General features: G+C 56.4%; 5 protein-coding genes and 2 long non-coding RNA genes across 26 annotated transcripts in view; 3 read left to right on the plus strand and 4 right to left on the minus strand.

The window, feature by feature from the left end:
* Nucleotides 1-3672: 3672 nt before the first annotated feature.
* Nucleotides 3673-7990, plus strand: LOC124095760 (uncharacterized). Its single transcript, XM_046449056.2, has 3 exons — nt 3673-4437; nt 4544-4668; nt 6690-7990. Exons 1-3 carry the CDS (start codon nt 3984-3986, stop codon nt 6822-6824), a joined length of 714 nt encoding a protein of 237 aa, XP_046305012.1. The 5' UTR covers nt 3673-3983; the 3' UTR covers nt 6825-7990.
* On the minus strand, nt 6649-11454 carry Znf696 (zinc finger protein 696). 8 transcript variants are annotated; one of them, XR_009227184.1, is made up of 4 exons: nt 10788-11454; nt 8695-8802; nt 8420-8532; nt 7717-7853 (listed from the first exon to the last, which is right to left on the minus strand). XR_009227184.1 is itself a non-coding variant. In XM_046449047.2 (3 exons), exons 2-3 carry the CDS (start codon nt 8715-8717, stop codon nt 6778-6780), a joined length of 1092 nt encoding a protein of 363 aa, XP_046305003.1. In that variant the 5' UTR covers nt 8718-8802; nt 10788-11423; the 3' UTR covers nt 6649-6777. The 8 variants fall into 8 exon arrangements, 2 of the variants coding, with proteins under 2 accessions (XP_046305003.1, XP_046305002.1); XR_006852594.2 differs by having other exon boundaries at nt 8702-8802; nt 10788-11450; XR_006852595.2 differs by lacking the exon at nt 10788-11454 and adding an exon at nt 8894-8912 and having other exon boundaries at nt 8702-8802.
* Nucleotides 11455-15913: 4459 nt separating this feature from the next.
* Nucleotides 15914-23601, minus strand: Gli4 (GLI family zinc finger 4). Of its 4 annotated transcripts, none has more exons than XM_046449045.2 (4): nt 23517-23601; nt 22546-22706; nt 20354-20449; nt 15914-19717 (listed from the first exon to the last, which is right to left on the minus strand). In XM_046449045.2, exons 2-4 carry the CDS (start codon nt 22667-22669, stop codon nt 18798-18800), a joined length of 1140 nt encoding a protein of 379 aa, XP_046305001.1. In that variant the 5' UTR covers nt 22670-22706; nt 23517-23601; the 3' UTR covers nt 15914-18797. The 4 variants fall into 4 exon arrangements, with proteins under 4 accessions (XP_046305001.1, XP_046304998.1, XP_046304999.1 ...); XM_046449042.2 differs by lacking the exon at nt 23517-23601 and adding an exon at nt 22932-23444; XM_046449043.2 differs by lacking the exon at nt 23517-23601 and adding an exon at nt 22965-23443.
* A 15-nt stretch (nt 23602-23616) lies between these two features.
* LOC124095761 (uncharacterized) lies at nt 23617-25424 on the plus strand. The gene is made up of 2 exons (XR_006852596.2): nt 23617-24129; nt 24856-25424. It is a non-coding gene; the product is annotated as an uncharacterized LOC124095761 (long non-coding RNA).
* Nucleotides 25425-26571: 1147 nt separating this feature from the next.
* Nucleotides 26572-39838, minus strand: Zfp41 (ZFP41 zinc finger protein). Of its 10 annotated transcripts, none has more exons than XM_046449051.2 (5): nt 39507-39838; nt 37651-37727; nt 34796-36325; nt 32139-32260; nt 26572-28031 (listed from the first exon to the last, which is right to left on the minus strand). In XM_046449051.2, the coding sequence occupies exon 3, from the start codon at nt 36185-36187 to the stop codon at nt 35603-35605; it is 585 nt and encodes a 194-aa protein (XP_046305007.1). In that variant the 5' UTR covers nt 36188-36325; nt 37651-37727; nt 39507-39838; the 3' UTR covers nt 26572-28031; nt 32139-32260; nt 34796-35602. The 10 variants fall into 10 exon arrangements, with proteins under 10 accessions (XP_046305007.1, XP_046305010.1, XP_046305006.1 ...); XM_046449054.2 differs by having other exon boundaries at nt 34796-36339; XM_046449050.2 differs by having other exon boundaries at nt 39386-39838.
* Nucleotides 39839-49311: 9473 nt separating this feature from the next.
* Gpihbp1 (glycosylphosphatidylinositol anchored high density lipoprotein binding protein 1) lies at nt 49312-51244 on the minus strand. The gene is made up of 4 exons (XM_046449049.2): nt 51088-51244; nt 50622-50735; nt 50073-50186; nt 49312-49977 (listed from the first exon to the last, which is right to left on the minus strand). Exons 1-4 carry the CDS (start codon nt 51137-51139, stop codon nt 49415-49417), a joined length of 843 nt encoding a protein of 280 aa, XP_046305005.1. The 5' UTR covers nt 51140-51244; the 3' UTR covers nt 49312-49414.
* Nucleotides 51245-64928: 13684 nt separating this feature from the next.
* The window catches only part of LOC124095763 (uncharacterized), a 4911-nt gene continuing 3391 nt past the window's right edge, over nt 64929-66448 (plus strand). Inside the window, exon 1 of the long non-coding RNA XR_006852598.2 lies at nt 64929-65234. This is a non-coding gene — a long non-coding RNA (uncharacterized LOC124095763). The remainder of the gene's footprint in view (nt 65235-66448) is intronic.

The raw sequence follows: 66448 nt of genomic DNA on the forward strand, positions 1-66448 counted from the left end.
GGATTGAACCCAGTGTATCCCCAGCCCTTTTCATTTTTTATTTTGAGATGAGGTCTTGCTAAGTTGCCCAGGCTGCCCTGGACTTGCGCTCCTCTGCCTCAGGCTCCAGAATTGGTGGAGTTAGGTGTATACCACTGTGCCCTGCTGGGCCTTAGTGTCCTTGTCTGCAGGATAGGGGTGATAGAACGTGCCCTGCTGAGGGGAGGACAGGCAGGCCCTGAGGGGCACTGAGGCTCCTCGCCAGGCCCACCAGAGGCTCGGAGGCGGTCTCTGCTGTCCAGTAGGCGCGGCCGGGCTGAAGTTGGAGCTGGGACGCCAGCAGGTGAGAGCCAGGGCGACAAGCTGGTTCCTTGGTGCCTTGGGAGGGTCCCGCCCACGTCCCAGCCACGTTCCTGTTCCGATGCCTGATGGGTGTGAGGTGGCTTCTCTTGGTGGCTTTGCTGGTGTGCCTGATGACCTGCTGTGCGCGTCTTCTCAGGGGCCTGCGGCCATGGGTCGTCTTCTGTCGGGGCGTAAGAGCTCCCTGCCTGTCCTTGGCTCAGTCCTCCATCAGACTTGGGCACGTTTCCTCCCACTCCTTGGGTGTCCTTCCCTTCCCAGGTGACCCTCCGACACTCGGCAGTCTGCACTTCAGTGACCCACTTGGCCCTTTTTTCTCTCAGTGCTAGGGATCACACCTTGGGGTGCCAGGCAGGCGCCCCCGGGCTACACCCCAGACTTTTTTCTTTCTTTTTGAGACGGGGTCTTGCTGGTTTTCCCAGGCTGGTCTTGACCATCCTGCCTCAGCCTCTCAAGCTATTGAGATTAGGGCTGTACCACTGTGCCTGGCCCGTCACGGGTTCTGTCAGGGTCCTGTCTAAGAAGGCTGTGCCTAACTGAGGCTGCGGGCCTGGTTCCTAAGCCTCCTCCTACAAGGGCTCCCAGTGGTTAGTGCAGGTCCCCTCCCTGGCTGCTGTGTCTACTGTGACCTGGTCCAGCCTCACCGAGCAGGACAGCACAGGATAGCAGGTTCTGCCAAGAGACTGTCCAGGCCTTGCTGAGTGGCCCTGGTGTCCTCGTTGGAAGTTGGCTGACTGCACACCTGTGGCTCAGTTCTGGGCCTTGGTTCTGGGTGTTCTGAACCGGCACCCTAGGTCCTGATTGCCCCGTGTGGAGGTCAGGAGGTCAGAGCATGGGATTGGGGAGGTCAGGAGGTTAGCAGGGGAGTCCTCTGACTCATGTTTCTCTTCATGGATTGTTTTGGCTCTTCGGGGTTCCTTGAAACTCCACGTGAATTTTGGGATCTGCTGATCAGTTTCTGCAGAGGGCCAAGGTTGGGTCTGCCGGGCAGCTGAGGAGTGAGCCGTCCTGCTGGGTGGCCTGCATACAAGGTCCTTTGTGACCTAAGACTTCTTTGATTTCTTCTAGCAAAGTTCTCTCTCTCTCTCTTTTTTTTTTTTTTTAGTTTTGCCCTTTTTTTAAGGTCACTTTATCCTGAAGTGTCTTATTTTCTCGTGCAGTTGTAGATACAACTGTCTCTTCTGTTTCCTTTTTGGGTCATTCATTGCTAGTTCTGTTGGGGTCCCTGAGACCACCCCAGGATCCCTGGTTCACTAGGTCCCAGGGCTCAGTGCACAGTGTCCTGTGGCTGAGACTCATCACTCAGAGGACACAGAGCAAAGGCAGGGAAGAGAAGGTGCTGGCCAGGACCAGAGGCAGCAGGCGCGGCGCACAACCTCCGAGGCCCGGCAGGTGTGACGCGGGACCCAGAGCACCGTGGGGCCCTTTTCCTTCCTTGTTATGAAATCCGTGTCCATGTTCAATGATGCCAGCTGCCCTTCCCAGGTGTCCCCCTTTCTCACCCAGAACCAGCCTTCCTCTGACCCTCCTGCTGGACACAAGAGGGACAAAAGCATTTTTGCTGAGAAATGGAGTCAGGAAGCTGGCCCCAGTGACGGGCAGGTGAGACCCCGGGTCCCTACGTGCCCGCCCACCTGCCCCGCTGGGTTCCCCACTGCTGTGTCTGGCAGCCACACCGCCTCCCTGGGGTGGGAGGCTCCCGTCCAAGGCTAAAACTGCGCACCCCCAGGTGGACCTGCAGCGGGAGGTGGGGTTGGGGCCCCACCTGCTGGCTCCAGCCAGGGCAGCGGTGGACCACGGCCAGAGCGCGTGGCCTCTGAGGACGCAGGGCCTGGGGTTCCAGCTTCCCACAGTCATCGCTGCCTGGCTTGAGGGTGTCCAGCTGTCGATGGCATCCCCTTGCCCTCTGTGTTTCCTCTGGGTGACAAGCGTCCAGAGGGATCCTTGACCATGGTGTCTGTGGAGCAGACGTCACAGTTAGACCACAGCCCTGGTGAGAAGTGTGGCCGTCACAGCCCTGAACTCAGTACCCTTGTGACTCTCCCAGAAGTGCCCAGCCCGGGTGTGTGCGAGGCTTGAGTGGCAGTCCATCAGTGCGGTGGTGTAGCTCAGGCTGGCCACAGTGCCTGCGCTGGCCAGCTCAGGACGGCCCGCCTGGCCACACGCGTGCAGGTGTCTGTGGCAGGGTGCCGAGGGTGGGCTGGTGCCTGCTGGCAGCTTGCAGAGGTGGCCAAGGTGAAAGGACTTCTCTATTTTTCCAATCTGCTTTTCTTCAAAGAGGCAGGAGTAGGGCTGAGCGCCTTCTCAGAAGTTGTGGCCGGTGTCTGCCTCCTCTCCTCCCTCACCTCCCCCTTCCTGCAGCAGCCTGGGCTGCCCTTCCTCCCTGGCAGGCTCCTGGCGGCTCAGGCAGCAGGTGCTCAGGTCTGGTGTGGAGCTGCTCTTTGACCTGACTCGACCGCTCCCCTCGCACCTGGCCTGTGACTGGGAGGACGGCAGGTGTGTGTGGGAAAGCAGGCTGCAGCAGAGCTGGCAGCCGCAGGTGCGGTCTCCTCTGCTGCTGGCCCAGCCTGGCACCGAGGCCTCTCCTTCTGCCAGTTTCCCAGAGAAGAAGCAGCATCAGCTGGAGCAGTGGAGGAGCAGCTGGCCCAGGTGAGCAGCCAGGCCACAAACAAGGGGAACAACTTGAGCCCTTCACAGCCACGCTCAGCTGCCTGGCCCCCGAGTCAGCACAGCCGGTCGTGGGGCCCTGAGGTCAGTGCCCACAGGTGCCTGGAGTTCCAGGAGGCCCATATTGGTCCCATTGGGGCCCCCGCCTGTCTTCCCTGGTGGGCACAGGTCCTTCCTGTGATGGGAACCTGCCTTAGCAGATGTCCCTGAGGCCAAGTCCTGTGTCTTTCCTCCTCCTTCCTGAGCTTTGGGGTGGCTTGGGGTGAGGGCTGGCAGTGCCCTGGGACATGAAGTCCTGATGCTCACCTGCCCAGTGGGAGAGAGGTGGTCAGGACCAGGGTTCCCTGAGGGTCCTGCTTGGTGATACCTGGGCGACAGCGGGTGCAGTCTTGATGCGCTGGGGTTGGGGTGTGCCCCTGGGGGGGTCCCAGGGACAGCAGGTCTGGGCTACACACACAGGGTCTCTGGCTTCCCAGCTACACCAAGGCCGCTGCCCTTACTCTACCTTGGCCTTGGAGGTGGGCAGATGTCAGGTGCGAGAGGCTCGGTGGAGAGAAGGTCTCCAGGGAGCAGAGGGAGAACCTCGCCTGGGCCCTGGACGGCTGTCTCAGCTGTCTGTGGTTTTCACTACTGAAGTCACACGGCCGTTACTACGGACGTGAGGCGCTGTGTGCGAGGAGCGTGGGTTGTGTGCTGACCTGGAACAAAGGCCCCAACGTCACACCCCAGCTTGTCGCCCTGGCTCTCACCTGCTGGCGTCCCAGCTCCAACTTCAGCCTGGCCGCGCCTACTGGACAGCAGAGACCGCCTCCGAGCCTCTGGTGGGCCTGGCGAGGAGCCTCAGTGCCCCTCAGGGCCTGCCTGTCCTCTCCTCAGCAGGGCCTCATCTTCACACTCCTGGCTCCATAGAGGCCACAGACCCCTTGTCCCTTGCCCAGTGGCCACTCTTCAGTTCCCATCTCCCTTGGCTGAGCGTCATGCATGCCACGCAGACCCCCTACCACACAGAAGATGCCAACTCATGCTGCCCCGCCTCAGTTTCCCAATACCGTTCTCGCCCAGGTCTACCCTACCCTCAGGGGCCGGCTTTGGGGTGCTGGCCCTGTGTGTTCAGTACTCCGCTCCCCGACTGTCTGCAGCTGTTTGCTCCCTCAGTGGGGTTCACCTGGGGCTCCCTTGCCCACAGCCTAAACTACGATCCCAACAAGGGGGGCTCCAGTTCCCTGTGTGAAGGGCCCCTGGTCAGCCCAAGGGGACTCTTGGTGGCACTCCAGGCCAGGCCTGGAGTACTGCCAGGTCCCGGCCCCAACAGTGGGGCTGTCAGCAGTCTAGCTCCTCAGAGTCACCGAGGCGAAGCTGTGAGCCCGAGCTGCCTGACGGCTCGAGGAGGGGCCTTCCTGTGCTTGGATCCACAGCGCAGCTGCAGGACAGGTGTCCCCAGGTGGTGGAGGTGGTGAGGACATCAGCTGTGGGACCAGGGCCTGGGAAAGGAGCCAGCAGTGAGTCAGCCTGACAGGCGTCTCGTCTGATCTCACAGAAGGGTCAGGCAGCCCTTGCCTCCTGGAGGATGGGACTAACTTCACACTTGGAGATGAAACCTGGGAATTTCCAGTCCGCTCTGTTCTCCAGGTTGCCTGGCTCGGGCCCAGCCCAGGACAGTGGGTAAGGCTGCGGGTGAGTGGAGAGCTCCAGGGCAGAGGCTGGGCCTCCTCCTGAGGGACTGCACACCTCGGAGGCTGTTCCTGAGATCAAAGCCCACGCACACCTTTGGGTTGACCTCATAGCTGCAGTAACTGCACTCGCCCCCTCAGCCTGCAGGCATGGGCCGCCAACACTGCCATCACCATGAGCCACTAGATTTGGGGGTGGATTGTTACTCAGCAAATGTTAACATAAAACAGGTTCCAAAAAATGGGGTGCTGTTGTGGCCCCCCAGATCCCTATGTTGAAGTCCTAATCCCCAATGTGATGGCACATAGTCCTAGGGCCTTTGGGTGTTCATGAGATTGAAAGGTGGTGGGCAGGGTGGGGTTGGGGCTCTCTAAGAGTAAGGACTCCAGGGCTTCCCTCCACAAGCATGCCACAGGGAGGGAGGGCCTCTACAAGCCGGAAGCACCTATCTCCAGGAACAAAATCTGTTGGCATCTTGACCCTGGACTTCCAGCCCCTAGAACCGTGAGAAATAAATGTCACTCAGTCTGTGGATCCCTTACAGCCAAGATAGGTGCGAAAAAACCAGCACCCAAGTCTCATACAGCACTGACCTTGAGCCCAGGCATCGGACAGAGTCCAGGAAATCAGGACTCTGCTAGCAGAGAGCGCCTGGGGAAACCCATTAGGCAGCAGCAAGAGGTGGGGGAGGCCAGGGGCAGTAATAATTATACTTGTGATCCCAGTGGCTCAGGAGGCTGAGGCAGGAGGATCATGAGTTCAAAGCCAGCCTCAGCAACAGCAAGGCACTAAGCAACTGAGACTCTGTCTTTAAATAAAATACAAAATAGGGCTGGGGATGTGGCTCAGTGGTCCAGTGCCCGAGTCCAATCCCCAGTGTCCCCCACTCCCCTCAAAAAAGAGGTGTTGGAAAACAGTGCTTTCAGCAACTCGAAAGCCAGGAGACCGATGTGCATAAGGAGAGTGTTAAAAGTGTCTCCACCTGCACAGGCTTCAAGGGTGAAGAAGCCAGAGAAGAAACTGTCCAGTCTGCAACCAGAATATGTGACAGAACTGGAGTTGGCACTGTTTCAGAAATAACACCATTTCACATCTTGTCCCTGGTCAGCAAGATTCTTAAAAAAAAGAAAAAGCTTGAGGGCAAAGAAGCAAGGTTGTGCCATAACACTCTTTTTATAAGGCCTTAGAAATGTTTTAGATACTTCCTAGTACAAACTCCCTGAGCTTGACAAGAGGGATTCTAAAAACTTGAAAAATGCTGTCCCACAGCATTCTAACACACCATACAAAACTGAGAAAATATTTACTCAAAACTTAAAGTGCATTTTTGTCTAATAAAGTCAACTGTAATTCTCTACATAGGCAACCAACGATATTCTTAAGGGACTTGTGTCAGTCTTAGTAAAAAGGGACGGAGATGGTTCAAAATGAAAAGAGGTCTTTGGATTCCAATCTTTCTACAGGCAGTGAGCAGTGTGAAAAAGTATTCATATTACAAATATGAGTCTGTTCATCTTAACTTTTTTATTATCTATCTTTCCTTTTACTTTTTTGAATTTTCCTTTAACAGTCATGTTCTGTTGTGATTCAATGCTACAGTTTCTTTTTAAACTCCTGTCCACCTCACCCACAGCTTCCCTTGCACTTTCTCTAAGGTTATGACTTATAATCTTGTTCACCTTTTCTTATTTCCCACACTACCCCTATTTTCTTTTGAGTTCTAAAAAGTTCTGTTTCTTGGTTGTCTATTAGAAGCAGTCTCCTGATATCTTTTTTGCATGCACATTGAAGAATGAGACTAAGGGGAGTTATGAGGGCACAGGTGAGGCCTGCTGACCACAGAGCAAAGCTGGCACAGTCCAGCACTGCCCAGGGTCCCTCAAGTCTCTACCTTGGGAAAGCCTGCAGTGCCCATCAGCGACACTGGCCTTTCCTACCCTCCCTTCCCGCCGGCTGCAGACAGAGGGAGGCTTTCAGAGGCAGAAACCTTTATTGTTTCCCTGGCTGCACAGAGTGAGAACAGGCCTGCGGTGTGGGAGGCCCCAGAGGTGCTGCCCCTGCGCACCCCGCGTGCGCTCACTCCGCGCCCCCCGCGTGCGCTCACTCCGCGCCGTGCACCCTCCGGTGCTGGATCAGATGGGAGCTGAGGCGGAAGGCGCTGCCGCACTCGGAGCAGCGGAACGGCCTCTCGCCCGTGTGCACCCTCTGGTGCCGGAAGAAGCCGGACAGCGCCCGGAAGGCGCGGCCGCACTGGCCGCACTCGTGGGGCTTCTCGCCCGTGTGGATGCGGCGGTGCTCGCCGAGGAAGGAGGCGCGGCTGAAGGCGCGGCCGCAGTCCGGGCACGCGTAGGGGCGCTCGCCCGTGTGGACCCGCTGGTGCTGGAGGAGGTTGGAGCTCTGGCTGAAGGCGCGGCCGCAGTCCTGGCACTCGTACGGGCTCGCCCCGTGGTGAGTCCGCTGGTGGCGCACCACGTTGGAGCTGTGCACGAAGGTCCTGCCGCAGTCGCTGCACTCGTACAGCCTCTCTCCAGTGTGGATCCTCCGGTGCTTGGCGGCGTCCGACCTCTGGCTGAAGGCCTTGCCGCACTCGGGACACTCGTAGGGCTTCTCGCCCGTGTGGACCCTCTGGTGTCTGAGGAGGTTGAAGCTCTGGCTGAAGGCCTTCCCGCACTCCTGGCACACGTAGGGCTTGTCCCCGTGGTGAGTCCTCTGGTGCCGCACCACGTGCGAGCTGTGGATGAAGGCCTTCCCACAGTCGCTGCACTCGTAGGGCTTGCCCCCAGAATGCATGCTTTGGTGCTTCACCACATCTGAGTGGCATTTGAAGCTCCGGTCACAGGTGTCACACTGATAAGGCCGCCCTCTGCAGCGGCCTCGCTGATCTGTTCCAGGGCCTGAGTTAAGTGTGCTGTCTGATCTGGACACACCACCCTCGCCACTGCTGTGCCCTCCAGTTCTCTCACCAGTCCCCAGTCCCCTGGGGCCCTCTCCAGGCCTCTGTGCAGCGTCCACATGTTCACGAAGGTCCTGAGACCTGGGTGCTCCGGGCGGCCCCTGCAGGAGCACAGGCACAGCCTCTTCAAGGCATCCTCCTGCCCCTGAAGCCTCCAGCTGTGCAGTCAGCCCCACAGTCTGCACTGCCTGCCCAGCACACACTGGAAATGTAGTTTTCACAGCTAGAGGAGACCAGACATGCACAAGCTTAGACACAAGACAACCGTCACCATGATACCTGTGAATTTGAGATGGCACCAGCAAGCCAGGGTAATGACTGAGGAGTAAGATTAAAGTCCTACGTAGTGGATCTCTATTATTTTGCCTATCCAGTTCCTATTTTCTAACATTCGTGGTCTGGGCTTCAGGGGTGGGTCTGGAACAGTGCATCTGGTACCCGCTGGAGGGATAGGCATCTGTCTGTGGACATAGGGCTGACTCTCAGTTCATGGGAGGTGTGAGTCTGGTGTATTGGGTCTGTGTGTGTTCTGGGTGGCCACGGTTGGTTGACTCAGGCTTCCAAGTAAACAAGAATTGGCAAACTGAGCATGCAGAGGCTTTGACGGTGCACACTTCCTTACCAAGGGAAGACGGCATCGTTCTGAGCACTAATAGGAACAACAATAATAAATTGAAGTATGAGTCCTCAACTTTTATGGACTTCAGATGTGGCCTTGCATCTTAGGGACAGAGAGAGCTTAGAACTTAGAGCCTGACAGGGCAGCTGGACAATAAGCAGAAGACTCACCAGCACTTCCATTCTTTCATTCACTCTCCCTGGTCACCTCCTGAACCTAGGCCAACTAGCAGGCAAGGAGCCAGGAAGAAGGAGCATGAGGCATGCTGTGGCCAGGAAAGCACCTGGAGAGGTAGCAGGAAGTGTTGAAGATGAGGGGGCAGGAAGGTGAGCCCTGGCTAAATCTTGAGTAGTTGGGCAGATGGGTGGGTAGGGGGTGAATTCCTAAGTTGCCCCCCTCTCTCCCCAACTCCTCTGAGCCTCATTGTGGGCTTGTCCCCTCATACCTCTCACCTGTGGGGGCCTCCATCAGGGTTTCCCTGTCCTTGGACAGGCTTTTGGAGATCAGGCTTGGCAGCACCTGGCACAACAACAGGAAAGGGAACAATTCTTGCCTGGGTAAAAGAAGAAAAGAAACAGAATGTTAGGGAGAGCTAGGTGCAGCGGAGGGTAAGCTGAGGTCAGAGAAGAGACTGGGAAGGGGACCTGGGGGTCCCGCGGGGCGGCCCCACTCCCATCACTGGCCCTCCAGGGGGTCAAGAGCAAATGGTCACTGCAGCCGGCGGTGGCTTCTTGCTGCAGTGAGTGCACCCAGAAGGTTGGTCAGCCCCTGGGAGTCTAGAGAAATTTCCATGGGTCCTAATATTTTCTTAGAAATTATAAAAACTTGAACATAAAACTTTAAAACAAGAAAAGGTTATGGGATGGTGCAGCTGGGGCTGAGGACTGGCTTCTCCAAGCCCCATGCTGCGGCAAGGCGAGCGGATCCAACTGCGTCCGGAAGCGGGGCTGCCAGAACACGGGGACCCTGGCAACCGCCAGGACGCGCACCACCGCCAGCCGCGGCCCGGTTGGCCTCAGCGCCCAGCGGCCGGCCCGCCCCGCCCGCAGCCGGAAGTGCCTCCCGCCGGCCCCGCCCCCGGGCACTTCCGGGGCGCTCTGGGCGCGGGAGGACTGCTGCTCTGTGCCCAGCCCCGCCCAGCCGCCACCTTCCCAACCTCAGGCTCCACTAATTTAGACTTCAGGGGACGACACAGACAGGCAGGCCCACTCATGTTGGCTTCCAGTCACCATTCTCTTCCACAGTCCCTAGCCACGACAGTCAGCCTTTAATTCAGTAACCCTGAGAGTCTGTTGTATAGATGAGCATTTTGAGAGGAAGGACTGGCATATAGGAAATGGGGGACCCCCCTGCTCCGCCAGGCTTTGCTGTGCTAAGAGTAGTAGCCAGAAACTACAGAGGCCCACTTCTCATCCAATCACAGGATCAGCCTTTTGGTAAAGGCTAGACAGTAGGCACTGTGTCTTGGACATCATTCCAGGACCCAGTCTGACAGAATAGTTTAACCCCTGAGGATATCCCTAGTCAATGTGGAGAAGCCACAGGGGCTGTTCCTGTGTCCCCAGCACAATGAGTTCAGCAAAAATCAGACCGTGGGAATCTGCTGCAAGCTGGGAGAGATGGCCAGGAAGAATGTGGTGAACAGGCCTTTTGGCTGCCACTTTGCCCATGGTGGTCAAGCAGGCCACTCATTGCCAGGATCCTTTCCTTTTCTGATGCAGTCATAGCTTCTGAATGCGGAGTTAGTTGGAGAATGCAGACCGTAGGCCTAGGACCACAGCAGGGGCAAAGAGCGGCCACGGGTAGGTAGGATACCTGCCCTGATACAGTGCCCCTGGGCACTTATCCCCAGTGCAGAAGCCTGGGTCAGCCCCAGCAAGCTCCCCTAGGCACCTGCAGCCTGCTGCCCTGGAACTGGGCTCCTGCACCTGTCTCCTGCCATCCCTCACCATTGTGTGCTTGTGGCTTTCTCATTACTGCATCAATAAGAACATCTGTGATGCATACCCACCATATGCTGCATATTTATTTGAAAAAAATTATGCAGTGTTGCAAAACACATATAAAACCAAAACAACTAAAGGGGATGACCTATAAAGTATAGAAGCCCTTCCCCCCATCCCCATGGAACATTCTATATTGGGGAGATGTCCTCCCCCCGAGTTATTGATGTTTCCTGTTTGATCTTGATTTGTGGCTCAGGTGAGCTGCGCACCACCCACTGGACAGAGTTCAAGCCCTTTTCCCTGGGCAGGAGTCTCCTCTCTTTCCTGCTCATCCCTCTCCTGTCCCTTCCACCATGCCCCGCACCTGGCTCCTTTGCAAATTCCATCTCTCCTTGACCAAGCAGTGTGACTCTGAACCCTGCGGGCCAAGGCCTTTCCTCTCTCCCCATCTGCTGGGAAGGGGCAAGGAACCCCCTGGGCCTGGCTTCGGGCTGGCCCAGTAGGTTCTCGCCATTCTTGTGAAGGGTCGGAATGGGAGGTGAAGGCCTGGACATAAAGCCAGACAGTTAAATGGTGTAAAAGCATGGTTCACCTGAGGCCGGTCCAAAGTCAGGCCGCGTCGCCTCTGGCCCAGCTCCTGACTTGGTCTCCGGCATTGTCAAAAGCCATCTCAGGAGGGCAATTCCTGCGCAGGTGTCAGGCGCTGTGCGGGTCCCCTGCCACCCAGCGTCCGTCCGCAGCTGCCCCGCGCCACCGGCCAGCCTCGGGTTCTCTCCGCGGGCGGCGGGCCGGGCTCACTCCGCGCCGTGCACCCTCCGGTGCTGGATCAGATGGGAGCTGAGGCGGAAGGCGCGGCCCACTCGGAGCAGCGGAACGGCCTCTCGCCCGCGTGCACCCTCTGGTGCCGGAAGAAGCCGGACAGCGCCCGGAAGGCGCGGCCGCACTGGCCGCACTCGTGGGGCTTCTCGCCCGTGTGCGTGCGGCGGTGCTCGCCGAGGAAGGGGGCGCGGCTGAGGGCGCGGCCGCGGTCCTGGCACGCGTAGGGGCGCTCGCCCGTGGGACCCTGCGGTGCTGGAGCTTGGCTGAAGGCCTGGCCGCGCTCGGGCACGCGAAGGGCTTCCCGCCGGCGTGGGAGCGCAGGTGCCGAGAAGTGCGAGCTGTGCGCCAAGGCGCGGCCGCAGTGGCCCACGCGTTCGGCTTCTCCCCGTGAGACGCGCTGGTGCTGGGCGGCGCCCGCCCTCCGGCGGAAGGCCCCCCGCACTCGCCGCACGCGTGCGCCCTGGCCCCAGGCGCGGCGGGGAGGCCTCGGCCGGCGCGGGCTGGCCTTCCCCCCGCGGGCGCCCCGGGGCGCTGCCCGCTCCGGGCCTCCCTGCTCTGCGCTCCTTGGTCCTCACGGTCTGAAACCAGAAAGGGACAGGGCGGTGTCACCGGACTCTGGTCGTGCCCGGGCCATGGGGGGCAAGAGCGTCCGTGTTCGTGAGAGGCAGGGAGAAGGGAAATTAGGCGCTTTGTCCTGGACGCGGGGGGGGGGGGCGGAGGGGCGCGGACGGGGCTGTAGGGAGCTGTCGGAGTCCAGCTCTGGCGGGGGGTCTCAGGAGAGGAACGGAGGCGAGGAGTCTGCGAGAGATGGCGAAAGGCGGCGGAGAATCAACACAGACACAGAGTGAAGGTGCCGACTCCCCATCTCTACTTGTGAAGTTGATCATACATACTTTTCATTTTGGCAGGCTCACAGTACTTTGTGGTTACAAAACAGAAATCATTATTCAAAGAAACAAAATATTACGTAGCTACAATTAGATAAGAAGAATGTATCCTGGCTTATGCATAAGCAAGCATTTTTATTTTCAGTTTGCGTTTTGCTTTGAGCTGTTTCTGTTAGCTAGCTTTTAATAATAGTTAGAAATGTCCAGACTACTGGCCTATACCTTGACTATTCTTTCTTGACTTATTGACTAGAACAGCACCACGGTTATGGCAAGTGGTTAACTTGAAAAGAGAGGCTACTAATTTTAATCAAACAAGAGTAAGAGCATCAAACCATTGTGCACAGGAACAAGAACAAGTTGCCAGTACCAAGCACTAATCTGTCTTCTTAACATGAATTCTTCTTCTCTAGATTTTAATTTAATTTCTCAAAAACTTCCTTGACTGTTTTTCCTACAGGGGGTTTCTCATTAAACATTAACGATGTACAGTTCCACAGCTGAATCATTTAGAGCAAACAGATTCATTCTTTAGAAGTAGTTGCATTAATTGGGAAAGTCATGTTTTTTCCTTCATACTTAATGGTCGCAACTATACTTATTAAAGGAATACAAAAACAAACCAGGCCATTCCCAGAAACATACTGCGCTCCTCCAGAGGATGGACACCTTGCACCGTCCACCTCAGTAGGGCCTCGCCATTGCCCGAGTCAGGGGAGGGGTGCAGCAGGGAGTGGTGGCGGGACTTGTGGGTATTGGAAAGGGCCTGAGCCCTGCACCTCCAAATGCTGACCACAGGCCTAAGTCACCGCAGCTTAGCACTCCTTAAAGGTGCCAGGGCTGAAAAGCTCAGTGGGTTCCTGCTCCCTGGCCTAAAGGCAGGCCATAGGACCAAAGGAGAGGTGACTGCCAGGCGCAGGCGGGGCACAGGACCTCACAGAGTCAGCAGGGGACGGGCTGTCTGCTCCCAGGACTGTCCAAGGACCTCTCTGTGGGCCTGTCTGCCCACCACCCTGCTTGTCACCAGCAAGCATTGTGCCTCAGCTCCCTGCGGAGCGGCCTCTGTGTCTCATCTGGGACCTGCCCCTTGTCCTCACTGAGCTGCTGTGGCACAGTGCGCTCCTAACTATTTCTAGAACCTTCTTGTTTCTTCCTAAAAATAAGTCACAGAAGAGAAAGAGCAGAGGGCATGGTGATGTGGTCCTGCTCTCTGCTAAGTCTGGGCTGGAGTTGGCTGGACACAGCGCCGCCTGGGCAGCCTCTGAGGAGAGGTGGAGAATGTCCCACAGGCCTAGTGTGACCCAGGAGAGTGGTCTGTGGGCTGGAGAGGTGAGGAAAGAGGGACACTGCATTTTAAAGAAGACATGGGGCCACAGCTTAGGGAAGACCTGGCTCCTGTAAGGGACATGGCAGAACTGGCAACAGGGCAACCGCTCTCCTGCCAGGACAGGCTGCCTATGAGAACCTCAAGGAAAGCCTGAATCTGCACCAAACCACACTGCCCGTCTGCGGGCAGACGACGCCCCGCCCAAGGCCCGGGTCCGGGTCAAGACTGAGTCCCCCTGCCCCCCCAACACACAGGTGGACTTCTGTCCCCACCTGCCTCCCCCCAGGCCATGGGGGGCTATCTGGCTCTTGGGAGTCAGTGCTTTTCACCTCAGCTGCCTGGGGCCAGCATGCTGTACTGAATTAGAGAGTGGGTAGGGGGGTATGTGACAAAGTCACCAACTGCTGGACACTCTGAAAGCGGCCCACAAGCAGCCAGGCTCTCTGGAGCATCCTCCTGACTTTGAGACCTCCGCTAGCACCAGATGCACTGGAATGCATGAAGCACCCCTGGGCAATGCCTGGGGCGAAACTGGCCAAACCTGCTTCCCATGCTGGGGACACACTTAGGAACAGCTCTCCCATTTGGGATAAAAGGTCTCTCCCAAGGAGCATGGATGGGCATTCCAGGACACTGAAAGGGAGCCTGGAGGACGCTGCTCACACCGCTGCCCCTGTGACCCCCATCTAGGCATCCTCCGTGGAAACACGCCATCCACTCACAGTCACAGCAAACTGAGGGAGGACAGGGCAGCGGTGGGAGTGCAGTGTGGGCTCCAGAGTCCAGTCCTGGGCTCAGCACACAGCTGTGTGCAGGGCCTCATCCCCCTGGAGCCCCTCACAAGGCGGGGACAAGGGCTCCAGGACAGATCCTGGCAGATCTGAGACCTCAGGTCAGGAAGATTATTTTAGGGATGAGTTGAGCATTGAGTTCGTTTTAAAACCAAGAACTGATTGAAAATATAGGCAAACACTTCTTCATAATTACTGACAGGAAGGAAAAACGTTTCCTGGTTTCCATTATTCTTTTTCTTTCTTTTTACATTTTCTAAAATTTCTTTAAAGACCACAAACAAATGCTTTGGGGAAAAGAAATTTGCTAAAAACGTGCTTTTTAAGGATGCGACTTCAACTTTCCTCCCTGAGATCTGCGGTGTGGCGGGGTACCTCCCACCCACCCAGTAGGGCAGCAGGCAAGGGTGGGCTGTTGGCAGAGCCCATGGAGGCTGCTGGCTGAGTGAGGGGAGGCAGCAGGGTTGGGGCTCGAGCCTGAGGGACGAAGAAGGGGGCTGGAGAGGTAAGTACGGTGTTCTGGGATCCTGGCTGCCTGACGGAGAGTCTGGCCGGTCTCCCTGGGCAGGTGAGGCGGGAGACAAGGTTAGAGCCGGTGCCAGAGCCCCTTGGCTGGGATGTACACTTCCGGTCCTGGGACAGGTCCTGAGGGTCTCAGAAGGCACCCACCGGGCTGTGCTTAGAGCCCAGGTGCGCTCCGAAGGGACACAGGACTGCGCAGGAGGCAGGCAGCGGCTAGCTGCCTGGCCAACAGACCGTGTCCAGGCAAGGTCCAGGAGGGTGGGTCTCTTCCGGCGGCAACAGCAGGAGCATCCCTTTCGCCCCGACTGGTGTGCAGGAGAAGGCGACAGGGGCAGACGCTCGGCGATCCCGGTGGGCTGCACTGAGAAAGCGCTGTCCCGACAATCCAGGACGCGCCTTCGCGGAGAGGAACGCGCCGCGCAGCTTTCCCCACGACTCCTCCAGCCTCCCTCCTTTCACGGTGGCCACCAGGTGTCGCTGGCCAGACGGTACCGGCCTCGTTCAAGGCGCGCCTGCGGAGTGGGTCCCTGGCTTGATGCAGGGGACACACCCCACGCTCACAGCTCCAGCTGGCCGCCGCGCGCGGGGCGGACCGGGACCAGAGGGGCCCCGGAGGACGCACGGCCGGCCGGCTCGGGGGCAGAGGGGTGCTCCGTGGTCCCGGAGGCCCAAGTTCCAGCGCGCGGCACGCGCACCGCTGAGACGGAAGCGCGGCCAGCAGGCCCCGCCCCACGCCGCAGGCACTTCCGAAGGCTGGCTCCCAAGTCCAGCCTGGGGACCGCGGCTGCTCGCCCGGCGCTGTCCGAGGTGCTAGGGGATGCGGCGGTGGGGCACAGACGGGGCAAGCAAGGGGACCTACAGGCCATAAGGGCTTGCGGGAAGTGGGGGGCGTCAAGGCCTTTGTGCTTGTAGGTGGGAAGAAAAAGGGAATCCAACTCTGGGTTGAGGCTGTGGTCCAGGAGAGAGGGGGTGCTGGCCGGGACTGGGGTGGGAACGTGAGCGTCCAGCAATGAACCCAGGCTAGGCACAGTCGGACCAGCTGCAGGAGCGGAGTACTTAGAAAGGAACCGCGGGGGCAAAGATGGATTGCCTTCCACAAAATGGGTCAGACAAGAGCCACTCAGGTGTCTGCCAGCATAGACACGCTCCCAAGTGAGGAAACCTTGGTACAGGTCCACAGCTAAACACAAGGCTACCTACCAGATGAAGGAAGTATCCCGTGAGGGGTACCTGGTCAACACCAGGATCTGGCCTCCTCTATCCCCTTGAAGGGCAGGGTTGCTAACTGCTTTGCGACTGAAGTCCCAACTTACCCAAGGGCTCTCAAAACACTGAAAACCCGACTTCATCATATTACTAACCAGGAAACAGGTTCAGAGAAATTAACCTCATTTTACACAGATAAGAGTAGAGCTGTCCTTTAAGTTCCACAGTTGATTTTCTTATCCATTGACCATACAGGTATGTTTATGTAAAAACCAAACCCTTGTGTCCAACAGCAGTCTCCAAACCCAGGATTGACCCTTTTTGCCACAGCCACGTGCAGCCTGGGTAGATTCAGCTTGACTACACCCATCTTGAGTCTACCCCCACAATTGCCCCAGAGTAACCCTAATTGGTTTTTCCTGCACAGTTCCCCAGCAAACTGTGATAGACAAGCCACAGAATCATACTGTTAGCACTGGGCTGGTACAGTTGGGGACAAACGCCTAGGCTTCCTGGAGGAAAGGAGAAGCCGCCCCTTAAGTGACTTAATGCTCCATCAGAGGTGTTTTGTTCCAGACCAAACTCTCCAGAGCAACTCACAAGGAACCAGTGCAAGCTGCTGACCACGGAGTCTAGGTGACCTGGAGTGAACTCTGCTCATTGTAATACTGAATTCTCTGCCCAGAGGCATCACCAGCTGGGGTTTTTTTTTTTTTTAAAGGCTATGCTGTGACCTCAAACTGAGCATTCCCAGCAGTGTGCCCACCTCTACAAGTGATGAGCCTCCTAGGGGAATATGCCCATTTCCCCAATAAAAGCCCATTGCTTTGTTTTTTTTGGGGGGGGGCACACTGCTTTGAGAATTATCTCGTGTTCTCCTGACTTCAAGTAATATGCCTTTCTACTCTTCCTCCTGGTGGTGCTTAGTGGTTTTGCACTCACCAACTAGCAAACAATGCACAAGGTTAGACCCCGACTCCAGGGATGTACCCAACTCTTCCATATTAAGATAAACCAGGTACAATTCAGCCAGGATGAGGTTACTTTGGTCCTGATTCATATATATGTCCCTTTCTGATCCAAACTTTGAGAATGCAATGGATCTTATCACAACTTTGCCTTTGTCAGTAAGTTCCACAATAAAACGCAGCGTGACCCTGGATATATCTGCCTCTTGTCTCACGGCACCTGGGGCAGATCCTCATACTCTAAAACCAAGTGGTTCCATCTAGGATTCATCAGCTCACAGCCCTCCCTCCCCTTGCCTGCAATCCCTGGAAACTGCCTCACAAAATCCTTTCTGGCAGCTCCAGGACCTGATGGCTCAAGTGTCCCTCTAGGGCCCCTTTCTCTGGGACCAAATGCAGACGCTGTGCTCACAGAAATGGTCACTTCTGGAGTTTGGAAACAGCCACTGCAGGAGCCCTTCACAGGCTGGCCCAGACAAGATACCTCCTGCAAGGCAGGAATAACTGAGGGGAGATGGTGCCCAGGTTCCTCTGGGGCACAGGAGATAAGTGCCCTAATCAAGTGAATGCTGATGGGGATGGGCAAGGGTAAGTAGAACGGTCCTGAGGAGCCATGCCTGACCCCTACCACTGAATTTCCTGGAAACATTGGGTGGAGATCAGGTGGAACATCTGGGAATCTGCTGACTGCCAGGGATTGGAGGAAAAAGGGTACCACGGGAGATGCAAATTCCACTTCAGCTCATCTTGGTGGTCCTGCCCAGCAAGGGACAACAGTGACTTTGCCTCAGCAAAGGTTTAGACCCATCACAGAAGAGCTGCCCTGCCAGCCACTAGCACCCACAGCTAGTTCTGGGGCACCTGGCCCTGCCCCACAAGGTGCCTGAAGGCCACTTCCAGGAGGCTGGGACCCCTGGAGCACCATAGGACCTTCCCTAGATGCTGCTGGGTTCCATTACTGCCAATGGAGCCCGTCCTTGGTGATGAGGCTGCTGGGCTGCCTGCAGAGTCTCGCGCTGCCCACGTATCCCTGAGGGGCGGGGGAGGCAGGCAACAGCCTAACCTCTAGCTCTCACCTCTAGATTGGCTCTCAGTTGGCATGGGGACACAGGGTGGGGGCAAACAGCACTTGGTGGCCACAGGTGCCTTCCTCAAGGGGCTGCAGAGGGCTGTGTGACCCATCAGGAGACTTGAGATGGGTCACTGCTTGTGACATGCAGGAAGCCATGCGTCACCTCATAACTTCCGTGTCCCCTGGGAAGCAGGCTGGCCAAGGGCTGATGACAGCCACAAAGCACACCACCAGTGCAGCAGGGTAGTGCCTCCCAGCCACCACGGGGACCTGCCAGCAGGAACCCTGGGCAAGCCCAGCAGTGGGGAGGGCCAGGGAGGTCACACTTGGGCACTGCAGTCTTGGGAGGAGTCTGCTGTCCCTCAGCTGCTCTGGAGGGAACAGCTGGGCAGGAAAGGTGCCCGGAACCCTGGCTGCTTGGAGCCTGCCCTCTGCACCGGGCTCTGCCCTTCCCTCCACAGGACTCTCTGGGAAGATCTTCAGAGGACAAAATCCTGACCCCTCTGCACACCTGTCCAGCCCCGACAACTCAAGGTCCCCACCTTGTCAGAGCAGGAGCAGCATGGGAGGCAGGTAGGGAGAACACAGGTCGGGGAGGTCCTCTCATGGAAGCCTGCTGACCTTGCAAGCCCTAAATGGAAGAGCAAGGAGGAGACAACGGACAGGCCTGAGGGCTGTGCGGGGAGACCTGCCATGAGGAGACCCAGCTGCCGCAGACCCTGTGCCCAGGGTCGACAGGAAGCCTGGGCCAGGCCACAGGCTGCTGGAGGAACGCAGGAGCCTGGAAGGCAGCCCCCCGTCCGCCCCGCCTGCTCCAGGTGCTGCCACTGGTCCCCATCCGGTGCTGGGCAGGTCTGACGGCTCCATGGCAAGGCTCTGGAAGGGTCAGGCCGGCTCCTGGCCTCAGGCCCTCCCCCTTGGTGGCCTTCAGGTCGGGAAGCAGCCCACCTCGCCCAGCAGAAGCCAGCTCCTGTTTCCACACACAGGATTTACTGCAGGCCAGGCTGTGGCTACTCGCGGTAGTGCACCCTCTGGTGCTGGATGAGCTGCGAGCTCTGGCCGAATGCCTTGCCGCAGGCACCACACGCGAAAGGCTTCTCGCCGGTGTGGGTCCGTAGGTGCCTGAAGAAGTGCGAGCGGCCGCGGAAGGCCTTGCCGCAGTCGGCGCACTCGTAGGGCTTCTCGCCCGTGTGGATGCGCTGGTGCTCAATGAGCACGGAGCTCCAGATGAAGGCCTTGCCACACTGGCTGCAGGCGTAGGGCCTCTCGCCCGTGTGCAGCCGCTGGTGGCGCACCAGGTTGGAGCTCTGGCTGAAGGCCTGGCCACACTCGCGGCACTTGTAGGGCTTCTCGCCGTTGTGGATGCGCAAGTGCTGCGTAAAGTGTGAGCTGTGGCTGAAGGCGCGGCCGCACTGGCCACACTCGTAGGGCTTCTCCCCGGTGTGGATGCGGTGGTGCTGGATGAAGCCCGACCAGCCACGGAAGCGCTTGCCGCACTCGTGGCAGGCATAGGGCTTCTCACCTGTGTGGATGCGCTGGTGCTTCAGCAGCAGCGAGTTGTACTTGAAGCTCTTGCCACAGGCTTCGCAGCGGTGCGGCTTGGTGCCGCGTGCACTGGCCTGTGGTGGACTGGGACCCAAGCTGCACCCCAGCTCTGGAGCCTGTTCAGGGCTGCCCTCGGTCTCTGAAGCTCCCTGCGACAGGAGTGCCAGGCACCAGGCACTCCTCCTCAGGGTGCAGGGCATGGGCCCTGGAGGCTGGTCTGCTGGCCGCTCCAGGCTGGACTCCTGCCCAAAGCTCTCCCCACACTTGGGCCTGTGGGGAGAGTTCCTCAGGAGGCCCCTCAGTGCCCCTCCCTCTGGGTCCACCCTGTCTTCAGAAACATGCTGGTGGGGAGATGATGGAGCCTGCCCAGGCTCTGCCTCTGAGTCTGAAAGGAGAGACGGCAGACAGATGGTACCCAGCTCCAGCCCCACTGCGGCATTCTAGGGACTGGGACCAAGTAAGACCAGAACCTGGGGGGGCAAGCCTGACTTGGGACTGGTGAGGTGGAAGGAGGCCCCGAACAGTGGCCAAGGTGTTCTGCCCCAAACAGCTGAGATGAAACATACGGTGGGGGGCAGCTGGGCTCTGTCAGATGGTGACCTGAGCATGTGTACGGGGCCTTGGCTGTCTACGAGGACACAGTGGTTAACGAGACCTGCATGTCTACTCTGAGCTGGGAGGAGGTGGCCTGAGGGTTGACATTAAGGACTGGCAAGGATCTGGAACTTTGATCCTTTGGGCTCAAGTACTGAGGGACAAGAAACAAGCCTCTCTTGAAGCCTGCCATGCCAGATGGGTAAGATCCAATGAGCTCATACCTGCTCAGAGAGCTCCATGGGGTGGCGGTGGCCTCAGTGACAACTGTACTGTAGCCCAACTCCCTGGAAGCAGCTGCCCAACCTCAGACAGCAGCCGCCAGCCACAGCAGTGGGAATACCCAGAGCCTGGTGCTCAGGAGCTCCAGGGCAATGGGAAACGTGCTCAGTGTGCCAGGGTAGGGTGGGCAGTGGTCCTCACTCACCAAGCCAGGTGTCTCTGCCGATCTCCACTTCCTCTAGGTCTTGGAGATCCAGTTCTGATGGCTGGGAGAGCACCTCAGGGTTGGAGCTGGGAGAGCCTAGGGGTTGGGGGCTATGGCTCAGGCCCCACCCTCCAGAGTGCTGCCTCCCCTGGAATCAGCCCCACTTGCCCAGGGCACCTACAGGATGCCACGTGCTCCTGGGCCAAGCCCTTAACACACAGCACCACCTCCTCCACTGCCACGGATACACCTCCCCAGCACCTCTAGAAGAGCAGGGCAGCTTGACTCCGTGCCACTGCCAGGAGCCTCCCCAGCCAGGAGTACCCTTTCTCCTCCTCCCCGGCTTGGTCAAGAGCTGCCCCAGGAAGCCGTCCTGAGAACCTGGCTTTGGGACTTACCCTCCCTTGCTCTGTAAGCAGACAAAAGCTGGGCAGTCTCTGGCCTGGCCTCCTTCCCATGCCCCCATCAGAAGGCCCCACTGCCCTCCACTGCCCCTATATTGATACAACACAGACCCTGAGGAGCTGTGTCAGACCCTCAGCACCCCAAAACTGGCCATGGCCCCTGACCTGTGTCTATGTAGGAACACAGAGGTCCTGGGAGAAGAACAACTATGTCCTACACCTGCTTCCTAGCCTGCTCTAAGAGGCTGGGACCAGCCAGGAGGTGGTCTCAGCTTCGGACACAGGATCTCAGCCTGCTGCCCACAGGGACAGCTGAGCACCCTGCTTAATGATGAGCCCCCTGCATCCTTCATTTCCTCTGAGGAGGAAGGAGCCAGCTCCTCTTGCAAGGACACCAAGTGCCCAGTATGAGCCCAGCCAGAGAGTCTCTAGGAGTGACTGGGTATGGGGTGGGCTTCTGACGATCACTGGGACTCAGGGCTCCTGGGTGGGCTTCCTCTGGCTCATCTCAGACTCTGACTTGGAAGCTGGAAGGATTGGCTCTAGGAAGTTCTGGCTCGAATTCTAACTGGCAGGGGAACCCTGGGCAGGTTCTGGAAACACTGGGGTCTGTCAGGGATCTGTGGGCCTTGGAGCACTCCTGAGAAACCAGATGGCAAAGGGGCTCAGCTCTGGGCTCTGAGACGCAGGCCCTGGGCACAGGCCAGGGGCCCTTGAAGGTCCAGAAACCACTGGAGAGGAGAAAGAGATGGTGGTAGGGGTGGCCCCACAAGGCTCGGCACAGAATGAGTCTGAGGTCCTTCCAGACATTCCACCTAGTTCACAGGAACCACTGCAAGGTGCTCCAAAGAAGTACTTTCCCAGCAATCTCCTGGGGATGGGCAGGGGCAAAAGGTCCTGCCGTCAGGCAGCAGACGCAGAGCTCACGACTCCCATTTTGGCCTGTGCTGCACCATGTGATTTCCTGGCTATTGGTGTTCTCTCTGTCCTTATCTGTGAGTGTGCATGTGAAAGGCTGTGGCTGGGCTTTGAAAAGGTCATCCTAGACCTGGTACAGCAGTCATGCTCCACAAGCCTCAGCGTCACTATGCCAGTAGACAGACTAACAAGAACAGCCAAGACTGAGAACCTTGGGCACCAGGAAGGCTGTTTTCCTGGACCTTTCACCAGCTTCTAAACATAGGTGCAGGCTGCCAGGACATACCTTACGAGGGACCTTGTCTTTGCCGTCAATGGCTCAGGCTCTTAGGAGCACTGAGCCTGGCTATCCAACACAGAGAGGAAGCCTCAGGACACCATGACCCAAGAGCCAGGTGTGCCAGGGGCACAGTGCACCCTGCCTGCTCCTTACTTGTGACCAGTAAAGACACACACTGTGGGTAAAACCAAGGCCAATGGCTCCATCCCTGCAGGTCCCACAGGTTCCATACCCAAAGCAGCCTAGCAACAACTCTGGGCTCTCTTCTCCTGCTTGGGAACACAGCTTCAGACAGGGCTGGGGGTGCTGGCTCACTCCTGCTCACACCAGACCCAGATTCTGAGGCTATTCTTTCTACACCAGGGAAGAAATGGTCCCATGGTCCCAGGGGCTTTTTCCTAGGAAGCCAGACATGGGTTTGGTCTCCTCCCACGGCTGAGTCCTGACCTAGCGCTGCCTCTCAGGCCCCTGCCTCCAAGAAGCTGCACAACTGTCTGCTGCTGCCTCTCAGCCAGCTGGGTTGCTGGGTCAGATGGGGGCTCCATAGTGTGGAGGTAGGGCAGAGGGAACACAGTGGGCCAGATGAGTACCGTGTGGATGACTGTGGAGGTGAAGCTGTGCTGTGTGGTGCCGGGCTCCAGGTGTCCCTGATGATGACAGACTGATGGGAGATGGGACAGGAAGAACTTCCTCAACAGCTCCTAGAGCCGCCATCTTCCAGAGACTTCCTGAAGGTGTGTGCACCTGGGACCTGAAGAAAATGAAAATCAAGGCAGATGAGGGTGGTGGAGAAGTCTGTGGGGAGAGGGGACAACACACCAGGTCCTAAGCAGCCCCATATGACACAGTGTTCCTCATTCAGGAACACAAGGATGCCAAGAGGTAAGGGCAAGTGGAGAGGTGCCCAGCTTGTGGTAGGAGGCGATTCAAGGACCTGGGATGTTTTGTTCAATGTGAAATCCTATTAGGACGTCACCTGGACAGCACCAGCAGACCTGCAGGGACTGACCCCAAGTTCTTCAGCAAAGGATCCTGAATGTCCTTCCAACCCGAGGCTTCACCCACCATAAGAGCATGCTGACACTTCCAGGGGAACCTCCTGTACCATATCCGGGGGCTCCTGGCCCTGGGGGGGTGAAAAGCTGAACATGCCTGCTGGGGCACGGAGGTGCTAGATTAGATCCCAGGAAGCTCTTCCTCCCGCCCTGCAGAGTCGCAGGCCGCAGGGGGCAACCCCCAAGTCCGGCCTGCCCGCCACACCCCGAGACTCATCTGGGGCCAAACACTGTTCCTTAACTTGGTTTGCACGAACGGCTCGCGTCCAGCGTGAGAGCGTTTTTCTTCCACACTGCGGCGCGGGAGGTCTGCAGCAACGCGCCTTCTGCAGGAGCGGGCAGCGGGCGCCGAGGGCAGCGGGCGTGGCCTGCGCTGGCCCCGTCCTCCTCCCGCGCCCGACCCGGGCTGCTCCCCGCGCCGCCTTGGGGCCGCGTGCAGCGACGGCCGCAGTCACCGCGCGGGACGTCGCGGGCCGGGCGGACCCAGCGGACCGGCGCCCACTCACCTTCCGAGCGGGAGGGGGCCGCCTGCGCCGACCGGAACTGCCTCGTCGGCCCGCCCGCGCGCTTCCGGGGCGCTCTGGGCGCCGGAGGTCCGCGCCTCGGTGGCCTTCCCACCGCGGCCCCTCGACTCCCGCCGCGAGAGCAGGCGCGCACGCGGGGTGCTGGGCGGCGTCGCGGGGACTGCGAGTTGCCCTGACGGCTCGAGAGCAGCGCGGTAACTCGTGAGGAGGGGCTCTTCCGTAGCGCACCGAGCCCAGCACCCAGCCCACTCTCCGGGAGGCCCCTGAAGGCGGTGTGGCCGTGGCAGTTCCGCAGAGGACCAGCTAGGGTCCAAACCTCCCCGCCTGACACCCAGGAGGAGCTAACCGGCTGACGGCGAGGACTGCACCGGTGGACCCCAGCTCTCCGGGCAAGCACGGGAAGCCGCAGTGCAGTGTTGACTCGGGCGCTCTCTGCCCTGGGGGTGCTCTCTGCTCGAGCCCTTCTTAGCTTTCACTCGTAATACATTCCTCTTGCTTGGCTTTTCGTGTCTGACTTTAAAATTTTCTTCCGACTCCAGAACTAGATTTGGAGTTCAAGCTCGACTGGGACCAGCGCCACCCACCTACAGGACAGGTATTTCAATTTCACCTTGTTCATCTTCAGGCTTTGGCTGAGATTATGTCCAATTTAGCCTCTGAAATCTTGCCTTGGATTTCTCTGGGCACCATTCCTTTATATGTCACGCCCATGCTCTGTCTGCTTGGGTCAGCTTGTTGCATTTGTTCAGCTTTTCATGCAGTTGGCGACTGCAGTGGCACCTTGTGTTTTCTAGCTGGCACACAAGCTGATACTCTCTTGCCTCTTGTAGCATCCTTTTTTTAAATATAGTCTTTTTTTTGAATTTTTTTAATATTTACTTTTTAGTTCTCGGCGGACACAACATCTTTGTTTGTATGTGGTGCTGAGGATCGAACCCGGGCCGCATGCATGCCAGGCGAGCACGCTACCACTTGAGCCACATCCCCAGCCCCTGTAACATCCTTTTGAGCAAAGTCGCTGCAGAGGCAGTAAGACCATCTCCACCATTTCGGCTTTTGTCTTATGGCATACACCTGAGCATTATCACCATCTCCTTTTTTTTTTTTTATTATTAATTAATTATTTGTATGTGAGGATCGAACCCAGGGTGAGGCAAGCGCTCTACTGTTGGGCCACAACCCCAGCCCTCACCATCTCCTTTTAGAAGGTATATCCAGAATCTGGAGGGTCATTTGTTCACCATCTTTATCTACTTACGAATCACTCATAACATTCCTGTGCTTAGCTTTTCATGTCTGACTTTAGATTTTCTTTCGCCAGGACACAGAACTGAGGTTTGGAGCTCCTGCTCCTTACTCTCCTGTGACAAGGTGGTGTCCAGGACAAGAGCTGAGAGATTGACCTGCAGCTGGGGAGGAGGAGTCCTCTAAACAGGACCACCAGGGCCCTGGTGGACAGCAAGCCTGGGACAACTCAAGATCCTCATGTGGGTTCAGTTCCTGAGCAGGAGAGTGGGCTGCAGACTGATTGTCCCCCTCCTTGGTCCTGCTGAAGTCACACAGACTTCAGGACCCCTTCCTCTGGGGTCCTGACCCCAGTGGTCCTGGGGGCTGCCCATCGTGCCTTAGGAGGCCTGTGCTGGCTCCAGCTGGACACTGACTTTGGAGGTGGCAAATACTGCTGGTGGGGAGAAGGTGGAGCAGGCGACCAGGCCCCCTGGAGTGCAGTAGTGGTTGGACAGGGCAGCTGTGGTGACTTCGAGGTTGGCACTGCAGGCTGAGTCGGGCTCTGGCCCCTGGTGTGCTCTCTCAGTGGGACACTAAACCTTGGCTGCCTTTCTGGCCAGTTAAATAAACCTGGAACTGGTAAAGTTTCATAATCAATGTAAATATCCAAATTGCATTATTTACTGAATAAAATGCCCTTTACTCAAAAAGAAAAAGAGCAGGAGAGATGAGTGTGGCTGCACATGTTGGCGAATCCCAGGACTTAAAAGGCCGAAGCAGGAGAATCATCAAGTTCAAGGCCAGCCTGGCCAATCTGAGAACGTCAAAATAAAGTGTTGGGTTTGTAGCTCAGTGATAAAGCACCCTAGGTTCAACTCCTAGTACCCAAACCAAACACACCTCAGCTGCTCTTGGCTGCTGCGTGGGCTTGTGGACTATCCCTCAGCCTGCCACAGCTCCTGGCCCTGGGGCCCACTGTCCTTTGGGGTACATGTACCTCTTGTTAGCCATCTTGGGGGCTGGCCTGTATGCGCAGGATGCTCAGTAGCATCCCTGCCCTTCACCCACCAGGTCCTCCCAGTCATTGACAAAGTTGTCCCCACATTGCCAAGTGTTCCCTGATGTCAGAATTGCCCCTTGCTGAGAACTATAGCCCAAAATGAAGGATGTGTGAGCAAGGACACATGGGTCTGCATGTTATCTGGAATTCAGGGAGGGGGGCTGGGGATGACAGGGTGCCAGGGGGGAGCCCAGAACACCTCCCAGGCTTCCCTGAAGTCCTGACTGCAGGTGATGCACAACTGACCAAACTCCAACTAGCCTCCCTCCCAGCTGCCTGGAGCCAGAAGGGCGGGTGGTATTCTGTCTCTGGGAAGGGGCAATCCCATTACAAGGCAGTGATTCGTTTTCTCGTGTGTGTCAGGTTCTCAGGAGTTTGGTTAATGGGAGCATCCTAAAGACTTTCACTGGGGGCAGTGGCCTGCTGGGGTCCCACCCTGTACTGGGGAGACCTGGGAAGGGGCATCCTCACTTTCCCTGGAGAGGAAGCCAGTGGCCTCCTCCTTGAAGGAATCTTGAGCACACCCCAAACTGCAGGAGGCACAATGGAACACAGCAGACGGGCTGGAGGCAGACGTCCACTCCAGGAGGACACATGTCCATGAGCAGCAGGGACAGGCAGGCTTGGTGACCAGAGCTGTGGTGGCCCCGCAAGGCAGCCCTCAGGGTGGAGGGAGCCAAGGACAGAGTGAGTCACAGAAGCCGCAAACAGTTTCACCCCAAGGTTGAAGACACGTGGAGCGACTCTGGCTAGCTGGAGAGTTAAATTTTTGGACAATACAAATTATAGTGGGAAAAATTGGACTAGGGAGAGTATCTGCCACAGCACAAGAGGCCAGAACATGACTGTTAACAGCAGTACATGGGTCACTAAGGTGCACAGGGTGTTGCCCCCGACAGAACAGAAGAGTCCTATGATACTTGCCTCCAGCTGCACCAGGAGTCCCACATGCAGGAAAACAAAGAGGTGCAAACACTCAGATGAGCCCACAGGTGGCTGAGGTGAGGCTGCACAGGGCCTGGCATGGGTGCTGCTTACAGAAGCCCAGGGACCCTTGCTGGTCCCAGAGGTTCTCCCTGTGCCACTTTGGCATCAGCTGGAGCTGCACCACAGACAAGCACAAGTCCTGGGGTGCAGCCAAGATGAGGACGGCCTGCCTGTCCTCCATGAGCTGAACACGTACCTGGTGTTCAGGAGGAGGACACCAGGAGGAGGCAGGGGCCAAGTTCTAGGTATGAGGCTCTGGCAAACACAGGCCCAGAGCCATCTGCTGTCTGCAGACAGCGGCAGTGTGTGGGCCCAGCTCCTCACCTGGAGCCTACCCCATGCTCCCGAGCACCTGGCTCTCCCCACACCCGCAGTCCTGCCTTCCTCCACAGTGTCTTGGTGTCTGAGCTCACTGGCACAGGAAGGAAATGAGTTTATCTTGTGCCCAAACTGGGACAGATCTGAGATACAGGGAATGGTGCCCAGGTATAACTGGGAGTCAGAAAATGCAGGCAGACAGGCCAAGGCCATGCTGCTGGCCAGCCTGCCCACCTGTGTGCCAGAGAAGGCTTCAGGGAGAGAAAAGCAGCTACCAGAACACCGGGTCTGGATTCGTGATGTTGGGTCCCTGGCAGAGCCTCTCTGTGGGCAAGGCCTAGCTGCAACCTGCAGGCCATGCTTCCCCACAGGGCCTGGCATGGGTGCTGCCTGCTGGACGTGATGGTTATAGTGGCACTGCCTAGGTGGGCTCCTCCAGCTCCTGGCTTTTGTCGATCGTTTTCCTGTGAGGGAGCCCTGTCACATGGCTCAAGGACTGTCCCGTTTCTCTCAGGACTTTTCTCAGGTGTCCAGAGGGTTCTGAGCATGGAGTTGGTATGAAGAGCGCCCCCGCAATGGCTGGCAGCTGACAGCGAGCAAGGACTGTCCCTGGTGGGCAGCTGCCTGATGTGGCTGAGCGGTGTGCAGTATGGGCACCAAGAGCCCTGCGGAGCGGCTGTGTCGACAGGGCCTCTCTGCTCGTCCCTACCCGCCGCCTGGCTTTCTTCCTACATGTCCCCAGAGGCCCTCTCTATTGTACAAGCCTCAGCCTGGATGGCCAGAGGAGCTGCATGTGGACACTGGTCCTCTCTACTCCCCTCTGAATGCAGGAACACGGGGTCTTGCCTGTTGGTTCCAGGGTCCTTTCCTCAGGACACCTTGCTGGGACGGTCCTCTCCAGCGGCCTGGAAAGGATGAGAAATAACAGGAGTGAAGGGAAGAGGTGGAGTTCCTGCCTTGTCCCTTGGCTGGGAGAAAGCCGACTGAGCGAGCAGAGGTGCTGCCAAGCGGGAGTAGAGATGCTAGGAGCTGGTGGAGGGGCTCAGAGAAGGCGAAGGGGGATGGGCAACATGGGTCCAGACGGGTGGCACTCTCGTGCAGGAAGCGCCTGCTGCTTCGAAGACTTGGGGCTGGGAGTGGAATGACTTGACAGCCACCCCCGCCCATTCTCAGCACCTCTAGCGCTCCTGTGCTTTGCCACTCACAGCCCCACAGCACACTCTCGGCTTCTGGATTAATTTCTCTGCCCAGGATCATGTCCCAGTGCACCCTGCAGCTGCCTTGTTCCTGTGGACGCCCCTGAGCCCATGGAAACTCTTGCACGGCAGCACTAGTGACACATGGGGACTTCCAGGTTGTGACACAGCACACCGTGACCACCACTGCATGCTACAACCATCTCCTTGGGCAGATGTACAAAGTTTCTCTGAGGCAATAAATAAGTGAAGTCTCTGGGTTAATGGGGTGCAGACCTTCAACTGGCAGGGAAACATCAGACTGTTCCCCAAAGTTGTTGACCTTGGGACACTCCAACAGTACAGAAGACAGTTCCTTGGCTTATCTTGTTTCCTGAGTGGATGAGGAGACTCAAACATTTTATTGAATCTGTTATCTCCCTGCCGTCCCATCTTGTATTCCTTATTGAGATCAAGATCTTTTCATAGACTTATGAGCTGTTCACGTTTTTTTTTTCTGTGAAATGCCTGTCTTCTGTCTGCTTTCTAATTGCTACTTGCCTTTTCCTAAAAAAAAAAAAAAAAAAAGTGCCCCCTGGTTGGGAAGGTGTCACCTGCTGCAGCAGCAGTCAGGGTGAGTACCTGGTGTCAGCCAGAGGCTTCAGTTGGGTCCCGACACAACAGGTGCTTGCTTCTTGCTAACCTCGAAGGTCTGGGGACGCTTTGGGTCTAGGCCCTGCCTTTGCTGTGAGGCCCCCCCCCGAGTCCCCACGCCTGATTGCTGCCAAGCTGAGAAGCTCTGGCTGTGGCAGGGCAGGTTCCCCAGGACCCCACCTGGCCCTTCTTCAGCCGTCTTGCACACACAATTCTGAATCACTTGGGCTCTGCATACAACCTAGCTGGAAACGTAATTAGATTGGCATTCTAAATTAATTTGAGGGAGAGATAATGTCTTTATAATTTTAGGACTGTCAGTGTTGTGATACAGTTTCCTAATTTATTTAGATTATTTACTTAAAGGACATGTAAAATTTCTACGTAAGTCTCACACTTTTGTTTTTACATCTTTCCTAGGTTGCTGTAAATGATGCTGCTATCAACATTATACAGTGATGTCCATTTACACCTCTGCTTTCTATTCTCTTTGGTCTTAATTTCAACTAACTTTTATAACATTGATCTTCTACATGACCTTACTAAAGTCTTAATAAATCCAGTAGTTCTGTGATGATTTTCAGATTTCTGTGTACACAGTGACATTACCTGTCAATCATGATGATCAGAGTTTCTTTCTTTCTTTTGCAGTACTGGGGATAGAAGCTGGGCTTCACAAATGCTAGGCAAGCACTCTGCCATCGAGCTACATTGCCAGTCCCACTACATCAACCTTGAACAAAATCTGCCTTCCTGAAGTAAACCTGATTTGGTCATGCTACATTGTACGTTCCACTGAACTTTGCTTGCTAGGGTTTTGTTTAGGATTTCTATGTCTATGTATGTGACACAGAAACAGAGCTGTAACTTGGATTTCAAAGTTATATCTGTCCCATAAAATAAAGGGATGTTTCTTCCAGCTCCTGTCTGTCTCCCACTCAACTACATATTTTCAGGCAGGGTCTTACTAAGGCTGGACTTGAACTCACAATCCTTCTGCCTCACCCTCCCAAGTTGCTGGAATTACACGTGTGTACCCCACTATTTCCCGTTTTTCCATCGCGTATAACTGGAGTTGGGGTTTCCTGAATTTGGATTCTTTTGGGAAGAATGTAAGCCACTGACCATCTCCTTGGGCGTGACGGGACTCTGCGGGGGACTCCTCCACAAGTGGCTTGGTACACTGTCTTCGGAGCCTGGCTGCTTCTCTGGGCTTCTGCCTGTGTGCGGTCTATGTGGTGGTTCTCATCTTTTGTGTTCTCAAATCTGAACTTGTCTCCCCTCTTACTACTTGTTTTAGTAGCTTTTTCACTGCTGTGACCCAAAGACCCCACAAGAATGATTTTGGGGACTAGGGCTGTGGCTCAGTGGTAGGGCGCTTGCCTGGCACGTGTGAGGCACTGGGTTCAATTCTCAGCACCACCCATAAGTAAATGAATAAAATAAAGGTCATCAATGTCTAAAAAAATTTTTACATTAAATAAATAAATAAAAAAAAAAGGTGTTGTGTCCATCCCCAACTAAAAATAGAATAATTTCGGAGGAATAAGTTTATTTTGGGGCTCAGGGTTCGAAAGGTGTCAGTCTGTAGGTGGCTGAGTCCATTCCATGGGCCTGAGGTAAGCCGGCAGGAGTGTGGCTGAGGGACGCAGCTGGGAAGAGGGCAGCAGGCAGCAGAGGCTCTGCTCGACAACCCTGAGGCAGCTCCAGGACCCCGGCCCGCCCCACCTGCCAGTGAGGCTCCATCATGGATCGCTGCTGATTAGGTCACAGCCACTCACCTTGAGGCCTACTGGCGCTGACACACATGAGCTCTGTCAACTCATATCCAAACCACGACCCGACCAACGGTTCACCTGTCCTCTCCCTCAGCCACACCGACCCCAATCGCGCTCTCACAGCCCCCCTTCAGTCCCTTAGCCTCTCTGGCTTCATTCTCCCTTTCTGATTTTGGCTCACTGGCCCTGGCTCTGCTCCCGCCAGCACCCTGTGGCCTCTGGGGCCTCTGAGGCCTCCGCTGTCCCAGTGGCTCTCAGGGGCACTGAGCTCCAGGAGCCCTGTCACTTCCACTGTTTTGGCTTCGACTTGGGCGATTAGGGATTTCTTTTCCTGGACGGTGAGTTTCATTTAAACAACAAAACAGCAGAGTCCACCTGCATCACCTGGTCTTGGTGCTTGGTGTTGTCCTGGTTGCCTCAGAAAAAAGGAAATGAGCTCACCTGTCTGTCTGTGCCAGAAAGATGGTAAGAGAGGACGCTGACTGATTTGGGGTTGGGTGGGTGATTTTTCTCATAACCATGAACCATAATTAAAAAAAAAAAAAAATCTGCTGGGCGAGTTGGTGCAGGGCCTGTAATCCCAGAGGCTCGGGAGGCTGAGGCAGGAGGATCACGAGTTCTAAGCCAGCCTCAGCAAAAGTGAAACGCTAAGCCACTCGGTGAGACCCTGCCTCTAAATAAAACACAAAATAGGGCTGGGGATGTGGCTCAGTGGCCAAGTGCCCCCAAGTTCAATCCCTGGCATCCCCCCCCAATAAATAAATAAAAATCCAACTGTATTAAAAAACAAAAACAAAAAAAACCACCTTGCCATGTGCTCTTCTCCATGGTGATCTTTAAAAATTCTGCTCTCATCTTTTCTTGGGAGAAACATGCAGGGCACCCCTCCACACATGTGAATGAGCACTTAAGAACACAAATGTGTGAGAAGACTAGTCTTTTTTTCTTTCTTTGGTGGTACCAGGGATTGAACCTAGGGGTGCTCTACCACTGAACTACATCCCAAACCCTTATTTAAATTTTTGAGATAGAGGCTAGCCTTAATCTTGTGATCCTCCTGCCTCAACCTCCTGAGTAGCTGGTCTCACAGATGTGTGCCACTGCGCCTTGCTGAGAGTTAGCATTTGTTAACCTTCAGTATGAACCAGCCCTGTACTTAGACCTTCATGCATCAAATCACTGATTTCTGGAGACCCTCTGGGGTTGAGCACCATCAGCACCCCATTTCACACTGGAGAATGAGGCGCAAGGTGCTTGAGTGACACACTCCAGGTCCCACACTGTAGTCTAGGGCCAAACCAGTGCCTGTATGCTCTCTAGCACCTCCTTCTTTCACAGAGACCACGGACACTAGGTTACAATACACCTCTTCTCTCTCAGTGAGCCGGCAAGAGTAAGAACCTACCTGTCAGCTGCTGGTGGCCAGGGCAGCCCTCTGTCCACACTGCTGCAGTGTCTTCAAGGCCCGGACCAGGGGCAGGTGCTCAGCAACATGGAACTCTGCACCTGGGACACCACCTACAGGTCCTAAGTGGAAAAAAGCACTTACTATGCCATCACTGTTCTTTTGTTAGTTTTTATTTTTTTCTCATGGCATTATTTATAACAATTTAAGCCCAAATCTGTGTGACCAGGCTAGGAGATGATTAAGTCAGCTTTGATTTTCTCAGTCAACAGATCATTAGGCACTCATTAAAAGTGATGTTTCCCAATAACAGCAGGGAGAAATTATTGCAAACAAAACACAAAGCAGCTGGGCATGGTGGCACATGTGTAAAATCCCACTATTACCTGGGAGGCCGAGGCAGGAGGATCACAAGTTCAAGTCCAGCCTGGGCAACTTAGCGAGATCCTATCTCAAAATAAAATAAAAAGGGCTAGGGATGTAGCTCAGTGGTAGAGCAGCCCAGGGTTCAATCCCCAGTACCAAAAGGAGGAAAAAAATAAATAAATAAACCAATGGGGGCACGTGAATACCGAGACTGCTGTGATGTCTAGGTCACCCTCCTCCTGGCACACCAAGCATCAGAGGACACAGACTGAGATGTTCTTGGCCACTCTCTGGCTCCCATGCATGTCCTCTACCCAAGTCTCCCAACTTCCTGGCCAACATCTAGTTCTGAAGGACTTTAAGACCTATAGAAAGTTTGCAAAGGAAAAGTCTGCCAGCTTTGAGGGTTCAGTGCCCTAACCCTGTACCACAATGGGAAAGTGACAGCTACTGCCTGGTCCACGGGCTCTGGCCCGCACCCAGTCTGGCTCGTTCGCTCTACACTGGGCTGCACCACCTGATAACTGTGTGCTGCGGAGCCAGGAATGGTTGCTCTCTGGCCTTTCACAGAAGACATGTGCCAACCTCCGACCTCGCCACTCAGAATCAACACTGGCCAATCTGCTCTGCAGCTCAATATGAACACACATGCTGTTGGCACTGGTTTTAGTTCAACATCTGAATATAAGCTGCAGACACCATGATACTGAACTCTGAAAACCTCTCACCTTTAGGAACTGAGACGTGGGCTAGGAGGCAAACACTGCTCGACAACCTAGTGCCTTCAAACATCCCAGCAACGTGGGCAACTCTTCCAACTGAGGACCACATGCTACAGAAGGGTGAGCACACAAGTGTCCTACACCAACTCTGACACCTGCTTTTGTATACTTCCACTTCATCAGATCTGCACTTCTGAGACTATGGGCTTCCTCTTGGGACTGCGGTGACCCAGCCTGGGCAGGACAGCCCCTAGGAACAACTCAGAAGGAGGTCCCAGCATGGGAGGCTCTTCACCTGAAATCCTCTGTCCCGTGGGGGTAGTACCAGCCAATGTCCCCTGCATCACTAGGAGCTAGCTGTCCAGGTGGGCCATGGCTGCCCTGCACTCCAGGCCAAGAGCAGTGGGTGAAGCCCCAGAGAGCCTGGCCTCAGAATATTCCAGGAGTCTGTGAGGTGCTGTCTTGTAGACCAAAAAATGGACATGGGAAAGTGACAGGCTGGGCTCCAGGACCTGCCATTATAGATTAACTGGGCCATAAGCTAAACTCCTATGTCAGGCCTTCACTTGTTTTTGGAATTTAGGTGAATTATTGTTCTTTGGTGGTACTAGGGATTGAACACAGGGGTGCTCCACAACTGAGCTGCATTCCAGCCCTTTCAACTTTGAGACAGGTCTCACTAGGTTGCCCAGGCTGGCCTCAACTTGTGATCTTCCCTCTTCAGGCTCCTGAGTAGCTGGGATTCTAGGCACATGCCCCTGTGCCCCGCTGATTTAGGTAATTTTTTTCCTAATGTCTAGGCTAGTGTGTGTGTAAAGCAGAGGGAGTCTGGGAGTCTGGTGCTAGGAACTCAGTGTGAACCTTCAGAAAACTGAGAGCTGGGGAATCACACCGCCTCTGCATGGGGAAGCTGCTGGCCATACTGCAGCCCCCAGCATCAATCACAGTGGGCTCCTTGACTGGGCAGCCAGCATGCACTGCCAGGAAGCAGTAGGCTTTGTGTACACTGTGCAGTGTTCTCAAGTAGAACTGAGCACAGGGACTGGAAGTGTGTTGAGAGTGGCAGGCCACTCTGCAAGGGTGGTGATGCCTGTGATACTAATGTGGCCAATCTGGCTGGGAGGCTGCCTCAGGGGACACCTGGTCATGCAGTGGCACTGAGCGTCACAGCTCCTAGGGGATTCAGAGAGTAAAAGCTGTTCACCTGGCAAAATATTTGCACTGGGAATAGGACCACTCTCAATCATTTGGGGTGGTGTCCCTTGCTTTCTGTGACTGCTTGAATGACACACTATCTTCAGCTCTGGCTGGGAAGCTTTTTTTCAGGGTCGAGTCTCCACAACACTCTATTAGGCCATTATCAGTCTTTACTCCCAGTTGAAAACATGGGTGCCAGCATTCTCCCAGTAAAAAGCTGTCCTGCTTCCTGGCTGGCACTGCTCTGCTGCCCTCCTACAAGCCAGTCCCCAAGAGCACAGAGTCCCATCCAAATCACTCTTGGGATACAAAGGGCCAGCACAGCCACGCGGACTTGACAGACTTGGGGAGAGGCAGGGAACTGGAACTAACCTGAGTGGAGGCCACCAAGGGGGCAGGGCCACCACCATGTCTGAAGGTCAAGTGGATGGAAGCTGCAGGTAGCACCCTGGGGGCCTAGCACACGGCCAGGGCAGGAATCTCCCAAGGCGGCAGCACTCAGGAGCCGAGGAGCCCATGTCTGACGGGTCGGTCTGGGTAAGTCAGGTTGTCCATCTGGGGTGGCGGCTGGGTGGGAGAGCACAGGTGCGGCTCAGTTCCAGGGACGGGGCTGAACTTGGGGCCTGGTACCCTAGTAAAGAAGCCAGAGCTGGTCACAGACCAGTGCTATCCAGCTTGGGGTCCCAGGTGCCTGCTCAGTTCCTGGGACTAAACTCAGGGATCCAAGGGGCTGAGCATCCACAGATGGAGTCTTCAAGGTGTTAGTAACAGGACCAGAGTGGAGTGGACACTATAGGCAGGGCCACTCAGGAGCCATCAGCCTTCACCAACTACGAATGCCACTCCTACTGGGGACTGAACCCAGGGGTGTCCTCAGGTGTCCCATGGATGGCAGGTGACAGGCTGGTTTGTTCTGTGTTGAGCACTGAGCAGCATAGAGCAGCATGGAAAATGGCTGTGGCTGCAAGGAGCCTCGAGCAGCTTCCGTGCCACCACTGTAGCTTGATGCAGAAAGGCCTCTTGCCAACTCACACTGATGGGTGGATTCTTCTGGTGACGACAGGGATGGTAGCCAGAGGCACGCACAGCACACAGCACAGGGCCCAGGCCTCACCGGATGCTGCATGAGGGAGCCCTGGTGCCCCAGCAGGAACTCTGTGACCTGAAGGCCACCCCCACTCAATGCTTCTTCCGTGGGTGGCGTTTCCGGTGCCGGATAAGACAGGAGCTGTAGGCAAAGGCTTTCCCACACTCTTGGCATTCATATGGCTTCTCTCCGGTATGGGTTTTCTGGTGTTTCAGGAGGTTGGAGCCACAGTTGAAGGCTTTCCCACACTCCCCACACTTAAACGGCTTCTCCCCAGTGTGGATCCTCTGATGTTTGGTGACGTCAGAGCTGTGCCGGAACGTTTTCCCACACTGATCACACTTAAAGGGCTTCTCCCCAGTGTGAACTCTCTGATGGCGAATGTGATCCGTCTTGTGCTTAAAGATTCGTCCGCACTCACTGCATTCATAGGGTTTCCTTCTCTGAAAAGGAATGAACACAGGGACACCCTCAAAGTCATCTTTAAACGAGGCGTCGAAGGCATCAAAGAGCTGTGCCTCGTCTTCAGGGCTCAGACTTGGCTCCTTGTGGTGCTCTCTGGGTGCTGCGGGTCTCTTGCCACCAGATGCTTTCTCTCCTTTCAGAGTGGCCTTCTGCACATCTGCCTCTGCCTCTGGGGCCTGGGTTCTCCTTTTCCTGCCTGCAGGCTTCTCCATGCTGATCCTGGGAGAAGGCACCCTGGAAGCTGAGGGCTCCCAGCTCCTCCTCCTGACACCACGCCCCTCGAGGCAGCTTCCCGCTGCGCGTGGCTGAGGCTCTGTGCGGGGAAGACAGCACCGCTGGCTGCTCTGTGGCTGAAAGGGCAAGACTGAATAGCAGATCAAGGTGCTTTTGGTGCTACGAGCTCCCACCTCATCTCACCCGTCCCCGGCTCCCTCCTCTTGCTGGGGCAGGGATTTCAAGTGTCCAGCAGGGTTCTGTGTGCACCAGGAATGAATGGCCACCACGTGGCTTTCTTTTCTCCACTTCCCTAACTGTCCCTTTCACACTGGGATCAGTGGGCATGCTCTGGAATAGGGGCTTCTGAGGGGTGCCTCCATCACCCACATCTTAGTGCTGAGCTGGGTGAAACGTGGGTTACCCCCTTGGCCCACAGCAGCCAGCAAATCGCACACCTATCCCCGCTCAAATCCCCAAAGGCTTCCACTTGTACTACCAAGGCTTCCGCACCCCGGCCCTCACGTCTCCCTCCTCTTACCAGCTGGCTCTAGTGTCCCAAGCACCCACCATCCTTCCTGCCCCTGGAGGTCTGCACAAGGAGGGCCCTTCGCCTTCAGTGGCTCCTTCTCAAGAGTCCCACACACCTTTTCCCTCAAATCACTCTCGTCTTTAACCAAATGTATAATGTTTCTAGTTTATACAGTTTCTTCCAGGGCTTTGGAAAAGCTCCTGGACATGGAAGTACGTCGTAAACTGTGCTGAAAGTCTAAAAAATTGAACGATATCACTTCCGGAGCACACTGTCTGATCTCTGCCGCCGTCCACTGGGCCTCTTAGGAGGGGTGGCAGCCGTGGTACTGCTCTGGTGACTCCCCCACGGCCGTCTTGCCTGAGCAACTGGCTTTTCTCATTCAGACTTGGGGCCAAAGCTGCAGCTAACTACCAAGTAGGCCTGTGCTTGCATGGTCCGGACACTGTCCTATAGAAATGTCAGCCTCTTGCAAGGACCGCTCGGGGAGAAGACCTGAATTCCCATCCACAAGTCCGCGTGACAGAATCCCAACCTCAGCACCAGTTCACACGAGAGTTAGTCAACCAGAGCCAGAGGAGTAACAGGCAAGGTCCAGGTCTCTTAAGAGTCAGCTGCACCTTTTCATTTGTTAAGAATCCTGCTCTTGGGTTCAATCCCTTAAAAAAAAAAATCCTGTTCCATTTCTTCTGTGTATTGTTTTGCCTCTAAGTACTAACTGATGGATTCCAGCACAACACCCTGAAAAACATCAGGCCCGTTCAGATGCTGGTAAAAGATAGCCCCATAAGATACGGGGAGCACCCTTCTGCTTGCAGCTCCAAGGAGGGTGGACTACCTGGCTCCTGGAACCACTCTCGCAGACAGTGTTCTTGGCAAAGTGTCAGAGTCCCAGGATGGTCACTCTCGCCCACTAGGACATTCTCTTACCTCAAAATGTGGTGCTCCATGTAACAATATTCCACCTATTTGTACGGGTCAACCAGGCTGGAGTCTGAAGCTGGGGTCTAGTGTGAACAGGAAACGGAAGGGAAACACACATCTAAGTGAAATATTTTAATATAAATCCTTTGAATTCTCTTTGCTAAGTCGGGAAGGGATGTTTGGCCTTCCCTCCATGAGGGGAAGTGGCCCCAAGTGACCAGAGTTCTACCTCACAAGGAGTTTGAGAGTGCAGTTTCCCAAATGAAACGTTTAGATGATTCAGCTACAGGCCAACACCCCTTTCTGTGGGCTCTGCCTGGAGACGACTTCTGGGAGAAGACGGTTCAGGTCTGGTGGGAGATGGAGCTGTAGGTGAAGCAGTCCTATGTGCTGGCGGAGGCTTTGGGAATGCGGCACCACTCTTCTAGGAAGAGCAGGGGTGCTCTCAGAGGCTCCAAGCCCTCGGGCACTTTGAGGCCAGGTACTAGTAGGAAGCGGGTGACCCAGGAACTGTTAGAACACACCGTGTGCCCCACAGGAGACTACTCTCTAGGACAAGTGTGAAGTCCTGAGCTCCACAGCAGTGTTCCCTTCTCAGGTGGCTCATCATGGTGTGCAAGCCTCCTTAGGAGGCAGGGGTTTTGAGGGTAGGGCTGTGTCTCTGTCCCCAGTCCCTGTCACTGACATGCTCAGAATACTTTTTATGATGGTGTCCTTGGCCCTCCAGGGGCAGGCATGAAGGCAGGGACTAGGTTTGCTCACTTCTCTACCTGTGTCCACACTGACTAGTGTGAACTGATAAATACAATCAATAAAAGTGTAAGTTATAGGTTATAGATTAGTTAAAAATATAGATGGTGGACACAAGATTTTTAGAATTGAGAAAAGACCATTATAAAGCAAGAACTGTCATAGGCCTAGGCCTCCATTTTACTACCTTCTATTAAAAAACTGTTACAAGAGCTGTTTCTGAAAAACTGAAATGAAAGCTGTTTTCTCATAATATACTTTTTTCTGTATTTTATACCCCACAAAATGTACTCAACCCAGGACACGGTGGTCTTGGTGACCCAAGACTTTGAAGTAGATTCTTGCCCCCATTAACCACCTGCTCCGACTCAGAATATGGTTGTCTAACACCTGCTCAGACCCAAGATGCAGTTAACTGAGTTGCAAGCTGCTTCTTAGCTTCTCTAACTTGCTTGCTTGCTAACTGGAAAATTCCAGTCCTGCTTAGGGCTCGCAGGTAACTACTGTCTTAGCATCTATGATTGGCTTGCTTGTATGATGCTGAGAAAAGCCCCTGAGCTGTGTTTTTCATCCTTAAATTCCCAAGACACAGGCCAGGAAATTCTGTTCTCCCACAGAGCTTCAGTCTCTACGGGTGGGTGACAGTCCCTGGCCAGGTAAGTAAAGTTCTGGTGGATTTGAATTTTCTGAAGTGGCTCCCTATGACATGACATAAAATAACCATTAAAAACGGAATCTCTCACTTTACCGGCCTGTGGACACAAGCAGTTATCCACTCAGTCCACATCAGCCTTGCTGCTGCTCCCTGGCCTGCTGTGCAACTTCGGGGTGGCTCTTTTACCTCTCTGATGAGGCTTCTCCAAGCTCTGAGCACCCAGCAGCAGGAGGTCCTCTCTGGAAGCCTGTCCCCCCGGCCCTGCCTTGGGGAACCTGGAACCACGGAGACTGGCCCCTTCGCGGGCTGGAGAGCCCTGGATGGACGGGCTCCCACCTGGCCAGCCGGACCCTCAAGCCTGCCGCAGGCCTCCGCAGCTGGCCCTCCGACGCCAGCGCCCGAGCGCGAGCCCGGCCTTCCTGCTGCCCGTTCCGCCGCGCGCGAATGCAGGAGATACCTGGTGGAGCCCAAGGGTGGCGAGCGCCTCCGCCCAGAGGAGCAGACGCCCCGCCGAGCCCAGCTGGGGGCGGGCGGCCAGAGAGCACCGCCGCCCGGACCCGGCCCGCCTCTCCCACCGCACCAGCGTGAGGAGCCCGCAGGAAGACGCGCCCTCCGCTCTCCCGCCGACACGCCCCTTCCGGTGCTGCTCTAGGCCGTCGCACGGACTCTCGGTGGTGCTACGCCGTGTTCCGCCCCACCCTGGTCCCGCTTCTTCCGGCGCCGCTCTAGGACGTCACGCGGCTTCTCGGTGCTGACGCGCGGCTCAGTGAGGGCGGTGCCGTTTCCCCCGCACAGAGCCTGGAAGGCTGCCGGGAAGTCGGTAGGCGGCGCCCCTCCTCTGCGGGCCCCGGACGCGCGCCGCGCCTCCCCCCTGCCCTGGGCCTCTCGCCCGCCCCGCCCGCGTCGCTGCCCCCGCCCTTCCCGACTTTCCCCTCGCTGTGCTCAGAGTCTGAGCTGTTGGGACTTCGCGCCTCCAGCCCTGGGAGGTCAGTGAGCCTCTTCCCTAGGAGGCCCAGCTGCAGGCATTCCCCATGTGGCCATGGGAAAGGTACTCCTCGGAGCCCGCTCAGCCTGCAGCTGATCTCCTGCGCCTGCCCAGCCTGGGTCTCCCCGGCCGCCCTGGCCGCCCCCGGCCGCGGAGGCAGGAGGGCCGCTCGGGCCGGGTCCGCGGGCCCCAGTGCTCAGGGGTAGGCAGCCGGGAAAGCGCTCCGCCAAAGGCTTCTCCGCATAGTCCAGTCCAGCGAGGTCCAAACCTGCAGTATTCTCCCCAGCAGGACTTTCCGAGGCTGCTTTCTTTGCTTTTTAATTAAAACTTTTAAGTAAAAGGTAATTGTATATTCGCGCCCGGTTTTAAGAAATAATAGAGAGCCGGGCACCGTGGCGCAAGCCTGTGATCCCAGCTACCGGGGAGGCTGCAGTAGGAGGGTCCCGAGTGGGAGGAGTCTAGACAATTTAGTGAGATGTCTCCATGAATTTGGGGCGTGGCTCCGAGGTGGAGCCCTTGCCTAGCAAGCAGAGGCCTGAGTTCCGTCCCCAGTAACTCAGTGAAGATGACCAGGATGATGATATACTGAGAAATCAGTTGTACACTTTGCTTAGTTTACTTTGCTGAGTTTCCTCCAAGAATGTCACTTTGCCTGACTAGTTCGATATCACATTCAGATCCCTAGCAGCGCTGATCTGTTCTCTTCATTTTTAAACTTACACTGAAATGAAGTCGGGGACCCTCACCCCGCCCCGGAACTTTCCTTTTCTCCCTGGGTGTCCCTCTGTAGATGTTCTCTCCTATTTATTGCTGAAGTGCCCTCTGGTATGTGCATCACAGTTTGACCATTCACCCTAGGAGTGACTGGGATTGGCACTGTTTCCAGTTTGGGATTGTAACAAAGTTGCTATAAACACTCACGTGCAGGCTTTTGTTTGAAGGTAACCTTCATGTCACTGGGTTCAGTGCCCAGGAGTGCAATGAGTAGGTCATATGGTAATTGCACACTTAGGGTTTTTTGTTTTTTTGTTTTTGTTTTTTTTTGGTATTTACTTTTTAGTTGTACACAATACCTTTATTTTGTTTATTTATTTTTATGTGGTGTTGAGGATCGAACTCAGGGCCTCGGCATGCTAGGCGAGCACTCTACTGCTGAGCCACAACCCCAGCCCTGCACATTTAGTTTTGTAAGAATCAGCCACACTCTTTTCTAGAGTGGCCATACAACTTCCCCTTGCCACCAGTAGTATGTGTGTATGGCCTCATTTCCCTGCATCCACCCCAGTTTGGTGGTTCTACTATTATTTTGGCCTTTCTGTGTGGTGTGTGGGGACACCTCCCTGTGGTTTTGATTTGTGTCTTCAGGGCTGGTGGTGATGGGTCTCTCCACGTGCCTGTTGTGGTCTGCTTGTCCTCAGCGAGGGCCTCTTGCCCCTCTTAGTTGGGTAGTTGTTCCCTCATGAGGTGGTAGGTAGATGCACTGTAGATATGATCTTGTCCCATGTGTGGATTTCAGAGATGCTCCCACTCCCTGGGTCTTTTGCTGAGTGGTTTCTATTTTGGTATAGCTGCCCACCATGGGCAGCCATGTGCATGGGATAATTGGGCTGGAACGCGCTGGACTGTGTGGTCCCAGCTTCTCTTTGCTGAACACCTGAGACACTAAAGCACCTTTTCCTTAGGGAGCCTCTGCAGCCAAGCTGGAATGTCAAGCCTACCTCCCACATCCCTGACTTCCAGGAGCTCTCTCTGGACCAGCGGGACCCTGCCCCACCCTACAGTCTGGTGGGCAGGAGCTGTTTATGTGCACAGCATGAGGAGGTACTGTCTCCCATGGCACCAAGCAGGTGATGTCTCTTCTGGAAAGTTCCTGAGAGTTGTCTGTGTTGGGACCTGGGTGCAGAGGAGAGGGTAGCCTAGCTCTGCCTCTGGTGGTGCCCCCTGTTCCCATGTTCAGCAGCTTCTGCAAGCCCTTGTGGTCTCTGAGGGCACTGATAACGAGTCTCCTTCCTCAGGAATTTCCTGCTCTAGGGACAGTGCCTGCCTCAGCGAGTTCTCATAGTCCAGGGCCAGGAGCAGGAGGTGCCTGTGGACTGCGGCTTCCTGTCCGGGGAGGCAGGAAATCCCCAAGGAACTTTAGAGGAGTCAAGTTCCTGGCCTGTGTCTCCCTTCAGTAGAGCAGGGGTGGGTAGGTGACTCTGGAGTAGGAATGAACACTCAAGACACACTTGATCTGAGGAGCCCTTGGGTATTGTAGGTGACTTATTTTCCCAGACCTGTCCATTGGGCCCCAGGAAGGGTCTGCATACCCCACAGAGCCCCCTCCCGACTCCCTGGAGCCAGGCACGGGCACCCTGCACTCTTGAGCCAGCAGATCATGGTGGGCCCTGAGCAAGGGGGGAGCACCATGTGGTGCTGGGCCTGCTCCCAGGGGCTGGTCTGCAGCCTGTGCCTCTTCCCTTCCCAGGTACCACTAGCCCCTGGGGCAGACGGGTCACTCCTTATCGTAGTACCCCTGCAGATGCCTCTGCCAGAGCCAAGCCACATGTCTCCAGCTTGTGTCCCCATGCTTCCTGATCCCAGGTGAGGGTGAGGGTCAGCTAAATGACCATGTGAGGACAACTGGCACAGAGCAGCTTACAGTAGCCTGCTCAGCCCCTCAGGCCTGAGGCAGAAGTCCACTTTTCCTAGGCTTCCAGGTAGACATGTCCTGACTGGCCACTCCAGGCGCCGTGCTCCCAGACATCTGCCATCCTTGTGGCTAGCCAGAGGCCAGCAGGACGTGTACGTACATGTACACTGGGTGTGAGTGACACATGTGTGTGGGTCACTGCTGAGTGTGGTGGTCAGTGCTGAGGGCTCCATGGAAGCTCCGGACCCCTGCCTTCCCAGTCTCAAGTGCCACAAGCTCTGACACGGTGGCCGCGCTCCTAGGAGCCGTGTGCTGCCCTGCTCCGCATGCCTCACGGTGTGGCTGTATTCGGTGAATTTCCATAGAGGTGTCCGAGGTAAAATGAGGTCATCAGAGTGAGCCATAGGAGGACACCCAGAGAGGACAGAGTGCACGTGTGTCCAGGAGAAACCAACCCCACCCACATCTTGACCTTAGACTCCAGCCCCAGAGCTGCGAGGAGGGACTTTTCTGTCACTTTACCCCTGCCCTCGGCATTCACTGGGCAGCTGGAGGCCCTCCCAGTGTGGCTGCTGTTCTCTCTGGGACCCCATCCTGTTCACAGGCCCCCACCCCCACGTGGAATGATGCTGGCAGTCTCCTCCCTGAAGAGCTCTGCTCAGCTCCGGCCGTGTCACTGCTTCCTGGTCACAGCAGAGGTGGACCCGAGGCTCTCTGCACCAGGGTCTGAGGTGGAAGGCTGCATGCTCTGACTGACGGGGGACGAGGAGGGATGGACAGGGAGGCACCAAGCTGCCCTGAGAGCACCCCTGCGGTCAGCACGAGCCCCACCCTAAGCCTGCCCTAAAGTGCCCACACAAGAGCCCCCCCCATGCTGCCAGAACTTGAGGGCAACCACAAAGAGGCCTCTGTGGGCCGAGCTTCCTCAGGAGCCCACAGCAGCTCCCTGTCCAAGCTTGGGGTCTGGAAATAGGAGTGGAAATGTCCCTAGTGCTCTGCCAGACAATAGGAGGCCCTCTCCCAGGATTCTGTGCATGGACCATGTTCAGGCTGGTGGCTCCAGGAGGAAAATGAAGGAGACTGCCACTGACACCCACCAGACATGGCCTGGACTCCTGCCAGGTGTTGCTGCAAGGATCCCAAGGCCAGGTGGGAAGGTACGTGCCTTCTTGATACATGTACAGGTGGCTGTGGTCACCTGGACTGGAAGAGGGGACAAGGGCTTCCTGCATCATAGTGTGGGGTACACCTGACTTTCTCCAACAGGCCAAGCTCTGCACACCCCTCCTCTGGGTGTCCTTGGGCTGGCTGGGCTGGCTTCTGTGAGCTCAGGTCAGGGATAATCTCTGCTGACCACACTTGTGCCCGAGGAGTTCGTCCAGCCCTGCCAGGCCCTTGTCCTTCTGGCTTCGGGCCTCTGCTATGGGCAGGGGTCTTAGCCTGTGCTCATGCCCCCTGCCTGGCAGACAGAGCACTGGGGCCCAGGGCAGGGAGAGGGGTGGTCTGTTTCCTAACAGCTTGCCATGGTGGCAGCTGAACCAGGTGTTCGGGACAGCGGCAGCTCAAGGCAGAGAATCTCTGCCACCACCAGTTGCTGTCACGCATGTGGGGATGTGCCAGTTAGGTCTGCGGTTACCTTCGCCCCATCCAGGAGACCCCGGAGTTTGCACACACTGCAAGGCTGAGGGCCGCAGGCACTCTGGTGCTGGACCTGGGGGCCCAGCAGTCACTGGAGTGGAGAGAGCAAGGGTGAGGACCACTGGGCAACCAAGTGCTCAGGAGAAAAGGACAGAGGCTGAAGGCCAGGCAACAGACAGGCAGCATCTCTAGCACAGCTGTAATGGCCTGCCCTGTCCCAGATGTGGGAAGACTGGTACTTAGTGGCTTTGGCACCTGCAGCCCTGTCCCTGGCCAGGGTACCTGCAGGGTTCTGGTCTCAGGTCTGGCCATATCACCTGCTAGAGCTGGGTCCTGGCCCAGAGAAAGAGGCCATGCTCCCAGAAAGGCGTTCCCACAGTGACTGAGCTCCAAGCCCCAGTTTCTCTGCCCCCACCCCATGTCACCAGACTGGTGAGGTGTTCCCTAGGGTGACCAGGTCTTTTCCCCAGCAAGCGCCTAGCCACCTGAACTCTTCCAGAAAGGGAAGTGAGGCCTAGAGGGGGCAGGTGCAGGTCTCTGGCCCTGTGTGAGGACTGCCCACTGCAGCACCCTCTTCTGATGTCTGGAGGCCTGGGGAGCCACCCCAGAGTCCCTCCCCAGGGGCATCAGCCTCTGGGGGCTCGGCTCAGGTACAGTGGTCCTCCTCCCCAGGTGTTCCATTCTTGGCAGGAGGTAACCCTAGGGAGGTGGAAACGCGGCAAGCTGCACGAGGCTCAGCTATCTACTACATCTCCTTTTACCTGCTGCAGCAAGAGCTGCTCTCTGCATGTCAGGTCCCTTCATATGGAGGTGGAGTTGTGCGTCCTTGGAGCCATGGCGTGCACCAAGGCCTGGACACCAGAGGCTGCCGAGAAGCCAGGCTTGAGGGAAGAGTGCAAGAGGTTGCTGCTAACAGGCTCCCTAGCCCCTCAGGAGGCTAGAGCTGGAGGATAGCAAGTTCAAGACCAGCCTCGGCAATGTAGCAATATCGTGCCTCAAAAAATAAGAAGGGCTGGAGGTGTAGCTCAGTGGTCGAGTGCTTGCCTGGCATGCACAAGGTGCTGGATGCAGCTCTCACACTCACACATGCGTACACAAATGCACGCGAGGCTCTGGGGCTTCATGTGGGTAGAAGGCCTTTGTGTGCGTAGCCAGGCCCCTCTGAGGGGTGAAGGGCCAGGCTTTTGCCTGGGGAGCTGTGTGACACAATTCAGAGCCTTCAGGGACCCAGTTCTACAGCCAGATCCCAGGCTGGGGGGACGCAGGTGCCCAGGCAGAGATGGAGCTCAGAGCTTCTCCAGCCGTCTGCTAAGCCGCTCCGCAGCAGTGTGAAGTCAGAATCGTGAGACTGAAAGTGGGGCCTGCTGGGAGGCACCTAATCACTCCCTGACGCCTGCGTCTGTGCCAAGAGCAGGTCTGCTCCCCACTCAGTCCCCGAGAGCCGGAGTCTTAGGCCTGGTGGGTGCTGGGCAGGTCCTGCTCTGTCTCTCCTGCCTACCCTCCAATCTGTGCACCTCGGACCTCCAGTCTCAGGGTCCTTCCTTTTACCTTCTGTTCCCCCCATGGTGGTGATCACAGGCTGCGGCTGCGTGTAGGGGTTGGACACCTGTGGCCCCTGGGAGGGTCCTGTGTGTGGATGGTCAGGGCTCCTGGGCAGGAGATCTGTGTTTAGACATTGTCCCGGAGTCCGGCAATGCCCCTGCTCTTCCACAGCCAGGTGTGGTCCCAGCCACATGTGGGAGTCCTGAGGAGCATAGGCCTGTGTGAAATGGCAAGGGGCCAGGCCGGTCTGGACACAGGCTGGCCGTGCCTCTTCAGGGGGGGCCTCTTCATTCTCAATACTTTCCCTAATGTGGCTTTAAAACAGACTCAACTTTTGGGATGCAAGGCTGGTTCAATATACGGAAATCAATAAATGCTATTCACCACATCAATAGACTTAAAAATAAGAACCATATGATCATCTCGATAGATGCGGAAAAGGCATTCAACAAAGTACAGCATCCCTTTATGTTCAAAACTCTAGAAAAACTAGGGATAACAGGAACATACCTCAATATTGTAAAAGCAATCTATGCTAAGCCTCAGGCTAGCATCATTCTGAATGGAGAAAAACTAAAGGCATTCCCTCTAAAATCTGGAACAAGACAGGGATGCCCTCTCTCTCCACTTCTGTTCAACATAGTTCTCGAAACACTGGCCAGAGCAATTAGACAGACGAAAGAAATTAAAGGCATAAAAATAGGAAAAGAAGAACTTAAATTATCACTATTTGCAGATGATATGATTCTATACCTAGCAGACCCAAAAGGCTCTCCAAAGAAACTATTAGAGCTAATAAATGAATTCAGCAAAGTGGCAGGATATAAAATCAACACGCATAAATCAAAGGCATTCCTGTATATCAGCGACAAATCCTCTGAAATGGAAATGAGGACAACCACTCCATTCACAATATCTTCAAAAAAAATAAAATACTTGGGAATCAACCTAACAAAAGAGGTGAAAGACTTATACAATGAAAACTACAGAACCCTAAAGAGAGAAATAGAAGAAGATCTTAGAAGATGGAAAAATATACCCTGTTTATGGATAGGCAGAACTAACATCATCAAAATGGCGATATTACCAAAAGTTCTCTATAGGTTTAATGCAATGCCAATCAAAATCCCAACGGCATTTCTTGTAGAAATAGAGAAAGCAATCATGAAATTCATATGGAAAAATAAAAGACCCAGAATAGCAAAAACAATGCTAAGCAGGAAGTGTGAATCAGGCGGTATATCGATACCAGACTTCAAACTATACTACAGAGCAATAGTAACAAAAACAGCATGGTACTGGTACCAAAACAGGCTGGTGGACCAATGGTACAGAATAGAGGACACAGAAACCAATCCACAAAACTACAACTATCTTATATTTGATAAAGGGGCTAAAAGCATGCAATGGAGGAAGGATAGCATCTTCAACAAATGGTGCTGGGAAAACTGGAAATCCATATGCAACAAAATGAAACTGAATCCCTTTCTCTCGCCATGCACAAAAGTGAATTCAAAATGGATCAAGGAGCTTGATATCAAATCAGAGACACGCCGTCTGATAGAAGAAAAAGTTGGCTACGATCTACAGTCGGTGGGGTCGGGCTCCAAATTCCTCAATAGGACACCCATAGCACAAAAGTTAATAACTAGAATCAACAAATGGGACTTACTCAAACTAAAAAGTTTTTTCTCAGCAAAAGAAACAATAAGAGAGGTAAATAGGGAGCCTACACCCTGGGAACAAATCTTTACTCCTTACACTTCAGATAGAGCCCTAATATCCAGAGTATACAAAGAACTCAAAAAATTAGACAATAAGAGAACAAACAACCCAATCAACAAATGGGCCAAGGACCTGAACAGACACTTCTCAGAGGAGGACATACAGTCAATCAACAAGTACATGAAAAAATGCTCACCATCTCTAGCTGTCAGAGAAATGCAAATCAAAACCACCCTAAGATACCATCTCACTCCAGTAAGATTGGCAGCCATTATGAAGTCAAACAACAACAAGTGCTGGCGAGGATGTGGGGAAAAGGGTACACTTGTACATTGCTGGTGGGACTGCAGATTGGTGCAGCCAATTTGGAAAGCAGTATGGAGATTTCTTGGAAAGCTGGGAATGGAGCCACCATTTGACCCAGCTATTCCCCTTCTTGGTCTATTCCCTAAAGACCTAAAAAGAGCATGCTACAGGGACACTGCTACATCGATGTTCATAGCAGCACAATTCACAATAGCAAGACTGTGGAACCAACCTAGATGCCCTTCAATAGACGAATGGATAAAAAAAATGTGGCATTTATACACAATGGAGTATTACTCTGCATTAAAAAATGACAAAATCATAGAATTTGCAGGGAAATGGATGGCATTAGAGCAGATTATGCTAAGTGAAGCTAGCCAATCCCTAAAAAACAAATGCCAAATGTCTTCTTTGATATAAGGAGAGTAACTAAGATCAGAGTAGGGACGAAGAGCAGGAGAAGAAGATTAACATTTAACAGGGATGAGAGGTGGGAGGGAAAGGGAGAGAGAAGGGAAATTGCATGGAAATGGAAGGAGACCCTCAGGGTTATACAGTGGAGGGGGTAGAGAGAGAGGAGGGGAGGGGAGGGGAGAGGGGGGGAGGGGGGAGGGTGGAGGATGGGAAAGGCAGCGGAGCACAACAGACACTAGTATGGCAATATGTAAATCAATGGATGTGTAAAAAATAAAAAAAATAAAAACAAACAAACAAAAAAAAAAAACCAGACTCAACTTTAAACCCTAGTCTTGAGGAGCCTGAATCTACACTGCAGGGCCAGGAGTCCACGTCCTAGTTGGCCGGGAGTCCAGCCCAGGCTGCAGCGTTCCAGTCTGGCTTCTGCAGTCTGGACAAGGTCCCAACACGTGCTCCTCGTGCTGGACCATGCCTCCTTGAATCCTGTAGTCAGGCTTTATTCATGGCTCCTAGACACAGCCAGACACAGGGTTGGTGTCCAGAGAGGGTAACAATCCCCAGGCCCTAATCCTTAGGACCCACAGATGCTGCCTCAAGTGGCACGTGGCACTCGGCAGGCACAATGGAGAGGAGGATCTGAGATGAGGTTGCTCTGGGTGATACAGGTGGACCCTGAACATGTCATGGGGGCTCTGGAGGGAGTCAGAGGGGTCTGCTGCAGAGGATATGGAGCCCTGGAGCCAGAACCTTGATTTCACGTGTCTGGCCTTCAGTGTGGAGTGTGGACTTGTGTTGTTTTTAGTCAGTGGTAATTTGCTACAGTGGCCATGGCCCTGATGGTGGTATGGGGTCCAGCCCCACCTCGCCACTCTAGATGGCTGGATGAGAGAGGGTGGCCCCTCCCAGAGCCTCTGGTGTCCTGTTCTCTGTCCTCAGGACTGACGTCCTGGGTTGGCTACAACAGGACCTTGGGAGGGATTGCAGACACACTGGCCAAGAGAGCCCGAGCTGGCTGGGTCATGAAGGACACTCCAGGTTTATTCTCAGGCTGGAGATGGGGTAGGGGAGACACTGGACAGAGCGCCAGGCCAGGGCCTAAGTGGTGGGAGAGGGCAAGTCTTCAGGCCCCCGTTGCCCAAAGGTTGGTGAGGAGGCTGAGCAGGAGGGCTGTACCCACATTTTGGGGACATCCTAGGGGGCCACCTGCCCTGCCACCCTGGGGATGGCCAGCTCCACCACTCTGGGGATGTCCAGGCCTGCTGCCCTGGGGATGGCCAGTTCCACTATCTTGGGGGCTGCCTGCCTTGCCTCCCTGGGGATGGCCAGCCCCACCACTCCGGGGATGTCCAGGCCTGCTGCCCTGGGGATGGCCAGCCCCACCGCCCTGGGGATGGCCAGTTCCACTGTCTTGGGGGCTGTCTGCCTCCCCTTCCTGGGGATGGCCAGCTCCGCCATCTTGGGAGCTGCCTGCCCTGCCTCCCTTGGGATGGCCAGCTCCACCGTCCTGTGGGCTGCCTGCCCTGCCACCCAGAGGATCCAGGATTTGGGGCCTCTGCCAGGGTGGGACATTGCACAGGGTGGACTGGCAGCAGGTCTTGGTCATCTGGGTTCCATGTACTGTCTTGGTAATAGGCTGGCACGTGTCCACACACCACATGGAGTAGGTGGTCAGGAAACCTGAGTCTGGGGGAAGGTGGAGAACAGGTGTTGAAGTAGGGGCACAGAGGTGGGCTCCTGCCCTTGGGGCCCCCAAGTGTGTGCCAGCTGCATCCACTCACCTGTGTTTCCATGGGTGATCAGCGTGATGCAGGAGGCGTGGCTAGGGCAGCTCTGCATCTGGGTGCAGTTCTCGCCTCTGTGCAGGGACTGGCAGGAGTAGCACTGCAGGCGCTCTGTGGGCGTGGCCTGCTCAGCAGGGCAGGGTCTGCAGGGCCTTCTCAAGCAAGCCCCATCCACCCTTCCCATGAGCTGCTCCCAGGGCCTACCCTGGGGGCCCCTTGCTGGAGGTTCTTGAAGGATGAGCCAGGATGAGGCATGGGGACAGCAGGGTGACCTTTCTGTGCCTCCATTGGTTACCTGCTCAGTGGCAGGGCCCCAGGCCCCCGGCCCCTGCCATTGGCCTTGAGGGCTTGGAGGTGCATCTGAGAACTCTGGGCAGGCAGCCTGGCACTTGAAGGCTGCAGGACAGAGAGCAGCCTGGGGCAGGCGAGGCCTCCTGGTGCGGGGCAGGCCATTCTCTCTGCTCCACCCTCAGGGCGGAGGTGAGGACAGAGGCCCCCTCCAGCCAGGCAGGGGGGCAGGGCCCTGGGCCGGGTGGTGAAGGGTACCTGTGCCAGGGGCCACATTGGCCTCCTCGTCCTCCTCATCCTCATCATCATAACCGTAGCTGTCCGGCCCCAAGTCCGTGTCATCAGCATCTTCCTCCTGTGCCTGTCCACACCCTGGCCGTGCAGGGACGCCTCTAAACCTCAGCCACCCAGGTACAGAGGACATACACTCGAGTGGAGTGCCCCCACCCCTGTCCACCCTTTTCGCCACGGCTTGTCTGGTTCACAGAAGAGGAAACAGACCAGAAGTGAGCAGGGTCCCCAAAGCCCTGTAGCACTGGGGAAGAGGGGAACCTGGTCCCAGCTGGGGCCATGATTCTGGGGGCCCAGGACAGCCTTACCCACCTCCTTCTAGCCTGGGGACACCAGCCTCACCCCTCCTTCCCCCAAACCCATGCCTTGTCCCCAGACTGGGGGCCCATGGGGGTCCCAGGGCCAGGACTACACCACCCCCTCATGCCCGCACCTGATTGCCCGCACAGCAGCAGGGCCAGGAGGACAGCCCTGAGCACCTCCATCCTGCTGGGCGCTGCTGGATGCACTCTGCTGGTCTTCACTCAGGGCCTGGATCTGCGGTAAGTGGGACGAAGGGCATTGCCGGGGCTTCCGTGGCCCCCACCAGCTCCAGCTTCAAACAATGGGCCTTACGCTGTTTGAAGGCACCATGCCAAGGACATTGCTTTCCTCCAGGACCTCTGGGGCTGGAGGGGAAGGGGAAGTCACTGTGTCAGTCTTGGGGCATCCTGTCCACCTGTGCTGCACCTGCAGAATGTGAGTGCAGCCTCAGGAGCCTCCTGGCCCCGCCATGGCTCCTGGGCCCTGGAGCCTCAGCTTTGCCATGCAGCCTGGGGCAGTGCCTGTCTGTCCCTTCCTCCTAGGGACCCTGGCCACACAGCCACAGGGGCTTGGGTGTCAGGCACCTCCACCCTAGTGGGCATCCCGCTTGGGGTGTCAGAGTGCTCAGGTGAGAACGCGACCGGTGTCCTCCAGCTTGGCCCCCTTCCCACCACCTTGCCTGTGCGCTGGCTGGGACCAGGGCCTCCGCTGTCCCTGTCCTCAGGCCTTTGCCCTCACTGTTCCTCTGCCTGGAATGCTGTTCCTGCTGTGCCCACGTGGCTGTGCCTGCCTCAGTGTCCCTGCTCACGTGTCCCCTCCCTAGATAGCCTTTGCCAGCCACCCCGTCTCAGCCCCATTCTTTCTGGGTGTCCTGCCATGGTGAGGCTGTTCAAGGCAAGTCCCCTGGTCTCCTTGCGCCTGAGCTACAGCTGGCTGGGGAGGACAAGGGGTCTCTTTGGGACTGCTGGGACACACCTTCCTTGGCCTTCTGCTGGGGCAGCCACCAGCCCCAGCCTCCCTGTGGGTGTCCCCACGCCTCTGGGGAGGTGCAGACTGCAGCATTGGGGCTTCCCCTTTCCTGAGGGGGCAGAGGCAGGTGCTGGACAGGAGCCCAGTAGGGGTCCAGCCCCCCACCTCCAGCAGCTTCCTGTAGGCACTGTGGTCTGGGCAGGCAGGATTGGATTCCAGGGAGGCCCTGTTAGTGAGCCAGGGCCCCCCACCTGCCACCCTCCATGGGCCCAGGCCAGCTGAGCAGCCTCCTCCTGAGCCCAGCTCCTCCTTGGCCATCCCAGGCCTAGGCTAGAGCTCTTGAGTATTGCGGAGGGAAGACAGAAACATTGGACTCGCTAAAATGAGCCTTGGTTGTTTGATCCTCCACAACTCTAGGGGGCAGTGGTGTGGCCAGCTCTCTTTCCCGTAAGGACCTAGGCTGCAAGGACACACCCTCCTGGTTCTGGAGTGCATACCCCTGTGTGCCCAGCACACACTGTTCCCCCTGCCCCGACCAGGAGAGGCTGTGGGTCTGGCTCAGGGCTTATGGGAGCTGACCCCTGGCCAGGCCAGGGCCTATGACCAATGATGGTGACATGGCCCCCTGCCGTGACGCCTCCATGGCAGACTCCTGGCCCCCCAGCACTGCCCCCCAGTCTGAAGGTGGAAATGGCCAGTTCAGTGTGTGCGGAGCCCAGCTCACCTCCACCAGGCTTCCCTCAAGCTCCCCAGGGCAGGGCCCCTGAGGCTCTCGGGACCAGGGCTGAGGGCTTGTGGCCCTGAGGATGGTTCCTGCAGAACCTCTGACCCCTCCCAGCCCACACTTACCCCTTGGCCATACCCACGCCCCAAAGTGCCCTCAGGGACAGCCGGTCACCCAGCCCCCTACCTGCAGACTCCTGTGCCTCTGGGCCCTGACCTTGCCTGTGCTCCCTGGCTTGGTGGGGCTGGCCCCTGTGGCCACTGATCTTGGGTCCCTCCCCACGTGGGGCCCACGTGGGTCACACTGCCCCTTCTGGCAACAGCAGTCCTGGGCTGAGAGCTCCATGCTGGTTGTGGACAGGGGGCATTCAGCTATCACCCTCCTTCCAGCCGGAGATGGTGAGGTGGGGTGCAGAGGGCAGGTCAGTGCTGGCGTTATGCTGAGGGGTGCTGTGGGCCCTGCAGTTCTTGGGGGATGTATGGCGTGACCTGGGCACCATGGCACCCATGCTGGCCTCTGGGGAGTATCAGACTCCTCTTCGGGGAAGGTGTTAGGAAGGTGTTCCAGAGAAGGCCACCATGGAGCTGGGGTGGGGCCAACAGTGCCACCAGGGCATGGGGCTGGTGTTGTGTTGGGAGAGGGACCTTTGCACAGAAGTGGGCTTCACATATGCCAGCCCTTGTGCCTGTGTCCCTGCTCTGGGCTCCCTCCACCCTCTGTAACTGACCTTCTCCCCTTCTGGCAGAGGCTAGACCCTCCTTCCCTGGGTGGGCAGGGACAGGGTGAACCCTCAGAAATGAGTGGTGGACACAGCTAGTAAGGCGCAGGCTCCTTTCCTCCCTGGAACGAGCACTCCGGAAGCAGCTGTGGGTGGGAGGACCAAGGACTCATTCCTTCACCCCACCCATACCCAGGAGCCCACGAGGGGACACATCACAGTCTCTGAGAACCTTGGTATTCCCATCCTGGACGTGCACCTTCTTCTCTTGTCCTCCTTCAGCTGCCACTTCTCCCTCCATATGGTCCCATGCCCAGGAGCCCTCAGGGTCCATTAGACACCCTTGGCGACCTGGAGACTCTTCCTTCAGCCCTGACCCCCACAGTGGAGGTGGCTAATACCCATCTGTGGTTGGCACAGCAGGCTGCAAAGTCCTTCACAGGCCTTGGTCAGTGCTGGCCCAGTCCCTGCTCTGCCCTCTCAGCAGTAGCTCAGCCCATCCTCCCTGAGAAGGCCCGTCCTCAGGCTTGAGGGCCCAAGGCTCGGCCTTCTCTACTCCCACTGCTGTGTGGGGTACTGATGTCTCCCCTGGGAAATGACGAGCCAGGTAGACTTTGTGCGTGTCATTTATTTTATCTCAGTCGACATTCATCCCCCTCACCTGACAGATAGGAGAGACTCGAAACATAATTATGCCGGTTCTCTTGTCCTAATTCAGAAAAGCAGGAAGTGGATAGGTGAGGGGCTCCTCGAGCGTCCACAGAAGCCTGGCCCCTGCCTGCCCAAGCTCACAGCCAGCAGGAGGCGGCACGGGGCGACTCCCAAGTCCCTGGAAGGCAAGGAGCGGATGTGCAGAGCCTGGCCCTGCCTCCGCAAGGTGGCATATGATGTGCATTGGCTGCAGGGCCACCAGCTGCTGCAGAACCCAAAGTAAGGGGCCCAGTGAGCAGGAGCCCCTTGCCCACCATGGGTGGTCCCCAGCCTTGGTCACACAAAACCCCATGGCAGTGTCTGCACATCATAGAGGGTGGGAAGCTGGGTGGGCATGGCCACAAGGGCTCCTGGCAGGTTGAGAAACCTCAGGTAGTTTCCCCTGGGGAGGGTAGGAGAGGAGGCACCACCCCTGCAGGAGGAGGCAAGAGGGTGTGGGGTTCCTGCTCTGCACCCAGTGGTGAGGGAGCTGCCCATCCTCACCAAGCGCTTGTGTTGGAGTCTTAGATAACCATGGGAAGGGCAGCCTCGTCGAACCAAGAGGAGCTAGTCCTGCTGCTCCTTCAGGGTCCAGGATCTGGGGTGGGAGACGGGAGGTGGGGCTTGCAGGGCCTGACCTGTGGGCCAGTCCTGGATGGTAAGACTCCCTGGGTCATGCAGGTCAGGACCAGGCTGAAAGCCCTCACCCTGGAGCCATGGGCTTCAGGGGAGCTGCAGCCAGCTGTGGGGGCAGCACTCGGCCCAGCCTTGGGCCCTAGTGTGTGCACCTCGACCCTTGAATACATTCTGGAAGGAAGAGTGGGGAGCCAGAGTATAGGCCTCAGCTGCTATTCCTGGGTGCGGGGGGTGCCTGGCCCAGCCTCACTTCCCTCTCCAGGAGCAGTGGTGGCCACTAGCAGCCCTGTCTCTGCCTCCTTGGAGCTTCCTCAGACTACACAAGCTTCTGCTGTGCCCAGTGGCACTGACTGGTGGAGCTGGCCCTCAGCTGAAGGGCTCGGGGCTCTGCTGCATTCCTGGGCCAGACTTGCTTTCCTGAGCAAACAGAGTTTTGGGAACTTGATACCCACAAGCCTTAGGCAAGTCACATTTAACAGAGTTTCCTGGAGCAAAGGACGATTCGCACTTGGGCAGCCTTCTGAACAGGAACAGGCTCAGAGCTGGGCCACATGTGGGCCTGCAGTGCTATGCACAGAGGAAGGAGGGGGTGCAGACCTCAGCGGCCACAGCTAGGGGCGTGCCTGGAGCTCCTCGAGCCCCAGGCCACACAGCATGGGACTCAGTGCCCAGGTGTGCTTAGGCCATGTGCAGTTTGGGTTAATGCCACAGATGAGGAAGCCCAGGGAGCTACCCCAGCGCAGGTGCCCCCCCCACCTCCATGCACCCTCCAGCTCCCCAGCCAGGACTGTGCCTCCTGGGCCCTACCTGGGGGACAGACTTGGTGACATTTCACTCATGGGACTCGATAGCAATAACAAGGCTACGGGACAGAAGAGGTTGGCCAACAGAGGCCCAGGAGGAGGGCAGAGGGCAAGCATATGGATCCACCCTGTGGTCAGGCACAGCCTCAGCCACTGCCACAGCCATCGGCAGAGGTTGGCGAGTCAAGTCCACACCTGCAGCAGGTACAGAGTCTGTGCATCACTGCCATGGGCCCCCTTCTAACTGTCCTCACCAGATCCCCTAAGCTGGCCTAGGATGCTGCTGTTGCCCCAGAGCAGCCCCAGACCCTGCCACCCTCAGACTGAATGTGGCCAGGGCAAGGCTGACACCTGCAGGCACATTGTGTCCCCTGCTCAGAGCAGGACCCCACCGGACGCTGGACGTTGGGTGGGGGACTCCCCGGGGGAGCAGGTGGCTGTGTGGCTGGGTGTGTTGCCAGTGGGTAAAGGCAGGTTGGGTGGTGTCACTGTGCTCCTGCCCCAGGGAACTGCTGGCCCCCAGAGCCCTGGAACTTCCTCCAGAGCCCTTTCCAAGGAGGCCCTCCTGGGCCAGACAGGAAGGACCTCAGCTGGGTCACAACCCATCAAGGACAAATGGTCCTTGAGCTTGCATATATGAGAGTGAGCTGTGGGAGGGATTGGGCAGGGCCACCCTTAGGGGCAGAACTGGTGCTTGTCCCACCCTGCAGCCCAAAGGCCCAGCCCTCCTAGGCTGGGAGTGGCCAAGAGGAGGGAAGCAGTCCCACTGCCCACCTTCCCGCTGGTGCTGTCCCTCCCTGCTTGGCCAGGGCTCCTCGGCCAGCCGGGCGGCTCTGAGCCCTGCTCCCAGCAGCCCCCACCAGGCTTTAGTGCCTCGTGCCATTGAGGTAGCATCCTGAGGCCTTTGGACCACCTTGTGATCCCTGAGTCCCCTGTGTCCCCGTGGCGGCTGAGCCTGCCAGCTGAGCTGCTGGCCTCCCTGGGCACAGCTGCTGTGTGCCAGCCTGGAAGGGTCTGGTGTCAGGTGCCCCGTTTCTTCCCGCCTTGCCCATGCCACCCTGCTGCTGCTCTCCCCCCAAGGCCTGTTCCTTCTCCTCCATCACAACCCACCTCCCACAATCCACTCCCCAGCCTCCAGGCTCACAGGTGGTACCCTTGGCTGATGGTGGGGCGGACAGAAGGAAAGAGCTCTCTGCTTGTCCCTTCAGATGCCAGCAGCAAGAACACATCAGACTGATGTTCCGGCCCTGTGGATGCGGGAAGCCTCTGCACAGAATCCCACAGCTTGCAAACTGTGCATAGTGCCTTGTGTGTGCATGCGGGGCAGGAGCTGCAAAGGGACTTCAGGTACCCTGGGATGTGCTGAGTCCTCTGCCCCTAGTGGACATGTAACTGCTGCCAAGGCACACAGGGCTCCTGGTTGGTGGGAGCAGAAGAGGAATCGGTTCAAAAGCTTTGGAGCTCAGGCTCCCAGGCTGACTGGGAGGCTGAGAAGCAGGAGACCAGTGGGCCATTCTGGTCCCTCTTCCCATTGGGGTGCTTTGGGGAGCACCTTCACTGTGGGGCTCAGTAGACCAATAACACCTGTGTGTGGCCACTTCCCAGGGCACAGCCACTCAGAGTCCAGGGCCAGACCTGCTTCACTCTCTGGGTCCCTGACCAGCCCCATGCTATTTCCAGGAAGGACGGCATAGGGCTGCACAGTCCCCGCAGAGGAGCATCCAACCGTTGCCCTCAGAACCTGTGAATATGGCCCTATTGGATAAAATCTATATTTGCAAGTGTAATTGAGTCCAGGATTTTGAGCTGTGGTCATCCTGGATCAGGGTAAGTCCTAGATTCAGTAACAGGTGTTCTTATGGAGTGTGAACTCTCCACAGCAGCAGGGGCTGCGGGGTGCCCAGCACCCGAGGTCTGAGGCTGATAGGCGCAGCAGCAATTTTCAGTGGACATCAGCTGTCCCTGTGGCAGAGGAAATCTGGAGCAGGGCTTTGTGCAGGGCTGAGTTTATTAGTCACCAGGAGAAAGGGAACCGAGGGTGCCGACCAGGGCTGAAGGGGAGCAGGCAGGAGGGGAGTACACAGGGAGAGAGACCTGGGGTGACCACAGGGCCATGAGGTGAGCCGGGGAGAGGACCTTGGAGGTAAGGAGGTCAAGGACCTGAGAGCTAGGTGTCAACTGAGTCCACCCGCACTGTGGAGCAGGGTGCCTGCACTGGCTGGGGGTTGGGGTGAAACTGAAGACTCTGGACCCTATGCACCTGCCCTTGTTGGGATAACTTTTGGTTCACAGCCAGCAGCTACGAGCAACTTGGAGTGCTTGAAAACCTAGGCGCGCTCAGGCCTGACAGGAACACCTGCAGGGTGAAGAGCTGTGCTCCAGACAGCCGTCTGTGAACCCACATCCTCAGCACTGTGGTCAGCATTGCCAGGCTACCAGGCTACCAGGCCAGGACCCGGAGTCAGGTGCTTCAGGGCATGAAACCCCCGACTCATAAAGCCCTCTCCCCTAGGGACCAAGATCCTTCCAGACTGCTTTCCACCACGACAGCAACATTTAGAACTTCCTCATAGTGTGGTTACGTTAGGCATGAGATGATTGGCTTATAGATGCTATTTTGCTTAAACGGGCTGTTGCACGCAGACCATGGTTGTCACCAACCAGCTTCCTCACCAGCTCCCGGTGTCTGTGTGTTGACTCCGAGTCTCTGCCCTCCACGACTGAGGTAGCTGAGTGACCAATTGACCACACCAGTGACCAGAACAACCACATGTCCTCAGTGTGAGGAGAGTGAACTGACCACAGGAGACAAGATCTGCGGGAGTGTTCAGGGTCGGGGCCTGGGTGAGTGGGAGGGTGGGAAGGGACTATCTGGAAGGGGTGTCAAGACAGGCAGGCCAGGCCAAGGGCAGGTGGTCTCAGCTGCACTCCATCAGAGCTCGGCACCTGGGAAGGATGGAAAGATGGTGCCCCAGAAAGATGGTTTCCACCTGGAGAGACAGCCCAGTGGATCCTCTACAGACATCCACAGGTTCCCTGGAGAGCAGAGAGGCACCCAGTGCCATCCCAAGAGCAGGTGTAGCTGTGTCCCCAGAAGACACAGAGCCTGGGAGGCAAATATAAACACCAGAGATAAAGAAGGCCGCTTCACAATGGCAAGTTCCACCCAGCAGAATGTTGGCCTTAAATATCAGCCACATCTATCTCAGGAAGTCAGAGAAAGCAAGGTAAATACAAAGAAAGGGGTAAATGAGGATAACTGCAGAGGTGGATGATGGGGAGGCAGGAGCCCTTCCCGGGGATTCCCGGAAGGCCCCATTCAAGGGGTCCTCACCTCTCAGTGAGCTGGACCCTCCCTGAGTACAGAGAGGTGATGAGGACAGTCTCAGACCCAAAGTTACGTCCCTCAGAGCCAGGCTATGCAGGAGAGGGTCACCAGGAGGAGGTGCCTGGGTTTGAGGGGGGAAGCTGTGTTCATCAGATATATCTGCTTCTCAATAATTCAGCCTTGTTTATTTGTTTCTTTTTTTCTTTTTTGGTACTGGGGATTGAACCCAAGCATGCTTAAGTACTGAGTTTCCCAAGCCTTTTTAAATTTTTTATTTGACATAGGATCTCTCTAAGTTGCCGAGGCTGGCTTTGAACTGGCCTCTGACTCCACAGCTGCTGGGATTACAGGTGGGCCACCACACAGGGCTAATTCAGTCTCATTTCCAATGGCTCCTCTGCCAAGGACAGACTTAACCTGGGTTTTGTACCTGAACTTCCTGTCCCTGGGAAGGTCCTCCAGGCTCTGGGGAGGTGCCGGCACATCAGTACCAGCGTTGGGGAGGTTTCCTGGCTCTGCTCAGGCCTGATGCAGCTCCACCTGGAAGGACGTTTCCCTTGGCCTCTGAGAATGCTTGGAGTCCGGGATCATGAGCGCCAGCCGCCGGGTGAGAGAAACGCCTGGGCACAGCCAGGGAATAGGCATATCTAGTTCCTTCAAGCACAACTCCTCCACCCCGCGCTCCCAGGAAATCTCTACTTGCCCTCATCCAGTCTCCATCCCTGCCCAGAGCGTGGGGCCTGGGTCCCTACCCAGAATCTGTGGCTCCAGGATAGGGACAGCCACTGAAAAGCGGTTTGGCCTTGGGGTGCAGGTACCCCAGTGCCACCACCACCGCCAGCAGGTGCTTGGGGTGCGCGGGACCTGCCTTGCCAGCCAGGTGAACAGCCCTAGCGCAGGCACACCGTGTGGCATGGGGAAGGCGGTCCTCAGGTGCACCGGCCCCCAGCCTAGGCGCTTCTCCTATGCATTGTCCCCGCTGTGCTGTCCGGAGCCCCGCCACCTCGAGACCTGCGGGTGGCCCTGGTTCTGCTCTCTGGGACTGGTGTCCCCTGGAGCGCATGGTGCCCTAAGTTCATCAGGCTGGGGTTCTGCTCGCCTGTTGGCGCCAGCTCAGCGATGTTGCCTCCCGCTCCCAGGGCTCTCTCAGGTGCCTTCCCACAGGGATGCGGGCAAAAACGTGGCCTCCTAGAGTCCTTGGCGTGGGTGGTGGGGAGGGAGCTGCCAGTCCCTCCAGGAAAGCTGGCCACCCTCCTACGTATGCACGCCTGACCTCCTGGAGGACTCCCCTGTGCCCCTTCACAAGCTTGCCTTCGCCCCTCTGCGCCTCTTGTGGGAGGGGTCCTGCGTCCAGTTCTTCTCTCCTGGACGTTGACTGAACCCAGCTGTTCACAGGCAGGTACTGAACCCTCGCACATGTGGAATCAGGGTTGGTGGGGGCAGCTGAATGGCATAACAGGGGTACCATCAAAGTCCTAAGGTGACAGGAGGAGAGGTGGACAGGGGCGTATGTAACTGGGGAAGCCAGACCCAGGCCTCCTGAGGCAGGGCAGAATTGAAAAAAAGAGGGGAGTGAATTTGGGGGTTCCCCACAGCTCCAGCACTGAGCAGGTACCCTCCCTTGCAGCCCCCTGCACCAGGCAGTCCCCCTTTGCCAAGCAGAGGAGCAAACCACGCAGACATGCAGGTCCTAACATGTCAGCCAAGGGCATGGAGGAGGCCCAGGACACCATAAGGAGGTGGCTCAGTTCCACAGTACCTGCCACCCATCACTCAGCTGGGGGAAGCCTTGCCACTGGGAAAGAGGGGCATGACAGTGGCCACGACCCAGGAAGGACAGGAGAGAGGAAGGGGGAGAAGGGAAGGAAGGTGTGGAGGTCAGCACTTAGAGGCAGCAAAGGGCTGGTTTCCTTGAATACATAAAGAGCTCCTAAAACTCAGGGGGAAGAAAACAGAAAAATTGGAAAACATACGAATAGAGAGTTTCCAGAAAAATCCATACAAATATCTCTTAGCTCTGTGAGAAGCCACTCAAACATCTTCATATTCAGAAAAATGCCAATTAAACTTGCACTGAGATACTATTTCTCACCCACTGGATAGACCTGGGTGGCATCTCAGCCATCAACAGGTGCACAAGGCAGGGGGCTGTGGGGACGGAGGACTCCACAGCCTCCATGGAGAGACTTGTCAGTGCCTTGCCAAGCTGCCTATGGGTCACCTTGGGCCCACTGCCAGGAAGCTGTTCCAGAGGTGTACACCAGCTACAACAAGGGACAGAGTCCTCACTGTGGCATTATTCAGAACAGAAAGGGTCAGAAGCCTCCCAGGGCTACTGCGGCATGACTGCATGGACCCAAGGTACATCCTGTGTAATACACACCAGGAACAAGATGACCACAAAGAAACCCTGAACTCTTAGTCTTATTTGTAATAATGTTAGTGTGATCATTTTAAAACTACTACATGTGCATCACAGAATAAAGCAAATAAATGTTATTGTTATTAGGGATGAACTTCTCAGCATAAGAGGAAAGAGATGAAGGATTTTAAAAATCAAAGAAGTTAAGTAAAAACAAGAAATCCTAAATCTGAGGGCTGGAGATATAGCTCAGCTCAGTTGGTAGAGTGCTTGCCTTGCATGCACAAGGCCCTGGGTTCAATCCCCAGCACCACAAAAAAAAAAATCCTAAATGTGAAATGAAAAGATTACAGGCTGGGCACAGTGGCGCATGCCTGTAATCCCAGTGGCGCTGGAGGCTGAGGCAGGAAAATCGCGAGTTCAAAGCCAGCCTCAGCAAAAGCAAGGTGCTAAGCAACTCAGTGAGACCCTGTCTCTAAATAAAATACAAAATAGGGCTGGGGATGTGGCTCAGTGGTCAAGTGCCCCTGAGCTCAATTCCCAGTATCAAAGAGAGAGAGAGAGAGAGAGAGAGAGAGAGAGAGAGAGGGAGGGAGGGAGGGAGAGAATATGAGTATGTGACTTATTCCTTTTGAAATAGAATACTTATTTTCTAATTTGTCAAGTGCAGAGACCTGGAGGCAAGGACAACTCTGTGCTATGGTTGGATTTGTGTGGTTTGTCTTCCAAAGGTCCCTAGGGTGGTGTTGGGACCGTGGGGCCTTTAGGAGGCAGGGCTACCAAAATTTGGTAGGTTCCAGGGCTGTCTCTGGGAGTGGGTCAGGTCTGCTGGGTTGGTGAGAGGGGGCAGTGACAAAGCCTGACCAGCTTCCTGCTTGGCTGCCTGCTTCCTCTCTGGCCCCGTGACCTCTGCACAGGATCCTCTTCTGCTCTTCTCCGTGTTCTGAGGGCTGGGGAGGGCCCTTGCCAGAGGCAGGTTTGGACCTTCCAGCCACTGGACTGTGAGCCAAATCAACCTCTTTTCTCCTTAGATCACCCAATGTCAGGGCATTCCAACACAAAACGGACCAAGACACCCACAGTGAGCAGTGTCTAGACTATTGGCTTCAAGTACCGTCACCACCGAAAGAGAAAGGCTACAGAGTAATGTAGTAATGTACCTGGCCATTGTGCCTGGCTACTCCACACCCAGCCATCGACCTAAGAGATTAGAAAGCTCATGTTGTTTGGGGCTGGGGATGTGGCTCAAGCGGTAGCACGCTCGCCTGGCATGCGTGCGGCCCGGGTTCGATCCTCAGCACCACATACAAACAAAGATGTTGTGTCCGCCGAGAACTAAAACAAAAATAAATAAATAAATATTAAAATTCTCTCTCTCTCCCTGTCTCTCTCTCACTCTTTAAGAGAAAAAAAAAAAAAAAGCTCATGTTGGCACAAAGGCCCGGTTCCTAGGAACCAAGGCTGAGTCCAGCAACAGAGATGGTCAGCAATGTCTGGGAGTTAACCCCGCTGAGTCCCACCTGGCAAAGCAAAGCAGTCCATCCCGCAGGAAGCTAGCCAGGAAGCCAAGGTGCGGAACAGCACACAGTGTGCACGCTTCAGAACAGGGGCTGCCTTTGGTGAGGGGAGAGGGTGGGGGTTGGGGGATGGTAATGTCGGCATTTGGGTGGGGGTTTGAGCTGTGTGGTTACATGCATTTGTCAGACTTTGGAAGGGCACACTCAGGACTCACAGACTTCACTGAATGCAATCTTGCCTCAAATGTCATCGAGCCCTATGCTGAGTGGCCCATGATGTGCATGGGAGGTCTTTAGGGGCGGTGTACAGGTGTCTCCTGCTGACCTCAAGATCCATCAGGCATGTAGGATGGGTTGAGTGAAGGGCTAAGGAATGGCGGATATCTAACACAGCAAACAGAGCCTGGTCAGTGGTGCCCTCTAGACCCTGGGCATTGGGGTGTTCATTGTACAATTCTTCCAACTATTTCTGTGTGCTCAAAGTTTTTCATAACAAAATCCTGGGTAGAAGCCTTGTCAGAGGACACATGGTTCAACTGGAAGAGGCTCCCATTGGCTAGACAGCATGTCGACTTCCTGTGGCTGCCATGACAAATCAGAATCTTAAGGGACATCAGACACGTGTGCTCTGGTAGCCTCAGAGCCAGAAGTCCTGTATGTCTTGTTTATGTCTGTGTGGCTGGGGACCTGCATGCCAGGCAAGTGCTCTACCACCAAGCTGCACTCCCCGCACCTGGCATATCCAGATGAGACGTGCCCGTGTCGTGGGGCCGTACTGCTGAGGGTCCGGGGAGAGCTCCTTCCTACCCTCCTGGCACCTGCAGGCTCCAGGTGCTCCTTGGCTGTGGCCACATGGCCTTCTCCTCTGTGTGTCACTCCTGTTCTAGATTATGTGCGGGCACTTGTCCTTGGGCCAACCTTGGCAAACAACCCCTTCTCTGTAACCTGGCATGAGCTGCTAGGATGGCTGTGTCTCTCCTGTGACTTGCCCATGTCCAGTCTTGGCTGAGTTGGCCCAAAATGCAGGGCAGGGAGCTCAGGAGCCCACACAGCTGAGTCCCCCACCCCTGCCTCGCTGTCCTTATGCTTCTGTCCCCTTTTGTAGCTCCCACAGGCCCAGCAGCCAATGGTCCCAAAGCAGTGCCTCTGACGCTGCCCCCGGATCTGACGTGGGCCATTGCCAGAGGTGGCCTTGGGTGCAGACAGCAGGCTCTCCAATCACTTGCAGGACCCTGAGCACAAAAAGGAGACTCAGGCTGTGGCCTAGAGTCTTCCTAGACTTCAGGGTACTGTCAGAGAGTCCTGAGCCTTGTCGCCCTGCGTTCCAGGAAATAGGCAGCGTCTGACAGGTCAGGCGGGGAGAGGGAAGTCAAGGCCCCTGTTCCCAGCCCTCTGCTGGGCTCTTGGCCACATCTTGATGTCCTTTCACTCTGTTTATTAAAGGAAGCCCTTCCTTCTGCTGATCACAACCACCATACTTAAGCTTGTTTGCAAAAATCCTGATACGCTGAACTGCGCCCACGTGCACTGCAGGAAGGCAGTAGCCTGGAAACCAGGTTAAGAATCTCCGTCTCCCTGGCAACCAAGCCCGGCCTGGGAGAGCGGGTCTCAGCCTCTTGGTTCCCGAGAGGCCGCCCTCCCCTCTTGGACACCCTGGCTCCTTCCCATATCCTCACCCTACCTCAGGTCATGCACAGGCCAGGCCTGCCCACCTGTATTATCTTTTGTGTGGTAAATCGCCCCCAAATTTGGGAGCTTAAAACACTATTTTTTCTCCCTGCATGAGTGGGCAGGAATGCAGATGCCCTGTGGGATTGGCTCCTGTTCTCAGGTGGGGCTGGGCTGCGCTCCATCTGAACTCACCTGGTCTGGCTCATGGCTTCCCCCAGGATTGGGACGAGGGGTAGGGAGAACAGAGTGTCCAGCCCGAGCAGCCTCTGCCCGCTCCCCATCTCGATGGCCCTACCCTGCTCCAGGACAGGATGCAGAGTCTGCAGAGCCAGCCCCCCACCCCCACACTGGTGTCTTCTCTCCTCACCTTGCACAGTGCACCCCGTAGCCACCTTCCTGTCACCTCCCTGCTCCCCCTTCCTCTCTGGCATGAGCTCCACGCAGTGGGGTGCCAACCCTCCACTGCTGTGGCTGTGTCAGCAGTGGGCCGGGCATGGGGAGGTCCGAGGTCAGGACCAGCTGATGGGTGAGGGGGAGGGTGCTGCCATCTCTTCCCCAGATGCCCTGCTGAGCAGGTGACTGTGGTCCCCGTGCCATGCTTGTCTGTGCCTAGTGGCGGTGCCTCGTGGACAGACAGGGACGGGCAGGGGCCACACACCTGCCAAGTGGCAGCTCACCATCGTGTCCTTCTCCCTGTGCCTCACAGGAAAGCATCCCCAGGCAGGGCCAGCCAGGGGCACAGGTGAGACAGCAGGAGGACATGAGGACAGCAAGTGCGTGGCATTGGAGAACACTGGAATTGAGCCACCAGGGGGACTTGGAGTTCTCGGTGTGACCATGAGGAGCGGTGTGTGTAAATGTAAGTGTGAGTGCGGGCACGGGGGGGGGGGGGGGGGGGGGGCTTCGCTGCCCACCTTCCCTGGCCCAGGATCTGGTCCTCTTTTTCCCAGCTCTGTGCAGGGCTGGGCGGGCGCAGGTGTGTCCCTGGTGGCGGGACTGGCGGTGGGCTCGGGCTGAGGCAGGCTTCCTGTGGCTGCTCCCTGTGGTGCTGTGGGCTCAGATGCTCCAGGGTCTGTCTCTCAGGTGTCTCTAAGAACCCTGCACACTGAGATCTTGGTCCTGCAGAGCGCTGCAGACAGCCACTGGCGAGCTGGCGTGGTGAGCCCAGGCCCCACGCACCCGCAGGCTCAGGCAGGGTGAGGTCCTGGAGCAGCCCTGAGACCTGACCTCCCTGCATGTGCAGGGCCCCCAGCAGCCAGCTCAGAGGAAGCCCAGCTTTCACACTGCAAAGAGGTGGGCAGAGGAGGGGACTTAGGGCCCCTAGAGCTGGACATGGTGGTGTGGAGGGGAGGAACTGGGAGCAGAAGCACGAGGGACAGGGGCTGTCTGAGCCTGGGGCTTGATGGTGCCACTTCCTCCAGGAACAGTCCTCTGACTGTGGGACCCCCCAGGGCAGTGTGCTGGGCAGAGTGGAGTGGGGGCTCTTCCTTCAGTCGGGCTGTTTGATCTGTGCTGGGGTGGGGGACGCCCACACAGGCCTGCCCGTAGGGAGCCCTGGTGACGCAGCCCAGCAGGGCGAGGTGGGGAGAGTCTCAGGCTGAGTGAGAGGGCATGAGCAGGGATTTGAGGCAGAGGGGTGGGTGTGAGGAGGGGGTTCTTGGAAGCAGAAAGACGTTGGGGCTGTAGTGCAGGCCTCAGGCCTGGCCCAGGGACCTGGAGGGGTGGCTTGGCAGGAATGGTGGAAGCTGAGGGGGAAGAGGCCCCTCGTGTGAGCCCTGCTGGGACACCATCAGCCTATGTGGGGACAGAGAGCACCCAGACTCGGCTGCCGGGTGGCGTGCGCTGTGGCATTCACCGCGGAGCCTGCAGAGCTTGGGCCTCCCGGGCAGTGCTCTACCCCTGGCACGAGGAGCGAGTCCTCTGCTGCTCAGGCAGGGACCCCGCTGCCAGCCCCTCATGGGACCCCTTCTGTGGCTCCTTGCCCTCCCTCCTCAGGCAGGGGCATCTACCCGTTCTTTGTGCCAGAAATGCTACATCTTGGCCTCCAGTGCAGGCTTTTGGAGCTCTGGGTGC

The sequence above is a fragment of the Marmota monax genome, unplaced genomic scaffold (assembly GCF_021218885.2).
Source record: "Marmota monax isolate L192 unplaced genomic scaffold, Marmota_monax_Labrador192_F-V1.1 WCK01_AAM20220418_F8-fsc00073, whole genome shotgun sequence".
NCBI classification, from domain to species: domain Eukaryota; kingdom Metazoa; phylum Chordata; class Mammalia; order Rodentia; family Sciuridae; genus Marmota; species Marmota monax.

What these genes read in the sequence shown, in the direction of transcription:
- LOC124095760 (XM_046449056.2), top strand. Translation starts at nt 3,984, where the DNA reads ATGCATGCCACGCAGACCCCCTACCACACAGAAGATGCCAACTCATGC. An exon ending in ACAGCGCAGCTGCAGGACAG is followed by an intron (nt 4,438 to 4,543) that starts GTGTCCCCAGGT and finishes CTGATCTCACAG; the next exon opens with AAGGGTCAGGCAGCCCTTGC. An exon ending in GGCCCAGCCCAGGACAGTGG is followed by an intron (nt 4,669 to 6,689) that starts GTAAGGCTGCGG and finishes CTGGCTGCACAG; the next exon opens with AGTGAGAACAGGCCTGCGGT.
- Znf696 (XM_046449046.1), bottom strand. Translation starts at nt 8,925, where the DNA reads ATGGGAGTGGGGCCGCCCCGCGGGACCCCCAG. An exon ending in CCGCCCCGCGGGACCCCCAG is followed by an intron (nt 8,803 to 8,893) that starts GTCCCCTTCCCA and finishes TCTTTTACCCAG; the next exon opens with GCAAGAATTGTTCCCTTTCC. An exon ending in CCTGATGGAGGCCCCCACAG is followed by an intron (nt 7,854 to 8,701) that starts GTGAGAGGTATG and finishes GGTCTCCTCTAG; the next exon opens with CTGTGAAAACTACATTTCCA.
- Gli4 (XM_046449042.2), bottom strand. Translation starts at nt 23,023, where the DNA reads ATGGTGGGTGAAGCCTCGGGTTGGAAGGACATTCAGGATCCTTTGCTG. An exon ending in GGTCTGCTGGTGCTGTCCAG is followed by an intron (nt 22,707 to 22,931) that starts GTGACGTCCTAA and finishes CATTTTCTTCAG; the next exon opens with GTCCCAGGTGCACACACCTT. An exon ending in CCTCCACAGTCATCCACACG is followed by an intron (nt 20,450 to 22,545) that starts GTACTCATCTGG and finishes CCCAACCCCTAG; the next exon opens with GCTCTCCCAGCTCCAACCCT.
- Zfp41 (XM_046449051.2), bottom strand. Translation starts at nt 36,187, where the DNA reads ATGGAGAAGCCTGCAGGCAGGAAAAGGAGAACCCAGGCCCCAGAGGCA.
- Gpihbp1 (XM_046449049.2), bottom strand. Translation starts at nt 51,139, where the DNA reads ATGGAGGTGCTCAGGGCTGTCCTCCTGGCCCTGCTGCTGTGCGGGCAA. An exon ending in GCTGCTGTGCGGGCAATCAG is followed by an intron (nt 50,736 to 51,087) that starts GTGCGGGCATGA and finishes CTGCACGGCCAG; the next exon opens with GGTGTGGACAGGCACAGGAG. An exon ending in GATCACCCATGGAAACACAG is followed by an intron (nt 49,978 to 50,072) that starts GTGAGTGGATGC and finishes ACCTTCCCCCAG; the next exon opens with ACTCAGGTTTCCTGACCACC.